General features: G+C 45.5%; 2 protein-coding genes across 7 annotated transcripts; both read left to right on the top strand.

Annotated features, from left to right (window-relative positions):
• Nucleotides 1-10,387: 10,387 nt before the first annotated feature.
• rbm42 (RNA binding motif protein 42) lies at nucleotides 10,388-21,384 on the top strand. Its single transcript, XM_046314916.1, is given in 12 exon segments — nucleotides 10,388-10,547; nucleotides 10,810-10,870; nucleotides 11,045-11,180; nucleotides 11,333-11,402; nucleotides 13,296-13,367; nucleotides 13,506-13,603; nucleotides 13,605-13,650; nucleotides 16,046-16,203; nucleotides 16,399-16,545; nucleotides 16,725-16,842; nucleotides 20,110-20,304; nucleotides 20,707-21,384. Coding segments are annotated over 11 exon segments (1,209 nt in total). The 5' UTR covers nucleotides 10,388-10,547; nucleotides 10,810-10,814; the 3' UTR covers nucleotides 20,820-21,384.
• Nucleotides 21,385-22,236: 852 nt separating this feature from the next.
• Nucleotides 22,237-60,714, top strand: LOC124006306 (rho GTPase-activating protein 32-like). Of its 6 annotated transcripts, none has more exons than XM_046316238.1 (24): nucleotides 22,237-22,692; nucleotides 31,233-31,301; nucleotides 35,827-35,918; nucleotides 37,273-37,357; nucleotides 42,447-42,533; nucleotides 42,811-42,948; nucleotides 43,303-43,395; nucleotides 43,883-44,005; nucleotides 44,794-44,871; nucleotides 45,980-46,046; nucleotides 47,699-47,749; nucleotides 48,972-49,121; nucleotides 49,469-49,571; nucleotides 50,953-51,097; nucleotides 51,198-51,280; nucleotides 51,312-51,818; nucleotides 52,012-52,160; nucleotides 57,744-57,900; nucleotides 58,020-58,159; nucleotides 58,342-58,416; nucleotides 58,722-59,467; nucleotides 59,580-59,766; nucleotides 59,928-60,278; nucleotides 60,573-60,714. In XM_046316238.1, exons 3-23 carry the CDS (start codon nucleotides 35,908-35,910, stop codon nucleotides 60,155-60,157), a joined length of 3,405 nt encoding a protein of 1,134 aa, XP_046172194.1. In that variant the 5' UTR covers nucleotides 22,237-22,692; nucleotides 31,233-31,301; nucleotides 35,827-35,907; the 3' UTR covers nucleotides 60,158-60,278; nucleotides 60,573-60,714. The 6 variants fall into 6 exon arrangements, with proteins under 6 accessions (XP_046172194.1, XP_046172197.1, XP_046172193.1 ...); XM_046316241.1 differs by lacking the exon at nucleotides 31,233-31,301 and having other exon boundaries at nucleotides 51,312-51,590; nucleotides 51,711-51,818; XM_046316237.1 differs by lacking the exon at nucleotides 31,233-31,301 and having other exon boundaries at nucleotides 51,198-51,652; nucleotides 51,711-51,818.
• The last annotated feature ends 1,180 nt before the right edge of the window (nucleotides 60,715-61,894 follow it).

Consider the following 61,894-nt stretch of genomic DNA (forward strand, 5'->3'; position numbering starts at 1 on the left):
CTTCTTTTTAAAGAAGCAAAAACTGGCAGATCAGGTGCAAAAGGACCCCAGGCCTTGCATCACCACCGGACTCCAGAGCAGCTCCCTTACATGAGGCTTGTCAGAGTCAGTGTGGTCAGACTTCACAAGGACCCAGTCTACCACCACCAGGTCAGAGCATCTTTCAGGCAGTCAGTCACATGCCCAGTTCAGAATTTAAGGTTATCTTCTGCTTGTAATAGATGATTTTGTCAGATTAAGCCTCACTTTAAATTGATGAAACCAATGTCTTTAGGTGTGGGATACTATTACAGCGGGGACATCCACGAAAGCTTTTACACTTTCAGTCAGCTGAAGCTGAGATCCAGCAGGTCTCACAAAAATGATAATTGATTCTTGAAAAACATGGTCTGGACTACAGAAAGAATCTTGTGGGGCAAGGCTATGACGGTGCATCTGTCATGAGTGGAAAGCATTCTGTTGTGTGTGCACGGATTAAAAACAGTACAATATTTGCATTTTATGTGCACAGTAATGCACACTGTTTGAATTTGGTTCTTGTCGATGCTGTAAAATCAGTGCCTGAGGCAGTTAACTTTGCTCTACTGCAGAAGTTTATAACTTGGTATCTGGTTTGTACGTTCATCTTGAGTAGCTTGCAGTTCAGAAAGAACTCTATCAACAGCAGCAGCCCAGGGAACAACAGAGACTTACGGATGTAAGGTGGGCACACAGATACAGTTGAAGTCTAAAGTTTACATACATCTTAGCCAAAAACATTTAAACTCAGTTTTTCCACTTATTTTTCCACACTTCCTTAATTTAATCCTAGTAAAAATTCCCTGTTTTAGCTCAGTTAGGATCACCACTTTATTTTAAGAATGTGAAATGTCAGAATAATAGTAGTGATTTATTTCAGCTTTTATTTCTTTCATCACATTCCCAGTGGGTCAGAAGTTTACATACACTCAATTAGTATTTGGTAGCATTGCCTTTAAATTGTTTAACTTGGGTCAAACATTTCGGGTAGCCTTCCACAAGCTTCCCACAATAAGTTGTTTAATTTTGGCCCATTCTTCCTAACAGAGCTGGTGTAACTGAGTCAGATTTGTTGGGCTCCTTGCTCGCACACACCTTTTCAGTTCTGGCCACAAATTTTCTATAAGATTGAGGTCAGGGTTTTGTGATGGCCTCTCCAATACCTTGACTTTGTTGTCCTTAAGCCATTTCCACACAACTTTGGAAGTATGCTTGAGGTCATTGTCCATTTGGAAGACCCATTTGCGACCAAGCTTTATCATCCTGACATATCTTGAGATGTTGCTTCAATATATCCGCATAATTCTCCTGCCTCATGATGCCATCTATTTTGTGAAGTGCACCAGTCCCTCCGGCATCAAAGCACCCCCACAACATGATGCTCCCACCCCCGTGCTTCACGGTTGGGATGATGTTCTTCGGCTTGCAAGCCTCCCCCTTTTCCCTCCAAACATAACGATGGTCATTATGGCCAAACAGTTCTATTTTTGTTTCATCAGATCAGAGGGAATTTCTCCAAAAGGTATGATCTTTGTTTCGATGTGCAGTTGCAAACTGTAGTCTGGCTTTTTTATGGCAGTTTTGGAGCAGTGGCTTCTTCCTTGCTAAGCGACCATTCAGGTTATGTTGATATAGGACTCGTTTTACTGTGGATATAGATATGTTTGTACCGGTTTCCTCCAGCATCTTCACAAGGTCGTTTGCTGTTGTTCTGGGATTGATTTGCACTTTCGCACCAAAGTACGTTCATCTCTAGGAAACAGAACGCGTCTCCTTCCTGAACGGAACGACGGTTACGTGGTCCCATGGTGTTTATACTTGCATACTATTGTTTGTACAGATGAGCGTGGTACCTTCAGGTGTTTGGAAATTGCTCCCGAGGATGAACCAGACTTGTGGAGGTCTCCAATTTCTTTTCAGAGGTCTTGGCTGATTTCTTTAGATTTTCCCATGATGTCAAGCAAAGAGGCAGTGAGTTTGAAGGTAGGCCTTGAAATACATCCACAGGTACACCTCCAATTGACTCAAATGATGTCAATTAGCCTAACAGAAGCTTCTAAAGCCATGACATCATTTTCGGGAATTTTCCAAGCTGTTTAAAGGCACAGTCAACTTTGTGTATGTAAACTTCTGACCCACTGGAATTGTGATACAGTGAAATAATCTGTCTGTAAACAATTGTTGGAAAAATTGCTTGTGTCATGCACAAAGTAGATGTCCTAACAGACTTGCCAAAACTATAGTTTAACACTAGTTTTAATGACTCCAACCTAAGTGTATGTAAACCTCTGACTTTAACATGCTGTAATCTGAAGTACAGGCTTCCAGCAGTTCTGACAGTGTTACAGGATAACACACTTGAAAATAGTGGTGATAGATCAGTGGAGGCAAGGGGCCTTCTTTCTCAGATTTACATTTCATAGGGCTTTTGGTGACCTTTTGTAAAGTGCTTGGTGATGCCAAATGTCTTTCTGACATGTTCCAATCAAGCTTTCTTGACCTAGCAAGGGCTGTGGACCTAGTAGGTGCCCATACAGACACATTACAGGACTACAGAAGTGAGGAGTACTTTGGAGAACTATGGAACGAGGTTGAAGAGATTGCAGAGCACTGCAAAATAAGTGTACAAACAGTGTGTAAAAGAGCCTAAAACGAGCTTAAAATTTCACGACTCATTGATGAGGAGCAATGTAGGACAGAAAAATAGTGACCAAAGTGGTAGTGAGAGCATCCAAATAGCTATATTTTATCATGCTTGACAGTCTCACAGCTGAAGTGCAGAGGAGTTTTTCAAAGAAGAATTGTGAGATAATGCAAGGGGTCCAGTCTCTCAACCCAAAGAGTACAACATTCTTGAATGAGGAGCCTCTGTTTGCCTTTGCTCAGACCTTTGAGTCAGATTTAGAGGACATCAAACATGAGGTTCATCAAACCACACAACTTCTTAATAGGATAGAGAAAAGTGTAAGGGACAGACCGTCTACTCTTCTTGACTTTGTTGTGTTTCTAGAACCTTATAAAGAGGTGTTCCATGAACTATTTCGACTTTGTAAGATTTCTGTTGTTATACCAGTCAGCAGTGCTTCTTGTAAGAGAAGATTCTCAGCTTTAAAACCAAAACCAAAAACCAAAACTTTTCTTTGCTATTAGTTAACATAATATATATGAGCATAAATATGATATTGTAAGTTTATAGTATTGATGGGCACCAAAAAATATATTTATTTTATTTTTAAGTCTATTTCTAATTGATACCTGGTATGTCAAATTGCAGTGTTTTTTTTATTGGATATTTCAAATGTACTTTTCGGTAAATAAACTATGCAATTTATGTAACACACAAATGCTATCTTATTTCCTTGGTGCTTTAGTTTTTATTTTCTGAAAATATGTTGATGTTCAACACTTATAGACCAAGAGTATATGTTCATGAAAACAAATTGCCCCAAGTCTCTCCTGTGTGTGTGTGTGTGTGTGTGTGAGAAAGAAATTGAGCTGCAGTTTCAAGTTAAGAGACACTGACTATTCAAAGTATGTTAAAGAATTCTAGCGAAGTCTGGTCCGAAAGGGATATTACTATCTTCCACATTGAAGAACTCCAGGTTATGTGAATTATCACTTCTGCCTCTAATCAGCAATCATAGGATTCATTCATGCTACTTAGATACCAGGTTAGGGTTACACACAAATTTTCTGTCATGGTCTATGGATCCCCTGAAGTAGCCTTAGCCACCCCCTGACCACCCCATGTATAAAACTCTAGTTCCACCACTGTCTGGGACACTCAAGGACATTCAGAAACTTGTCCCAAAGCCACTCCTGCGTTGTCTTGGCTGTGTGCTTAGGGTTATTGTCCTGTTGGAAGGTGAACCTTTGACCCAGTCTGAGGTCCTGAGCGCTCTGGAGCAGATTTTCTGTGTACTTTGCTCCATTCATGTTTCCCTCAATCCTGATTAGTCTCCCAGTCCCTGCTGTTGAAAATCATCCCCACATCATGATGCTGCCACCACCATGCTTCATCGTACGGATGGTGCCAAGTTTCCTCCAGACGTGACACTTGCCATTCAGGCCAAAGTGTTCAATCTTGGTTTAATCAAACCAGAGAATCTAGTTTCTCATGGTATGAGAGTCCTTTAGGTGCTTTCTGGCAAACTCCAAGCGGGCTGTTGTGCATTTTACTAAGGAGTGGCTTCCGTCTGGCCACTACCATAAAGCCTGATTGATGGAGTGCTGCAGAGATGGTTGTCCTTCTGGAAAGTTCTCCAATTTCCACAGAGGAGCTCTGTTAGAGTGACCAATGTGTTCTTGGTCATCTCCCTGACCAAGGCTCTTCTCCCCCAATTCCTCAGTTAGGCCTGGCAGCCCGCTCTAGGTTAAGTGTTGGTGGTTCCAAACTTCTTCCATTTAAAGAATGATGGAGGCCACTTTCTTTTTGGGGACATTCAATGCTGCAAAATGTTTGACCTACCCTTCCCCAGATCTGTGCAGATTCTTGCCGAAGTGTCAATACAGGACTAAGATTGAATCCTACTATAACGGCTCTGATGCTCGTTGGATGTGGCAGGGCTTGGAAAATATTATCGACTACAAAGGGAAACCAAGCTGCCCAGTGACGAAAGCCTACCAGATGAGCTAAATGCCTTTTATGCTCGCTAAGAGGCAAGCAACTCTGAAGCATGCATGAAAGCACCAGCTGTTCCGGACAAATGTGTGATCACGCTCTCCATAGCCGATGTGAGCAAGACCGTTTAAACAGGTAAACATTCACAAAGCAGCGGGGCCAGACTGATTACCAGGACGTGTACTCAAATCGCACTCCACACTGCCCTTTCCCACCTGGACTAAAGGAACACCTACAGTGCCTTGCAAAAGTATTCGGCCCCCTTGAACTTTGCGACCTTTTGCCACATTTCAGGCTTCAAACATAAAGATATAAAACTATATGTTTTTGTGAAGAATCAACAACAAGTGGGACACAATCATGAAGTGGAACGACATTTATTGGATATTTCAAACTTTTTTAACAAATCAAAAACTGAAGAATTGGGCGTGCAAAATTAGCAGCTCACTAAGCTAAGGACCCTGGGACTAAACACCTCCCTCTGCAACTGGTTCCTGGACTTCCTGACGGGCCGCCACCAGGGGGTAAGGGTAGGCAACAACACATATGCCACGCTGATCGTCAACACTGGGGCCACCCAGGGGTGCGTGCTTAGGCCCCTCCTGTACTCCCTGTTCACTCACAACTGTGTGGCCAAGCACGACTCCCAACACCATCAATAAGTTTGCTGACAACACAACAGTGGTTGGCCTGATCACCGACAACGATGAGACTGCCAATAGGGAGGAGGTCAGAGCACTGGCAGTGTCGTACCAGGACAACAACCTCTGCCTTGATGTGAGTGAGACAAAGGGGCTGATCATGGACTATAGGAAAAGGAGGGCCGAACAGGCCCCCACTATAATCGACGAGGCTGAAGTGGAGCAAGTCGAGAGTTCAAGTTCCTTGGTGTATAAATTACCAACTAACTATCATCGTCAAAACACACCAGCACAGTTGTGAGGAGGGTACGACAAAACCTTTTCCCCCCAGGAGACTGACATTCAGCATGGGTCCCCAGATCCTCAAAAAGTTCTACAGCTGCAGCATCGAGAGCATCTTAGAGGTTTTATCACTGCCTGGTATGGTAAATGCTTGGCATCTGACCATAAGGCGCTACAGAGGGTAGTGCATGCGGCCCAGTACATTACTGGGACCAAGCTTCCTGACATCCAGGACCTATATACTAAGCGGTGACAGAAGAAGGGCCAAGAAATTGTCAGGGAGCACCAAGTCTAGTACCAAAAGGCTCCTTAACAGCTTCTACCGCCAAGCCATAAGACCCCTGAACAATTAATCAAATTGCAACCCAGACTACTGACATTAATGTCTATGAAAATGTGGCCGATGTGAAATGGCTAGCTAGTTAGCGGTGGTGCGCGCTAATAGTGTTTCAGTCGGTGACGTCACTCGCTCTGATCCCCTTGCTCTGCAAGGGCTGAGACTTTTGTGGTGCGATAGGTAACGTTGCTTCGTGAGTGACTGTGGTTGATGTGTGCAGAGGGTACCTGGTTTGAGCCCAGGTTGAGGAGAGGGACGGAAGCTTTATTGTTGCACAAAGTCACTTTACAAATTACCTCAACTAACCTGTACCTTCCGCACATTGACTCGGTACCGGTACCCCATGTATATAGCCTCGTTGTTGTTACGTCATTTTCTTGTGTTACTTATGAATTTACTTTTTTTTAAACTTTAGACTATTTAGGAAATATTTTCTTAACTATTTATTGACTTGCATTGTTGGTTAAGGGCTTGTAAGTAAGCACTTCACGGAAAGGTCCACAGCTTTTGTGCATGTGACAAATAAAATGTTATTTGATTTGGCTTGATTTTTGCTGTGGGGTGCACTGTCAACTGTAAACAGGTGTGTGCCTTTCCAAATCATGTCAAATCAATTGAATTTACCACAGCTGTACTCAAAACAAGTTGTAGAAACATCTCTAGGATGATCAATGGAAACAGGAGGCACCTGAGCTCAATTTGAGTCTCATAGCAAAGGGTATGAATCATTATGTAAATGAGGTATCTGTTTTTTACTTGTAATGAATTAGCTATAATGTAAAAACCTGATTTTCATTTTGTCTATTGTGTGTAGATAGAGAGAAAATTCAAATGTAATCTATTTTAAAATACGTCTAAGGTAATAGCGTGTGAAAACAGGGAAGGAGTCTCAATACATCTAAATTCTCCAAGTTAAATCTGTCTGACTGGTAGAGTAGGGGTTATGTTGGTTGATCTCCAAAGGAGAGTTTGAGAGTTTAAATCCCAGAGGAGCAATTTATGGGGCAACATTTTTCTTGTTGCCTTTGTGGGCCCGAAAGAGCAAACTTGAGGTGTGTAGGGGGACAGGGGCTAGTTCCCATCAAATAGCACAAATTATGTGACACCTTGTACAGCGTATAACCAGCCAGCTGTATGTTGATAGTGTCGTCGTTCAGCCACGAATCCGTGAAGCATAAGATATTCGTTTTAATCTTCCGCATACATCTTTTAAATCTTCTGTGTAAGTAATTTATTTTATTCTCCAAAGATTGCAGGTTTGCTAGCAGAATGGAAGGAAGTTGGTGTTTATTCGATCGCCAACAAATTCTCAGAAGGCAGCCCGCCCTTCGGCCCCTTTTTCTCCATCTCCTCTTCACACAAATCACGGGGATCTGGGCCTGTACCCCAGAAAGCAGTATATCCTTGGCGTCTTGCTCATCGGACTCGTGAAAGGAAAAAAAGGATTCTACTAGTCTGTGGTGAGGAATCGCAGTCCTGATGTCCAGAAGTTATTTTCAGTTATAAGAGATGGTAGCGGCAACATTATGTACAAAATAAGTAAAATAATAAGTTACAAACAACGCAAATAAACGAACAAAAAAACACAATTGGTTTTCTGGGTACTATTTAATGAAGCTGCCAGTTGAGGACTTGTGAGGTGTCTGTTTCTCAAACTAGACACTCTAATGTACTTGTCCTCTTGCTCAGTTGTGCACCAGGGCCTCCCACCCCTCTTTCTATTCTGGTTAGAGCCAGTTTCATCTGTTTTGTGAAGGGAGTAGTACACAGCGTTGTACAAGATTTTCAGTTTCTTGGCAATTTCTCGCATGAAATTGCCTTCATTTCTCAGAACAAGAATAGACTGACGAGTTTCAGAAGAAAGTTATTTAATCTGTAATTTAACCCACAAATGCTGATTCTCCAGATACTCAACTAGTCTAAAGAAGGCCAGTTGTATTGCTTCTTTAATCAGGACAACAGTTTTCAGCTGTGCTAACATAATTGCAAAAGTGTTTTCTAATGATCAATTAGCCTTTTAAAATTATAAACTTGGATTAGCTAACACAATGTTCCATTGGAACACAAGAGTGATGGTTGCTGATAATGGACCTCTGTATGCCTATGTGGATATTCCTTTAAAAAGCAGCCATTTCCAGCTACAACAGTCATTTACAACATTAACAATGTCTACACTGTATTTCTGATCAATTTTATGTTACTTTAATGGACAAAAAAATATGCTCTTCTTTCAAAACCAAGGACATTTCTAAGTGTCCCCAAACTTTTGAAAGGTAGAGTATGTGAAAAATTGGAACAGGTGGTTGGTGCACACCGATTGACCCGCATGGTGGAAGGAGACAGGAATCCCACTCCATCCATTCTCCCTTCTCACGTGTATTTGGGTTTTATGAGATACCCTGTGAGAGCTTTTGTACCCAAACCCATGCAGTGTGATAAATGCAAAATATTTGTCCATGTGTCAAGTGTATGTAGACAGGAGGACTATCGTATGCCAGCTGAGCCTAAATGCTGCAATTGTGGTGATGATCACGTGCCTGAATCCCTGAAGTTCCCTGTTAGTGTGAAGGAGACAGAGGTGGCAAGAATAAGGGCTGTCCAGCATGTCTCCTATCCGGAGGCGGTGAGAAAAGTAGAAGAAAGGAGTGATGTTGAAGAAATAATGGTAGTAGGAGTACTGACTCCAGAAAATATTCCTTGTCAATAGAGGGACCCTGGCATGTTGCATGTTAAAGAAGATGGACGTAGTAACGTTGATTGCATTGGTTATCATCAACTGCACAACTGCACAAACGGAGAGGAAATCTGAGGAAATAGGCATTGTTGTGAGTGTGGCTGAACGTTTTGTGGGACTCAGGGATTTTACAGAAGGAATCGTGGCAATGAATGCTCCATCCTCACAGGCCCCGGAGCCTGTATAGGAATGTATTTAATGTATTCTGGCTTCCCAAGGACTGTTTTTGTGCAACCCAATACAATAGGGAGCAACGCTAATTTATGTATACACCCGCAACATGTATTTCAGTTTGATGTTTCATTGATTGCCATGTGGATATCAATACATCTTGAACTTGACAGCTTTCTGTGTGATTATCAGACCCCCTGGAAAAAGTTGTGTCTAGACATGGGCAGCTTGAGTTGGAGTTGGAGCAAGCTAGCTAGTTAACTTGCGGGTAGATGGAGGATGGCGAGATGACACGAGACAGAAAGAAGGGGGCGAGGTTCAAACCCAAGACGAGCTAAATACAAGCCGAGTACTTTCTCCTTTGACTCAAGTACAGGAGAGATAATTACATGTTACACTCCTGAAACTGTGAGCAGTCGAATTGAACCTGACAGAAGTGAAGAGGAAGAACCTGCACCGTTAGGTGAATGCTTTTGAGACTCACCCCAATGATCAGGAAAATGCCTAAGATGACTCTGGCCCAGTGGGAGTATGATTCATTTAGAAAGTGGATCTATGCCTTTAGGCCGATCAGTTTGTGGTATCTGGCTGGGTGAAGAAGTCAAAATATCCAGAAGTGGACTTGTGTTGATTTTTGTGTGTGTGTCTGCTGCCCAGAGGGAGAGGGCCCTGCACGCTTCGCGACCTTTGTTGACGTCACTCGCTCTGAGACCTTGAAGTAGCAAGGGGAACAATCGATCGCTTTTGTGGAGCGATGGGTAGCGATGCTTCGTGGGTGGCTGTTGTCTATGTGTGCAAAGGGTCCCTGGTTCGAGCTCAGGTAGGGGAGAGGGATGGAAGCTATACTGTTACATTGGGGCCGTGACCCGGATCACTGGTTGCTGTGGAAAAGGGGGGTGAGTGTAACCGATATGAAATGGTTAGCGGGGTGCGCGCTAATAGCGTTTCAATTGGTGACGTCACTCGCTCTGAGAGCTTGAAGTAGTTGTTCCTCTTGCTCTGCAAGGGCCGTGGCTTTTGTGGAGCGATGGGTAACGATGCTTTGAGGGTGGCGGTTGTCTGTGTGCAGAGGATACCTGGTTTGGGGCGAGGAGAGGGATGGAAGCTATACTGTTACAAGAGCAGTGCAGAAAGCGTTATGCTGAGGCAGTGAGTAAAGTAGAGGATGGTGGACAAAGCATGAGGGAGAGGATCCCTGTGAGTAGTAGGCCTGTACAGAATTACTTGAACAGTTCTCTGCACTAGCAGATAACTTTTTGGGGGTCAGAGATTTTACTGCAGAAGAACTACAGTTTTTTTTTGAGAAACGGACACAGGCTCCCTGGCCAACGGCATGGTGTAGTATGTTTTGTCATACCCGTGGTATACGGTCTGATATAACACGGCTGTCAGTCAATCAGCATTCAGGGCTCGAACCACCAGGTTAATAAATAGGGTTAGATGGTGGTGCAATTTCCCTTTTTTGTGAACAAATGTGCAATGCACTTTCCGAACTGTGAAAGGCAACAATATTCAACAGTGTCTTGTCTGCCGGAAAACCACACGAAGAAGATCAGACACCCTGGAACAGACCCAACCACACGGTCGGAATGGAACGCAACCAAGACACTCACGTCATAATAATGCGACTAGCTATTTTGGACAACGTTGGCCGCGGTTTGTAGGGACGGACAAATACAACAATTCATGCTTTATTTAAATAGCTAGTTAAGATTCAAGAGTTTTGGAACGTCACGATTTAGGGTAATAACGTTTTGTACGTATACGTTCTGTACTAACTTGCTGAATTTCACATTTTGACATCCTGGTTAACGTTAGCCAGACAACTAGCGATAACTATTAGCAAACAGTTCACGTTACTAGCCAATACAGTAGTTATAACGTAAACAAGCCAACTATCAATGCCTTTGGTGTTCGCCAGACGATGACTGTACACATTTTCAGTAGCTCTCTAGATATGTTTAACACCAAATAATGGACTACCAACAAAACTTTGTCTTTGCAGTAAGTATGGCGATGAAATCCGGAGAGGAGCGGTTGAAGGAGATGGAGGCTGAAATGGCTCTGTGAGTACAAGAGTTCAGGCATTACACTTCGGTTACCTTCAATAAGATTGCAATGACGTGTAACTATGCCAAAACAACCCCTACGAAATTGTCTTTCTTCTCTGTCAGGACAGGCGAACAATAGCTCATGACAATCGTCATCTATTGGTAACGCTTGTGTTGGTTCTGATCCAGGTTTGAGCAGGAGGTCCTGGGGGGTCAAGTGGCAATGACTGCAGGAGACCCTGTAGTGATGGAGGTGCTCCCTATGGGTGTTCCTATGGCTGTTCCTATGATCCGGCCCATCATCGGCACCAACACATACCGACAGGTACAGCGATCTTGAGGAAAGATAGATTGAACATTATATAGGAAAGATCAATCGTAGGTTTCAGTTCGTTCATTCTATCTTCTGCTAAAAGCAAACAGAATGTGGTGTTAGCCGGATGCATCCAACTCCTTCAAATCCCCTTTCTCTCTCAGGTCCAGCAAACCTTGGATGCAAGAGCTGCCACTTTCGTGGGACCTCCACCCCCTGCATTTGTAGGCCCAGGTGACATGGTTTGATTCAGGTTTATTGACATAATACTTTGCATTCGGAATGTATTCAGACCCCTTCCCTTTTTCCAAATTTTGTTACAGCCCTATTCTAAAATTGCTTTAATACTTTTTGCCCCTCATCAATATACACACAATACCCCATAATGACAAAATGAAAACAGGTTTGTAAGTTTAGCAAATTTAAGTAGAAAAAAACCTTATTTACTTACACATTCAGACCCTTTGCTATGATACTCAAAATTTAGCTCAGGTGCATCCTGTTTCCATTGATCGTCCTTGTTTCTACAACTTTATTGGAGTTCACCTGTGGTAAATTCAATTGATTGGACATGATTTGGAAAGGCACACACCTGTCTTTATAAGGTCCCACAGTTGACAGTGCATGTCAGAGCAGAAACCAAGCCGTGAGGTTGATGGAATTGTCCGTAGAGCTCTGAGACAGGATTGTGTCAAGGAACATGTCTGGGGAAGTGTACGAAAACATTTCTGCGGCATTGAAGGTCCAAGAACACAGTGGCCTCCATCATTCTTAAATGGGGGGAGAAGGGCCTTGGTCAGGGAGGTGACAAAGAACCCGATGGTCACTCTGACAGAGCTCCAGTTCCTCTGTGGAGATGGGAGAACCTTCCAGAAGGATAACCATCTTTGCAGCATTCCACCCATCAGGCCTTTATGGTAAAGTGGCCAGATGGAAGTAAAAGGCACATGATAGCTCACTTGGAGTTTGCCAAAAGCCACCTAAAGACTCAAACCATGAGAAACAAGATTATCTGGTCTGATAAAACTGAGACTGAACTCTTTGGCTTGAATTTTTTATATTTTGTACCTTTATTTAACTAGGCAAGTCAGTTAAAAACAAATTCTTATTTTTAATGATGACCTAGGAACAGTGGGTTAAGTGCCTTGTTCAGCATCACTTCTGGAGGAAACCTGGCAACATCTCTACGGAGAAGCATGGTGGTAGCAGCATCATGCTGTGGGTATGCTTTTCAGCAGCAGGGACTGGGAGACTAGTTAGGATTCAGGAAAGATGAATGGCGCAAAGTAGAGATCCTTGATGAAAACCTGCTCCAAAGAGCTCAGGACTTCAGACTGGGGTGAAGGTTCACCTTCCAACAGGACAACGATCCTAAGCACACAGCCAAGACAATGCAGGAGTAGCTTCGGGACAAGTCTCTGAATGTCCTTGAGTGCCCAGCCAGAGCCCCAACTTGAACCCGATCGAACATCTCTGGAGAGACCTGAAAATGGCTGTGCAGCAATGCTCCCCATCCAACCTGACAGAGCTTGAGAGGATCTGCAGAGAAGAACAGGAGAAACTCCCCAAATACAGGTGTGCCAGGCTTGAAGTGTCATACCCAAGAAGATTCCAGGCTGTAATCACTGCCAAAGGTGCTACAACAAAGTACTGAGTGAATGGTCTGAATACTTATGTAAATGTGATATTTCAGTTTTTATATTTTTATATACATTTGCAAAAAATCTGTAACCTGTTTTTCCTTTGTCATTATGGGGTATTGTGTGTAGATTGATGATTTATTTTTAATCCATTTTATAATAAGGCTGTAACGTAACAAAATGTGTAAAAAGTCAAGGGGTCTGAATACTTTCCGAATGCACTGTATATGCCATTTAGCAGACGCATTTATCCAAAGAGACTTAGTCGTGCGTGAATACATTTTTCATTATGGGTGGTCCCGGGAATCAAACCTACTATCCTGGCATTACCAGCACCTTGCTCCACCAACTGAGCTACAGAGGACCACAGTACATTACTAGACATACTTAAAATACCTATTTTACCCCAAAACAATGTTGATAATTTACACCACTACGTCTACAGGTCTCTTCAGTTTATGCTGGTCTTTTTTTTTCTGCTCTTCAGCTATAACTCCAGGTGTCAGACCACCGCCAATGATGAGACCAGCGTTTATGCCGCACATCCTGCAGAGACCAGGTAATCTATCTCTACTGTTGTTGACTTCACCTCAGTGCTAGCTAAATGAAATAAGAAATAGGATCAAATCTCTACGGCAATTTAGTCTTCAAATGAAAAACAATGTATTGGGAAGCTAATTTCAAATCTCTCTGTCAGGGGGTCCAAGGATGCCTATGATGCGTGGTCCCCCTCCACAGGGTATGATGGCTCCCCCACTGCCACGCCCTCCTCCTCCCCCGCCCATGATGATGGCACCCCCCCATGCAAGGACCCCCTCAGCATCCCATGGACCCAATGGGGCATATGAGCTCAGGAGGACCCCCCGGTTAGTTGCTGCAGTGCCTTTTTCTTCCTCCGAGGCTTTTAGGACAACAAATATCAATGTTCTCCCTAAAGGCCCACACAGACTGTACGATTTTAGCCATCTTATGCCACGATTTGTCCCTCCCAGACAACATTTCCATATTGTTGGAAAATTCTTAGGTCGTAGACGATTTTCTTTGCTCGTTCAGTGCGACATGGTCTAGGTCTGCCGATTTGAGTACCACTACATGCAGTCATAGGCTCAAACAAAGTTCTGGCAGTGTCAGAAATGTTGAGCCTTTATCGTGTAGTATGGCTGGTGTCACGAGCCGATCCCGGTGACTTACCAATAGGAACACGGCCGGCACTGAGTATGCACACAACAGTAGGATTATTGTGAATAGTCAGATTAATATACAGTGAGAGCCCATGAATGTGGATGCTACCATGATTACAGAAAGTCCTGAATTGTGAGTTAGAAATGCTAACCTCCCGTTATTGTAAAGGTGAGAGGTTAGTCTTGGAAGTATGGTATTTGTGCGTCTAAATTTCTCACTCATCATTATTCACGATTCATTCAGGATGATTCGTAATCATGGTAGCATCCACATTAAAGTATGTAGAAACATTCTATTCTTATTTATAATAAACATGACTCTAAAATGACACACTACATATTTACCATAAATGTTTATTGGGCACAACCTAATCTGAAACAACCAAAACAAAGACCAAATGCATCCAACAAATTTTTGTCAGAAGCTTGATATAGTCATTGCGTGATATGAATATGGGAACAAATACGTAACTTTTGATACTTTAACACACAAGTTAATTTGTCCCAATACTTTTGCCCCCCTGAAAATGTACAAAAAGTGGTAATTTCTCAATTGTTCACCCAATAACCTCAAATTTAACCTGGCAGTCCGCACTTTAACCTCCATAGTCATTGTTCGATTTCAAATCCAAATTTTGGGATTTTAGAACCAAAAGAAGAAAACATGCTTCACTGTCCATGTAATAGTTTGATTTAAATATTTAAATCCTTTGCAAGAAGAACAATTTCCCTAATCTTGTTTAGGCTATATCTGAAATCGGGCTACCTGATGGGATTTTGATAAATGCACAATCGGCAATCAAAATAAACGTTCTATCACAGCGGCCATGTTATTTTCGGGAAGCATGTTTGATTCTGAGTTTTCACGAGAATTTTCAATCCTAATGATAATAACTGACCATCAATAGCTCTGACCTATCCCCGAGATCTGTAAGACCATGGGTTTAATAACAATTAGTCAAATACTCAGCTTATGCAAAAAGATAGTAGTTTATTCAGAGAACGTTCAAAAGTCTATTATACAAAGACATCCACTTTATAGCTGCGCACATACTTCCATACAAACAGTAGGTATCCTACGCACATACTTCCATACAAACAGTAGGTATCCCACGCACATACTTCCATACAAACAGTAGGTATCCCATGCACATACTTCCATACAAACAGTAGGTATCCTACGCACATACTTCCATATAAACAGTTGGTGAGTTTTATCTTTCTCTATAGTTTTCACCATTGTGTATCACTACCCAGCCGACAGTTCCATTCCCCCGAGATTAGGGAAACATTGAGAGATACTCCCTATGCCATCATAAGTTCCTCAGAGGCCTAGCCAGGTCGGTCCAAACACAGTTGAACTGTTCTCGTTTTTTTTCTTCGGGCCTCACATACAAGTTCAAATCCTAAACTACGCCTTGCTCAGACAGTCTGTGTTTTTTCACTATACAGATACATTGTTTAATCTAATTCTGACTAAAACTACACACATCAACAGATTACAATTTTATGATTCTAATCAATTTCATACAGTTATAAGGTTTCAGAGTGGAATTATTTTATCATTATCTTTCAACATATATGTTATTTTATCACAGAAATATCAAGTTTGTATATAAAACTATTTCTAAGATGCATACCTTCAGTTTTTCCCGAACTCACTTCACTCACTCATAAGCAGAGGGAGGCTTGTGCTGGCTCAAGTGCAGATCAAATACACTGCTGCAGTTGACATAGCATACATCGGCTGACGTAGCCTCGCAAGCCAATCACAGAACGTGTCGACAATATTGAAGCAAATCGTACAATCTAGCCAGGTTGATAAAGATTTAAATTCGGTAAGATCGCACAGTGTGACATGTAATAATCGGAGAAGACTGAATCCGACGTATAGTGTGGGAAGGCCTTTAAGGAAATTCGTCGTTTACTGTGTCTTCAATTAGGAATGTGAACAAGCTTGGTCAATCTTACCCCGTTCTGTTGTGCTTCATTATCTCCATTTCTCTATATGCTGTTACCATATCTTACCATCTACAGGTGGGATCGACACATGGTACACCCATGGGACACTCCATGGTGTCTGCACCCTCAAGGTCTGTGACCCAGGCCCCTCCCAAGCTCACCCCCTCCATCATCTCTGCGGCCCCCACTGTCTACACGGCTCCCTCCGGACCCAAGATACCAGACATCCATGCCCAGAGAAAGGCTCGCATGGTAAGCACACTCACTTCTACTCTTTTTAGTTGAATGCCCTTTGCATTCAAAATAAATTCAGCGACTACTTAAAATTTGCATTCTACATACTTTCCAAGTCTGCTGCTGTTTGCTGCAAATTCGCACTGAATCTCATCTATCATCATATCTCTGATTTGTTTTTTTCTCTCTCTGTTCTCCCTCTGACTTCATCAGGAGGAGCTGGCAGCGTCTGTAGCAGAACAGCAGGCAGCGGTGATGGCCGCCGGACTGCTGGAGGCTAAGAAGGAGGCCAGCCTGGCCGCCGCAGATGACAACGTTATCGGACCCAGCATGCCAGAGCCCGAGCCCATCCACACTGAGGTACAGAACACTCTGCCTTGTTTTTCAGCCCTGGCCCTAGTTAAAGGGTTTAAACTTTCCTGCATTCAAAATGCTTGTACAATTTAGTTGGTATAGACTTGACCCAAACCTTACAAAGGGCCAGTATTGCAGCAATCTCTAGAATAGGTCTGACTCTAGAATCTTATGTTTCTCTGCAGCCAGTGGATAGCACAGCAGAGGAGAAGAAGAAGGGTAAGCAAGAGAAGGCGAAGAAGTGTATCCGTACAGCCGCAGGCACCAGCTGGGAGGACCAGAGTCTACTGGAGTGGGACTCGGGTAAGATAGCTAATGATTTCAGATTACACTGAGACGATTAATTCCTAGTTCAATTTCTTTTTTAGCAACTCTAGTATTTACACACTAGCGTTGCTGGGAAGTAGCGTGCAAAAAAACTGAATAGCCTGCCGAATTCCAGAACTTCAATTTCAACTTACTCTGTCAATTGTCCATAGGGTTGGTCCTTATGCAAGGGGGAAATTGAGAAAGAACATCTAATAGAACATAAATTAAAGACTTTCCAAATGTTGGTCTGTTGTAGACCCGCTTACTTCATGTCAAAATAAAAGTCCTGCACGTGCGCCATACCTGCAACAACAAAAAAGCAAGTTCTTGTGGGGGACTTATTTTGACATGAGGTAAGTAGAGGAACTGACCTCTTATTTAATTATTTAATCGGGTAGGCTAGTTGAGAACAAGTTCTCATTTACAACGGCGACCTGGCCAAGATAAAGCAAAGCAGTTCGACACATACAACAACAGAGTTACACATGGAATAAACAAACATACAGTCAATAATACAGTAGAAAAAGTCTATATACAGTGTGTGCAAATGAGGTAGGATAAGGGAGGTAAGGCAATAAATAGGCCATGGTGGCGAAGTAATTACAATATAGCAATTGAACACTGGAATGGTAGATGTGCAGAAGATGAATGTGCAAGTAGAGATACTGGGGTGCAAAGGAGCAAGATAAATAAAAAATACATACAGTATGGGGATGAGGTAGTTCGAAGGGGCTATTTACAGATGGGCTATGTGCAGTTATCTGTGAGCTGCTCTGACAGCTGGTGCTTAAAGCTAGTGAGGGAGATATGAGTCTCCAGCTTCAGTGATTTTTGCAGTTCGTTCCAGTCATTGGCAGCAGAGAACTGAAAGGAAAGGTAGCAAAGGAAGAATTGGCTTTGGGGGTGACCAGTGAGATATACCTGCTGGAGCGCATGCTACGGGTGGGTGCTGCTATGGTGACCAGTGAGCTGAGATAAGGTGGGGCTTTACCTAGCAGAGACTTGTAGATGATGTGGAGCCAATGGGTTTGGCGGCGAGTATGAAGCGAGGGCCAGCCAACGAGAGCATATAGGTCGCAGTGGTGGGTAGTATATGAGGCTTTGGTGACAAAACGGATGGCACTGTGATAGACTGCATCCAATTTGTTGAGTAGAGTGTTGGAGGCTATTTTGTAAATGACATCACCAAAGTCGTGGATCGGTAGGATGGTCAGTTTTACGAGGGTATGTTTGGCAGCATGAGTGAAGAATGTTTTTTTGCGAAATAGGAAGCCGATTCTAGATTTAATTTTCAATTGTCGATGCTTAATGCGAGTCTGGAAGGAGAGTTTACGGTGTAACCAGACATATAGGTATTTGTAGTTGTCCACATATTCTAAGTCAGAACCGTCCAGAGTAGTGATGCTGGACAGGCGGGCAGTTTCGGGCAGCGATCGTTTGAAGAGCATGCATTTAGTTTGACTTGTATTTAAGAGCAGTTGGAGGCCATGGAAGGAGAGTTGTATGGCATTGAAGCTCATCTGGAGGTTAGTTAACACGGTGTCCAAAGAAGGGCCAGAGGTATACAGAATGGTATCGTCTGCGTAGAGGTGGAACAGAGATTCACCAGCAGCAAGAGCGACATCATTGATGTATACAGAGAAGAGAGTCGGCCCGAGAACCCTCAGAGACTGCCAGAGGTCTGGACAACAGGCCCTCCGATTTGACACACTGAACTCTATCAGAGAAGTAGTTGGTGAACCAGGTGAGGGGGAAATCATTTGAGAAACCAAGGCTGTTTAGTCTGCCGATGAGGATGTGGTGATTGACAGAGTCGAAAGCCTTGGCCAGGTCGATGAATACGGCTGCACAGTAATGTCTCTAATCGATGGCGGTTATATTGTTTAGGACCTTGAGCGTGGCTGAGGTGCACCCATGACCAGCCCTGAAACCAGATTGCATAGCGGAGAAGGTACGGTGGGATGGTCGGTAATCTGTTTGTTAACTTGGCTTTCGAAGACCTTGGCAGGGTAGGATATACGTCTATAGCCGTTTGGGTCTAGAGTGTCTTCCCCTTTGAAGAGGGGGATGATCGAGGCAGCTTTCCAATCTTTGGGGATCTCAGACGATACGAAAGAGCGGTTGAACAGGCTAGTAATAGGGGTTGCAACAATTTCGGCAGATCATTTTAGAAAGAGGGTCCAGATTGCCTAGCCCGGCTGCGTTGTAGGGGTCCAGATTTTGCAGCTCTTTCAGAACATCAGCTATCTGGATTTGTGTGAAGGAGAAATGGGGAGGCTTGGGCAAGTTGCTGTGGGGCATGCAGGTCTGTTGATCGGGGTAGGGGTAGCCAGCTTATTGAAATTTTGATCGGTGGTGACAGTGTTTCCTAGCCTCAGTGCATTGGGCAGCTTGGAGGAGGTGCTCTTATTCTCCATGGACTTTACAGTGTCCCAGAACTTTTTGGAGTTTGCTACAGGATGAAAATTTCTGCTTAGGAAAGCTAAGGCTAGCTTTTTCAACTGCCTGTGTATATTGGTTCCTAACTTACCTGAAAAGTTGCATGTCACTGGGTTTATTCGATGCTAATGCAGAACGACACAGGATGTTTTTGTGCTGGTCAAGGGCAGTCAGGTCTGGAGAGAACCAAGGGCTATATCTGTTCCTGGTTCTAAATGTTTTGAATGGGGCATGCTTATTGAAGATGTTGAGGAAGGCACTTTTAAAGAAAAACCAGTCATCCTCTACTGACGGGATGAGGTCAATATCCTTCCAGGATACCCCGGGCCAGGTCGATTAGAAAGGCCTGCTTGCTGAAGTGTTTTAGAGAGCATTTGACAGTGATGAGGGGTGGGCGTTTGACCACAGACCCATTACGGATGCAGGCAATGAGGCCTCTGAGGAACTGCAGGGTCTACAACAGACCCCCGTTTGGAAATCCTGTTTAATTATATCTTCCATTAACATCTAAAGGAATGTATAGTTCGACAGAATTTTGATAGGTGGATCAGTTAAATAAGTCCCATCTTTTTTTCTTCCTCAAATTCCCCCCTGCATAAGGACAATTAACAGAGTACGTTGAATTGTATTTCTTTCGCAAGCTAATTCCCAGCAACACTAGTGTATAAAATACTAACATTGCTAAAAGCAGCTACCTACTTACCTGTATATAGAATAGTATCATTTTTGTTTTCACTACAAACAGGCGACTGTCCCATTCCCTTTTTATCCCTCCCTCTTTGCTCAGCATCACACCTCATCTGACTTTCCTCCTCCATCCAGATGATTTCAGAATCTTCTGTGGAGACCTTGGCAATGAGGTGAACGACGACATCCTGGCAAGGGCATTCAGCCGCTACCCCTCCTATCTGAAAGCCAAGGTGGTGCGAGACAAACGCACTGGCAAGACCAAGGGCTATGGCTTTGTCAGCTTCAAGGACCCCAATGACTACGTCCGCGCCATGAGGGAGATGAACGGTGAGCAATAGTATGTGTGAAATGGCCAACAAGTTTTGTGTCCAACCCCAAGATGTCATTTTAAAATGGGGAGTAACTCCTGATCTGAATCTTTTAATTCTGAGGCTCTGTAGTAAGTAATATCTCGTGGGAACATGGATTTTTCTTTTTTCATGCAAACACAGGATTAGCTGCATAATTTAGCAAGAAATAATAGGTAGAAAGCTAAGGAAGGTGACAAATGCACAGCCAAGGGCTACAGCTTTGTCAGCTTCAAGGACCCTAATGATTACATCCACACCATGAGAGAGATGAATGGTGAGCAGTTATGTGTGTTGAGAATGACTTCTCCTTTCCTAACACCTACCTGTGTGGTGGCACCAGTCCAATTCTCAACTGATCATAAACTATTTCTTTTCACAGGGAAGTATGTGGGCAGCAGACCCATCAAACTGAGAAAGAGCATGTGGAAGGACAGGAACATGGAAGTTGTACGCAAGAAACAGAAGGAGAAAAAGAAACTGGGACTGAGATAGACAATGTTTCCCTTATGTATGTGCAAGTGTTTTTTGACTGGGAGTGTGTGAGAATCACACTGATGGCCTAATATAGTTGCCAGGCCACTCATCCAGCTATCTGACATGTTTTCAATTACCACAGAGTAGGGATGTCATTTTACTCATGGAACATGGTTAAACTAGGCTACGAAACACTGTACATGGCACTGGCCCTGGTTGCAATGGTTAGACATGAACCATGCCCGTATGAAGTTTAGAATTTACTGATCTCCATTTGTTTTTATTTTAACATTTTAATTTGTAAATAATTTCTAAACATCACTCAGATTTTCTTAGTTGGTATGGCTCCTATGCATCTCAAATGTCTGAAATGTGAGGTTGGTGATCTCATTTGTGTATATGCTATTGTGGAAACTACTTCCAATGGCAATTATGTATTTCCGGGTAGCCTCTGTTATTCATACACCAAACCATTATTTTTTTTAAATATAAAATCTAAATGTTTGTACATTAAAGTGGCTTATTTTGAAGCAGTGGATTCAAACCAATGCAAAGTTTTTAAAATAAACCAAATGTCTTGACATATTTGCCTGGCACTCACCTTTCCTGTCCTCCAGCCAAGGCAATGAAAGAGGTTACTGAGGTGAGGTGGGATAGTTCATATTGGTCACAAGATGGGGCTCCAATACCATCTTGATTCTTTAATAAACCGACCTTTGAAAGGTAGTGTTGCTATACATACCTTGCTTTAAATTGTAACGGTATACAAAATGGACGAGAAGGTCAGCTTTTAAGATAACTGATATTTAATATTTTATCCAACTACCATTTGGAGTATTCAACCCTACCATAGCCTGAGGCATAAGGCATTCTCAATTGTGCCATACATTGGGGAGAATATAGGATAATACTGTTGGATTCCATTTGAGATTAGAAGTATTGTGGAACTAAAACCTTTTGCCCTCAGTGCACAATTTCTAGGAAATAGCTATGTGTTAAAACAGATTTGGATGTCTGTCTTGGGAAGTAATTGGATGATAAAGAATGCTTGTATCAAGTCTCACCAATTTAAATATAATGCGAGGAAAAAGACAGCTAGCTGAATATATTTAGATTTAACTTGAAAGCATAAATAAAGGATAGCCAGTCTGCTTACGCCTTTGTCTGATCAGGGGCATCAACTGGACCTCAGCATTTACACAAAATAGGGGAGCTCTGTCTAAACGAGTCTTTTTGGCTGATCAATGAAGATAGAAAAATTGTTTATCATTGTTGGCGTTAAAATAATGTTATCTTATTTACGATTAACTAGAGCCTTACACTCAATCTTTACGTTTCCATAAAATACACATCCCTTTGAGTTTTGGTATCGGCGGATAGACACTGCTTATCCACATTTCAACCACACGTGTGTAGAAACATTTCATTGCCTGAACTGAGGCAATGAATGCAGCCTACTAACGATGTAGAAAGCACGATGTTGCATGAACCGAGAACTTCTTCAGATTTCTAACTAGCAAATTATGTCGTCTATAATATGGAGACAGTTGTCTACATTTTCATCAGGATCTCGCTGAAAATTTGTTTTTTTTTGCCAAGGCAACGAACTAGATTTCGCCACCCCCTCGTTGTTCCAGTCACTCCTCACAGTCCTGTCTTGGAGGGCTGGTTAGGAGGTCCTTTTTCGTGTTAGATTCACAACTAGCAATGATGCTTCCATATTTTCTAAATGTGAGGTAAACTATTGGCATAGTTTGCTAACGTTACATATCAAGAAGCGGAGGGCCACTTTAACGAATGCATCAAACATTAATTTAAACCAGTGAGATTGGAATTTGAAGACGGAGCCCATCCGACCCTTTCCCCCCCGAACCTGGATATCGGAATGGTGGTAAGTCATCATTTTTGTCTTAGTTCAGGCTGCATATGTCAGTAGACATGAGGCAATTGAAAAAAAACGTTTGGCAACAAAACATGTGATAGCTATGTCTGTCACATATGCCTAGTCTGTGGCAAATTGAAAGAGAAGATGCTGTCCAGTCCGTTGTTGCCATTAGTTACAGGGACACTGCTGAACCTTGGCCTGTCACTGCTTCGCTCAAGTAATTTGATATGGTTGTCTTTATCTGACCAACTAAATCTTATAGCTAATGCTATAAAGCCAGATCCCATGTGGCTAACTAGTTACGTTATTTATTTCATCTAGTGTGCTAGCTAGCTCCAGTTAGCCACATCGCGCGCCCCTCCCTTGAAATGCAAGCATGAATGGCGGTGTTGTCTGTCAGCCAGACAGGGTGATTCGGTTTCACTGGGCATTCATCACTTGCCTTAATTCGAATATTTACGTGCTGTCTACAACGTGTCATTGTTTAACAATCTAGCAAGGCTAGCTAATATTATTATGATTGCCTTGTTAGTTGCTAGATTGGCAGCTCAAAACAGTTTTGAAAACGGACGGTCTTTTGTCTACTCCGGCTGGGGCTTCCATTTCATTAATTTGCTCGCAAGCCACAGTGATGTGCAGCTCTTTTCCAACGAACGTCATTCTCATAACAAAGGCACGGGATACTAATGTAGCTAATATGATTTTAAATTAGTTAGTACTAAAGAAACGAATGTTATATGCGCAACATAATACAACTAATCTGTTTCCCATTGTCGGGCTGCAACGTTTTCAGATATAATATTGTTAATGTCCCTCTCAGGCGTGTAGATACAATCGGTTCCAGGTAACTGTGTGTCGGCGTGATGAAGTAACACTTCAAACCGTTCCAACGCTATGCTGTCGTCTCGCGCTATAACATCACTTCACTGACTTCATGTTTTCCCAAGGTAAAAGCGCTTTAGACTTGATGGTTAGTCATAGCTGTGCAACTTGAAATGGTCTTTTATTGAATGGAGTGATTGGCCTGCCAACTCCATTTTGATATATTGTCTACTCCCCTGGAGTTATGTCGCGTTCACGTGCTAGTCAGATCTAGGAAATTCGAAAATGTCTGACTTCCTATATCTGACTAGCACGTGAACGTGTCATTATTCTTATATACAGCTGTGTTTGCAATAGACATGGGTTTTGCATACCAGTGGAACAGGTCGTTCTACCAGAGAATATGGTGGTTTATGATCAGAGGATACAAATCCCCTCCATCCACGAGTCTCCTGCTCTCAAGACTGACAATTAGTAATCTGGGTTAGGTCCCAAGACTGGCTCTATGCCACAGCATAGGGTATTTCTGTCATTAATGATCAATCCATCATTAATCTACCCAACCGCAGTGGACCCAGTATGTTAAAGTTGAAACAGGCTGAACTAGTGCTTAGCTTCAGATTATGTCACCTATGTTTATTCTCAGACTGTACATTACATTTCCCTTGGAAAACTAGGAATAGCCAGGCCTATTTTATGCTTCTAATGCCTGGCCAAACAAGGCATGTGTGTCATTACTGCTTTTTCCTTTATGGAACTAAATCTTATGGACTTCATTCTGGCTCTGTTGGATTGACTCACTGGCTTCAGCTAGATAGTTGGTTCCATGTTCTAGAGAAGCATTACTGTGTTCTCAGTCCTGAGTCTAAAACTTCGCTCAAGGCTATAGTTTAGCCTCCATCTCAGAATCTCAAGACCCATTGGTTACGTTGACCTCCCTGGTCTGAACCCTTTCCAAGTATCCTTGTATGTTGTCATTCAGATTCCATGTCCAGCTGGTGTAGCGTATCTTGGCCTGCTCTCCCCAATAGTCAGTTTGAGGATTAGCTCTGCCTCCAGTGTGAGCAGCAGTGGGCGATCAAGGTGTTTAATTACAAACCCAGCATCTTCATAACTCTGTCTGGCAGGAGCTGTGCGTTTCAGAGATTGAATGAGACTAAGACTGAGGGCCTGTGTGTCTGTGTGTATACCATACAGAGACTGAGCGACTGAGACCGAGTGTGTGTCTGTGTGTATACTGTACTGAGACGGAGACAGAAAAATACTGTTTGTGTCTTTGTTTCGGACAGACTGTTTATTTACAGCTGTTGGAAGGACTCACTGGCTACATACCTAATTGATTTCCGTTTAATCGTCTCATGTACGGTCACTTGCAATTTTCGGTAAGAGGAAAATCAATGCAGACTGATGGTAATATTGTGTTAAGAGCCTTTTACGGTTGGACATTACATTTGCCGAACAAGAGTTATTCTGCTTCCTTTGCGTTGTTGGCGCAGTGTGCTGCCGGCTGCAGTTCAATGTTTGTGTGTGTAGTTTTTCTGTACAGATTTGGATTTGTAGTAAGACTATTATAAAGATTAGGCTTCCGTTGCAGCACAAATTAGCTTATCCCAGCCCCATCTGAACTCAAATGCTAGTTGTTTTCAACACACTTGATTTAATATAAATGCTCCCCTAGGATGCTCACTTGCCGACAGGAGAATGAAATGCTTGGCCTGTGGCTGTCAACAGCTGAATGATAGGGGGCTCTTACCGTACAGAAAGGAACTCTCTAATAATACATCCTTTTTATTTATGCATCATGCCCTGATGTGCTCTGGATAATTTAATCCTATTGAAGCTTGTTCCCAGCTGTTGTCCCTTCTTGCTACCATTGATGACCTGAGGAGTTGAAGTGGTAAGGGAAGTGCCTCAGTACACACACACTCCCTCCCTGTCCTCGGTGCACCAGCGTTATTATTGCAAGAAAACATGAGAGGAATGGTTGATTTTGATGTTTGTCAGAATCAGCACTGCTGTTGTTGCATAACCTCACATTCTATTCTACTATTCCCTTCCCCCCCTCTGCCACTTGGGCTGCACAAATTACATAAAGATGTCCTCAATGTACAAATTTGGTAGGGATAGAGAGAGACCCTAGACAGGAAGATGGAGAGAAAGGTAAAAAGCAAAGAGTTGGCACAGCAGGGCCACGCCCACCAATAATCCTCTCCATCGCTTCCTGTTTACTGTGAGGCCCTCCCACTCCCTTCCTCTCTACCCTCATCTCTTGCTCACTCTATCTTCCCTAGAGATAGACACCTGTGTGGATCTGCCTGTAATGGAGAACAAACACAATACACACAAATCAATGGCTGCTTACAGGCTCTGTAACACTGGCGTTCTGGCCACACCACCTCTGTCATTGGCCACTGGTTTGGTTCTTTACTGACCGATCATTATTTGATCACATACCGTATAATGAGAAACGAAACAAGCCTGGCTGCATTAGCAACAACGTTCAGTCACAAAGCAAGCGGTTTATGTTTGAGCTGAAATGAGGATGTGGAGAGCGGCACGGGGGGACTGGTTTAGGCAGGGCACAGCTCGTTGTCAGGGGTGACGGTCAGACAGTCCCCCTGTGTGCTCAGTGCTGCTCTCTGCTCGTCTCTACTTCCCCCTGCATGTGGACTCACCGTGAGGACAGATGTTTAGAAAGATCTAGTTTGACCACCTCGGAGCACTACTACGCCTATTGTTTGTCCTGTGTGCTTTATTCAAGCAGATTGCCAAAATGTGAGAGCTCCATGTAGCCTAGTGTAGGCTATGTTATGGACTCATAACCCTAACCGACACGCAACACAGGTAGTTTTATTTATTAAATGAATTTTTTTTTTTTTCTACAGTGATAATGGTGAATTGAATTACTGCTAGGCTACAGCCAGGGGGCTGTTTAGCTGAGCATGTTAACATGTTGAGCATCTTTCAAGCTGCTTTCAAAGCAGGCCCTTTAGAGAGGTGTGAGTCTCATGTGAGCCATCACTATGTTATTACCAGGCACTTTCTGCTGTACCTCATGCCATGTGAATAGTAAAGGGATCTTTGATCCCTGGTAGGTCTAGAGGTGAGCTATAAGCTGAGCTAAAGAGGCCTGACTGGGGACACCAGCCCTGTCCCTGACCCCTTTCCCAGGGCCTAAAGCTGGAACTGGGCTCACAGGGCTGCTGCTGACAGCTTGGGGGCAAGGGGCGTCACAGAGTCCCGCCTCAGGCCAGAGAAGGTCTGGGTGAGGGCACTGCCTCACGCCCTGTCACCCATCATCTCCTCTGACGCCCTCATAGAGGAGAAGCCAGCCGGCACCAGCCACGCCCAACGTGCGCACACACACACACTACTCACCCTGGAGACTCTTTAATGGGTGCTTAACATTAGATCTCTGTGCTAATACTGTGTACGATCAGATATGTTTTATTTACAGTACATTTACCTGTATACAAACCTACAACTTTCTTCCCTTCCCCCTCTTACTACTCCCCTCTCTCTGTCTGTTTTGGCCTGGAGGCTGGAATGTGTGCTATGCCAATATCTGTTTTGCCTCATGGATCACCCTTCTATCCATGACTTACAGTACAGTCAGTGCCTTCAAACCGGTTTTGCATTATGATTCATATCCTGGTTGTCCAAGCCCATATACAGCAGCTTGAAGAGACACTGACTAAACAGACAGCAAACCTGCATATGCAGTACAGCCACCAAGTCACTATACTGGAGTGTAGCCCTCTGTCCATATACTATACATGCTAGCTCTATAGTTTAAAATGTTTCATGTTGCCTTGACATCCTCCAACTTGCTGAAGCAAGTCTTCAGAACCCCCCCCCCCCCCCCCCCCACCAGACCTAGGCTCCACGTATGGATAGTTTTTCTCCTGTTAGTGTTTTCATTTAGCCATTCTCTCTCTCCCTAATTCCTTTATGGTTTTTCTCTCTCTCCGCTGCAGTCAGATGCTCTGGGTGCCAGCTGTCTGACCCTATAGAAACATCTGTTCTGAAGCCATGCCCACATTGTTCCGTACCAACACAAATGGCCCCCTCGTCCACTGTCCCGCATGTCTCGCTACACACACACCATACACTTGTTCACAACAGTCAGGCTTCTGACGAATTCACCCTCTTTTTCTTTCCTCTACTTCTTTCTTTTTAGTATTTTCTCTCCCTCTCTTGTGTGTCTCAATCTCACGTGGCTGCAGCTGGGATGAGGGCAGTGTTTGGTGTTTAGTATGCTGCCGGTGGCTCTGTGTCTTTCCTGTCGCGTGGAAGAAAGAGGACGGGGCTCCCAGAGAGGCGCTTTTTGGGTAACGGGCGGTGGGGGGTGACAGGGGGACTGTCTGTTTCCCAGGGACCCTCTTCTGGAATGTCCATGATAGAGCCCACCTTGCTCCATTCTTACACAGCCTAGACCCTCCCCAGTCTTCCATCTCAGCTAGCCTTCGCTATGGCTTCCCATGCTTACTCGGGGAGATGGGAGAAGATTTGGGGGGCAGTGTTTGTTGCATTAGCCTTAAGGAGTACAGGGAGGCAGGGATGGGTGAGTGCGGTTCCTTTTTTGGGGTGTCGTTGGGGGTTGGGTGGGATCTATAGGAGGTGAGGGGATGGTGGGGCATGGCTGAATGGGAAGGCCTGTTTTGTTCTGTGAAAGGTCAAAGGGCAGTGTGGGGGGAGTTAACGGAGCTCATGCATTAGAAACACACTCCCAGTAAAGTTGTTTTGAGGCTGGGAGACAGAAGAAGCACCCCTCTGGTACACCTCTACAGTGTTAGTGATGGCATACTACATCAATAACCAAGGAGCCTAATGTTGCGTGAAACATGAAAAGTAATCATGTGCAGTCTAGTGTTGTGACGTGACTATCTAACTGTACCTCACTAAGTGTGTTTACATGTGCCATTGGGCTGTCAACCTGCTGAATGACTTGACCCCTGGCCTCTCGTGTCTGGATCCAGGCTGATGCTTCTCCCCCATGTCCAGTCCCCAAGCTCCTTTCACTGTAGTAGCCCCTGGATTTGAACAACACAGTCCCTGTCTGTCTCTGTCACCCCCACGTGTGCAGTGTGTCCGGCGTGACAGACTTGTAGCCAATAACGAAAAGAGCAGATTTGTGATGCCCATCCTCCTCGCCCCACCTTCCCTGAATTCTCCCAAGATCCGTCTCCCAACATTACCCACTTATTCAGTCCTCAGAGAAAGAGGGGCTGACACTTCTATTACACTGGGTCGCTACGAAAGCGAGGGGGAGGGAGAGAGTGAGCATGAAAGGACACTCTTTGAACCTATTGTTCCCCCTGGAGAATGAGGGAAGGAAGGAACGAAGGGTGGAGAAGTGTAGGGGATTCTCATTGTCCTCTTTCATACAGAAAGTGAGTGAAATGGAGGAGTGAGAGAAGCAGGGGATGGGGCATGGAGGAGTAGCAGGGGGAGTTCTAGACAACAAGCAAAACTGTTGGAGCAGCTGGGTTACACAAACAGACATTTACCTTTTGGGCTGTAGTATTCTCTGTTGGCAAGCCTGTTGGCAAGCCAGACCCAGCCAACCATCCCAAGCCAACGTTGTGCTGTGACCTGAAGAGGACAGACCAAGACTCCTTGACTGTGAAGACCGCGTCGCTTGGAGTGGGGCGGATTACTGACCGTGGGAGAAAAGGGACAATAACAAATGGCTCTTCTTCTGCTTGACTGACCCTCTATCCTATTGTCTTATTTTGGGGTCAAGATCCAGGACACCTGCTGAGCCTCAGAGAGGCAGAGACAAAACAATCATCGTAATAATAGCCAGCCAGAGATTTAGTTATGAGAGATTTGTCAGGATTGATTTATGCAGAGTGGTTTTGAGCTTGTTTTTCAGTCGTCATATATATATGTGTGTGTGAGTGAGACCCACTTCACTCAACACACCTACAGGCATGAGAGTTGCTTGCCACTGTCGCTACACCAACATCTGTGTCAAGTTCAGAGTCTGTAGAGGAATGAGAGAAGCTCTCACACCCCTGCACACACCGTCCAGTTCACCCCACATAGTCGAGCACATTTGAGCCTGCTTAAACCCTCTCAATCGCACAAGCATGGAAGTAGTTGAAAGACTCTCACACCATTATTTTTCATTCCCTGTGACACACTCTAGCATGCACATCCACACACACACACACACACTCTAGCATAGACATCCACACACACTCTTATCCTACTCTGACATCCTGTCCACCTAAATCTTATCCATGCAGTCCTTTTTATAAGCTCGAGAAAGCACACAATCTCCCTCTCACGGCCTGACATGCAAAAACATGTTGCGTTACCATAGCGACGCTGCTCACATGACGGAAGATCTCGGCAACTGTTGGTAAGGCTCTGGCTGACTAGAAAGCATGGGGCCTCACTTCCCACATCATAAACACCAACGTCTGCTCTGCACAGACCAACAGGCTTGCCCACTGACTAGTCAACATTTTAAGCACACTCGATGCCTGTAAGGAACAGTCTCACTCTTGTGATTCATAGGGTAGAGTAGGCCTAGCCGAACTCCCTACAATTACGAAGCCTAACCATGTGACTTGGGACTGTTGTAGGAGTTGAATGGCAGAGGCTATAATAGAATGATCATTGGGCAGATTCACTTGCAGAGAATTCCCTCCTACACACACATTCAAATCAATGGCATTGTTTTTGTATGTGTTTTTTTAGGGGCATTGTTACATAGCAGCAGAATACTCCCCCTCCCAGAGAAAGCTTCACTGATACTCTTTGATACTTTTCTAATGTGCGCCCCCCCCACACACACACACACACACACAAACACGCAGCATAGGCACGCCAAATCTGATACACACACACACACACACACACACACACACACACACACACACACACACACACACACACACACACACACACACACACACACACGACTTAGGCATACTCTAGAAGGAACAAAACTGTCACATTTAACCCATTTCCTCAGCGTGTTGACCCCTGTGTGTGACCCATGCCTGTCTGCTCCTCTCCACCTCCAACTAACTAGATTAGCCAACTCCCCTGAGACACAGTGTGACAACACTTCACTCTGCTGTAATACTGGGAAGCCCAAGCACAATGATGCTGTCCGTGCTGACAACTTCACAGGTTATACTGTTAGAAATGGTATGCGACTGACTTATCGAAATACCAAGGGTTGTTGTCAACAAAGAGTATTCAAAACCAGCATAGGCATCTGAGATCTGTTTCTCTCTGTGGGTTATGGGTTAGATGGCACTATTATATGGATGGTTCTGTATGGGAATCAAGTGACCTTTTAATTGTGTCAGAGTGGAGAAGGCTTTCAGAGCAGTGGTGTTGATGCATGGCCTTGTTACGTTAGATCAGAGCTGGTTGGTTAAGGTTTGGCTCTTTCTGATGGAGCGTGAACAGTCAGCCATGTCCTCTTGCACCAGCTCTCAACACAGGCCACTTCGTGTTACAGCAAAGCTCAATAGAATTGTTTTTATTTATTTATGTTTTTATTTTATTTTTTTACCCTCAAACAATTAGGCTAAACAAAAGTCTGACCTTCTCTCCAGAATCAACTTTGAACTCAACTTACTCAAATCCCTCAAGGAAGCAGTCTAGAGTGTATTGTCTCTTGTCTACACACATTAAGCCTCTTGTATGAAGGGACGGAAATTAAATGTGCTTCCTTCGTTTTCTTTTTCTGTGTGAAGTGTCGTGACCCCAGTGGGTTGGGAAATGCACCATGTTTATACGCGCTATGAGCCGGACAGTCATGTCTGGTAAGTCTCCGTCTACCCAAACTGTCTGTATGCACCTCTTTATGTCTGTGGGTACTTATTGTGCCTGTCTATGTGTGGTATGGTGGTCTGTCTGCACATGTGTGTAAATATACATACTTGTGCATGCGGTCAACAATTATTACAAGTATTGTCTATCTCTGTATGTCGTCAGCACGATAATGTCTGTGTGTGTGGCTTTACCCAGTGTGGTGTGAGTGATCTGCTATTCTGGGGAGACATTCTATCTATGTTATCTCTGTGGCCTGTACAGTATGCATGCTTGTTTTGTCTTATTCCCCTGTGTCTCCATGGTGGTCATGTCTCTGTGTGGCACTGTTTGCCACAGAACAGTGGGAAATGTTCATTATGGCACGTAGTTATGGACCAGAAACTACCCAGCAATGGATGACTTTGTACCAGTGTTGGCGATGATCCTCTGAAAATATTGATTACCAAGCTACCAATTACTTCACACTGGAGGAAGAAAAACTACACTAGAGTTACTTTGAAAAAGTAGTTCACTAGATCCAACTACTTTGTGATAAGTTATCATATCAAAATCTGAAATGTCATTGACTACAATTTGTTAAAACAGATCTCTCTGAAGTAAGATAACAGAATGTGCATATTAAACACAAACTGTCTTTCAAATGAGAATTAGGGGAAGGGCTGATGCCAAAAAAAGATAAGAAATTCTTGTCTACTTCAGCCATATCTTCTTTTCTATTTGCAAGAAGAGTAGTGTATAGTTCCAGTAGTTAGCTACACCGCTACATGGCCAAAAAAAAGTAATTATCTATGTACTAAAACACTACCAAGATTGGAATTTAGTAAACTACATTTTGAAGTTGGTGGTAGTTTCAGTTACTTGTTGAACTACATGTAGTTCACTACTCCCCAACACTGGGTAGACTCTGGGTAGACTCTGGGTAGAGCTGGTGCTGAACAACTGCAGCCGCTCTTCCCAAACAAGATCAGAGTTCCTGCTTTCCCGGTCCCTAAAGAGAGGCTGGAATACCAGGCATGCATTACATGGACTGTTGTTGGATCAGGGCACAAACATTCAAACTATGAGGTGAGATCTGATGACAGCGGCCTTACTGAGAGAACCAGGGCTTATCATTTAAAGATGTCTAAACTGAGAGGGGGTTTATATAGCATGCTGGATCCTCTAGACTCAACAGAACATGGTTTCTAGGTCAGCCTACTATACAGTTCTTCTCTGTACCACCAAGACTCCCTCCTCTTGGTCTTGTCGAAGCATTAAACGTGACACCTTTTTATTGCCCCTTATGTGGTTTTGCTATGATGTGGAGGTTGTGTTACCCTGTGTCACTGGCAGTTGTCGCCAGATAGATTAGGAAGGAAACCAAGCGTTTATATAAAGCGACCGATCGCCCGTCAGTCTGTCTCCTGCCCCTCACAGAACAGCTGAGAAGCCTGAGCTCTGGCAATGGCCCAGGGTTCAGATCGCTGTGTGTGTTCACACCATGAAATATTCAACAGTCAAGCATGTGTCTGTGCACACGCACACAGACGTAACCGCCAGGTATGCTAGGTCCACTTACCTGTCCCACTGAGCAGAATGCACTGAGAAGGGACCGTGATGGCTGGGCGGAGGTAACCATAGGAGACCGATGGTGACAGACAGATGGATGGACAGAGGAGATACATAGCACTGGAGATGGACTACACCAACATCTAAAAAGAACCCCCGCCCCCCTTGAAAGGGGTCCTCAATATGTTCAAGAAGAGGAGGATGCAGAAGGTAGAGAACAGGAGGTGGTGTGGAATCAATGGGGGGGGTGAGAGTGAATGCCTGCAGGGGTTATTACCCTGCCTGAATGCCATTAGGATTCTCATGTCTTTGGTTTTTGTCTGAAGAAGACCTGTTGCTGTACAACAATACCTACTAGAGCCTAGTCTCTTAGGTTTAACTGCTGCTATTGTCCCTGAAGGCTGTGTGTGGATACTGCCCTGCTCTGACCGCCTGTCTGTGTCTCTGACCGTCTAGCTAACTGTTGTTTGGAAGCGGTGGCTTCCATGGCAGATCCAGTTTCAGGTGTCTATTGTACCATACCGGCTGCCCATGAAACTCTAGCCTGGTGTAGAGTGAAGAGGGGTGTGGAGTTACTGGAAGAGCAACGACATGACGTGGTTCTCTACGTGGTCCGCTAATGACCTTTAGCATCCATTAATGTACCAGTCGGGTGGTGAACTAAGGTTTTACAATGTTGGAGATGGAATGAATGCATGTTGCAGACAGTCAGTGCAGACTGGATACAAGGTTCTTGTCTATAAATACCTCATCCCCTGCTTTGTAATGATGGACTCTCAGCTCGTTGAGTTTCTCTGCTGTTGTCACGCTGTCAGAGGGATTGAGTCGAGGCTAAGGGGCCGGCCTGTACTGAGGGCTGAACAGACACATCTTGGTGTGTGACACGCTCAATGCTTAAGTGATGCAGCACTGATGTATTCTGATTAAGCCTAGCTGTGCCCAGTTTAGCCCCAGTGCTTTCAGCCTCTATGGGCCCCGCTGAGTGCGTACACACACACACACACACACACACACACACACACACACACACACACACACAGGTGGAGGCAGGTTTGTCCAGGCTTACTGTTAACAGTCAATTTACCACAGCAAGCCTATGCCAGGTGCTCGCAAGCCCACTCTCCCACTCACTCACCCAGGAACGGTGAGGGTGTCAGTTTTCCCTAAGCGATTGACCAGGCCCAGTTTGGGTTTGTAAGGTCAGTCACGGGAGGAGTAGTACTGATCCTAGGCCAATACTCTGAGGAGTAATGTTTTTCCCTGGAGCTGCAGTACTCTATCTAGCGCTGCATCCTCTGCTGAGGAATAACCTGTGAACAGACGCGCTGTCCCCAATCACAAGTGATTCACAACTGGGAAGGTTTTAAAAGCCCAGGTCTTTTCATTGCTGTATCCTTTAAAGGTGTTGCAGGAGCCCATGACAGGCCGAGTGATGGAGAATCTGATCTTCAACCTGGTTTGCACCCTTCCAAACTGTATCCAGTCTGCTATTGTCACAGTTGCTGTTGGCATGTGAGAGTGAGACATTGTAAGATAGGCCAACTCTCTGAGGAAGCGGTAGATTCTTTTACACTTGTTCAGGTAGAGGCCTTTAGCGTCTGAACATGGGGTTTTGATATTTGATCCCATTTGAGTATTTGAAGGAGATTCGGGAGTCACTCATCCACATACTTTTAGCCTAATTCCCATCTCATCCTCCCTCCATCTGGGCAAAACCATTTCCCACTGTCTATGTTGTGAATGGAGATGGTTGTCACCAATTCATCTCATGGGGGTTACAACCCTGCCTAATTTACATATTTATTTTTATTTAACTAGGCAAGTCAGTTAATAACAAATTCTTATTTACAATGACTGCCTACCAGGGAACAGTGGGTTAACTGCCTTGTTCAGGGGCAGAATGGCAGATTTTTACCTTGTCAGCTTGGGGATTTGATTCAGCAACCTTTATGTTACAACGCTCTAACCACTAGGCTACCTGCTGCATCTGAGTCTATTTGGGACATATTTCCCTGACAACAGACAAATTACTTCAGTTACCCTCTACCAAAGCCTTATGGGTGTAATATACACTGGTCGTGTGAAAAATGGCTTGTTTACGTACACACACACAGTGAGCGATTGATGTTCGTTCCCTCTGGTGGTTGACAGCTCATCATTACTGCTACCTGTTTGTGTAGGAGTGGGTGTGTTGGTTTGCATTCATCAGCTGGATAATATGGAAAGGAGGTGGATATTGACATTGAGAGAGGGAGAGCAAGAGAGGTATGAATGAAAATGGGGACAAATATTTGTCTTTCGTTCATTTGTGATGACGATTACATGGCTGTATGCTGGTTTTAGAGATGAGTGAAGGCAGACCTAAAGCCAGAGGGAGAGGAGGGGTGTGTGTCTGGTTTGCCGTAGGGCCTGTGAAGGTGTGAACCGTGTGATGGTTAGAGCTGTGTTTCCACCTGCTGTTGAGTCAGTATGAGTCAGTGCGCATTCAGCTCTGCTGTGTGACGGCTGCTGCATCGTCATGCAGATCCTGACAGGAAGGACTGGATACGCGCAGGGGACAGGGATTTACTAACTAACAGCTTATATATGCTACAGCATGTGAAGTAGAATCAAACACAGCTACTACACTTTGCTCTGTCCTCTGCAGTGGTGTTAGTTGTGCTGTGTTTGTGTAAGTATCTTCTGCATGTTCTGTACTGTAGTCAGGAGTGACATCATGGGGCTGAGGAAGTTGCTTTGACCAAGTCAAATCACTGTCAAGAAGGAAGAGATTTTGTAGATGGTGTAGCCTATAAACCATACTTTGACGATAGTAGATATCTAGATATCTCCTGGTTGATGTCCTCCCGCTCTCCCTTTTGAGGTACAGTCTTGACCACCACCCCTGGAGACAGACAGACACCATGTAACGTGGCCTGTTGACTGTTGTTTTACTAACTATCTTTTTCCTCTTTCTCCCTCCCGAAGGCTTGGAGCACTGATAATCTGGACACTTCCGGGGAGCCCACTACCCGCTCCGTGGGCACCACTGCCAACTTGAAGGGGAAGATGAGCAAGAGGTGATACTGCCGCTAAGACTGGCACACTGCCCTCCGGGTCTTAATCGTTTCACTGAGGGTGGATTGGAACAGTTAAAGATCATTTTAAAGAGGGTGGAACAAGTACACTGCTGACCTGCACATGGGAAATGTGACTGCAGTGTAGTTACAGGACGCAGAAGTGGTGTGAAATGTGACTGCAGTGTAGTTACAGGACGCAGAAGTGGTGTGAAATGTGACTGCAGTGTAGTTACAGGACGCAGAAGTGGTGTGAAATGTGACTGCAGTGTAGTTACAGGACGCAGAAGTGGTGTGAAATGTGACTGCAGTGTGAAATGTGAAATGTGACTGCAGTGTAGTTACAGGACGCAGAAGTGGTGTGAAATGTGACTGCAGTGTAGTTACAGGACGCAGAAGTGGTGTGAAATGTGAACCATTAGGCACCGATGGAACTTTGGTGCCAGACAGGGGATGCCAAGCATAGACTGACAGGAAGGGTGTATATTATATATATTTTAGTATTTCAGGTTCACTATACTTTCTAGCTGTGCTCTGTGATGAATGCCCTTGTATGGACATCCCTGTCAGGTATTAAACCACTTCTGTGGAGACACGGGTCGGAGAGAAGTTTATACACAAACACATACAGGGAACCTCAGAACTTCCCTTACAGACCACGCAGTGCTGTGAAACAGGACGTTCCCCAGTTTCATTTCCCCCTGGCTGTGGTGAGATTATGTTGTAGTTGATAGTGGGAGGTTGATGTGATGTGAAGCTTAGAGGAGTGAGTGGTGTCACTGATAAAGTCTGGCCCTGGTCACCGCAGGTTGGCATGAAACCTAACCTTAACCACACCGCTAAACCTAATGCCTAACCTTAAATTTAAGACCAAAAGCACAGTTTTGTTTTCATACATTTTTACAATATAGAAGTCGCTCACTTTTGCCTGCAGGGCAAGATTCATGACAAACATCGAGCTGCAAAAATCACCATGCAATGGAACTGCCACAGTCAGTGTGTGCATTTGAGAGTAGGGACATGCAGAGCAGTCTGCCCAGGGTGGTTTCTGTTCACACGAGAACCATTGTCACTGTCAAGCTCCCATAGCTACAGCTTTGTTTGTCCTGGCTACAGTTTGTCCCATAGCTACAGCTTTGTTTGTCCTGGAGCTTCTCCTAACCTAAGTGTAAGTCTACTAATTCACCCAAACATAGATAGACTGTATACAGGGCTTCTATTGCTGCACTAACGTTAGAACAGTGTTGGTCTGCTGCTGTTCAAGACAAATACGTTCTCTGTATTGTGACTCTCACTCTGTGACTGTATAATGCTGTTATTTAATCTAATCTGACTGCTGTGTGTGTTTCTATCTCAGGCTGTCTGTTGTGAAAGGTCACTTCCCTAAGCTCGTTGACTGTGCCCACTTCCACTATGACAATGTGGAGTTTGGCTCCATCGAGGTAGGTTTCGACGCAATCAATCAATCAATCAAATGTATTTGTAAAGCCCTTCTTACATCAGCTGATGTCACAAAGTGCTGTACAGAAACCCAGCCTAAAACCCCAAACAGCAAGCAATACAGATGAAGAAGCACGGTGGCTAGGAAAAACTCCCTAGAAAGGCCAGAACCTAGGAAGAAACCAAGAGAGGAACCAGGCTATGAGGGGTGGTCAGTCCTCTTCTGGCTGTGCTGGGTGGAGATTATAACAGAACATGGCCAAGATGTTCAAATGTTCACAGATGACCAGCAGGGTCAAATAATAATAATCACAGTGGTTATTGAGGGTGCAACAGGTCAGCACCTCAGGAGATTAATGTCAGTTGGTTTTTCATAGCTGATCATTTAGAGTATCTCTTTTGCTCCTGCTCTCTCTAAAGAGTTGAAAACAGCAGGTCTGGGACAGGTAACTAGACTGGACACAAGACTGCGTGCGGACTAAAATGCCCATTTTAGAAATGTAAACTACAAAGATGTCCTGCTTGGCTGACTGTAAATTAAGTGTGTTTTTAACTATGTCTATTACTAACGTCATAGGTCCTCATGGATGTTCCAGTGGCCTGCATTATAATCCCAGCCTCATGTTGTAATGTTACTGTATTGATGACAACCCCAGCCTCATGTTATAATGTTACTGTAGTGATTACAACCCCAGCCTCATGCTGTAATGTTACTGTAGTGACTACAACCCCAGCCTCATGTTATAATGACAACCCCAGCCTCATGCTGTAATGTTACTGTAGTGACTACAACCCCAGCCTCATGTTATAATGTTACTGTAGTGACTACAACCCCAGCCTCGTGTTATAATGTTACTGTAGTGATGACAACCCCAGCCTCATGTTATGTAATGACAACCCCAGTTATGCTGTAGTGACTACAACCCCAGCCTCATGTTATAATGTTACTGTAGTGACTACAACCCCAGCCTCATGTTATAATGTTACTGTAGTGATGACAACCCCAGCCTCATGCTGTAATGTTACTGTAGTGATGACAACCCCAGCCTCATGCTGTAATGTTACTGTAGTGATGACAACCCCAGTCTTATGCTGTAATGTTACTGTAGTGATGACAACCCCAGCCTCATGTTGTAATGTTACTGTAGTGACTACAACCCCAGCCTCATGCTGTAATGTTGCTGTAGTGACGACAACCCCAGCCTCATGTTTTAATGTTACTGTAGTGACTACAACCCCAGCCTCCTGCTGTAATGTTACTGTAGTGATGACAACCCTAGCCTCATGTTGTAATGTTACTGTAGTGATGACAACCCCAGCCTCATGCTGTAATGTTACTGTAGTGATGACAACCCCAGCCTCATGTTGTAATGTTACTGTAGTGATGACAACCCCAGCCTCATGCTGTAATGTTACTGTAGTGACGACAGCCTCATGCTGTAATGTTACTGTAGTGATGACAGCCTCATGTTGTAATGTTACTGTAGTGATGACAGCCTCATGTTGTAATGTTACTGTAGTGACGACAACCCCAGCCTCATGTTATAATATTACTGTAGTGACTACAACCCCAGCCTCCTGCTGTAATGTTACTGTAGTGATGACAACCCTAGCCTCATGTTGTAATGTTACTGTAGTGATGACAACCCCAGCCTCATGTTGTAATGTTACTGTAGTGATGACAACCCCAGCCTCATGTTTTAATGTTACTGTAGTGATGACAACCCCAGTCTTATGCTGTAATGTTACTGTAGTGATGACAACCCCAGCCTCATGTTGTAATGTTACTGTAGTGACTACAACCCCAGCCTCATGCTGTAATGTTGCTGTAGTGACGACAACCCCAGCCTCATGTTTTAATGTTACTGTAGTGACTACAACCCCAGCCTCCTGCCGTAATGTTACTGTAGTGATGACAACCCTAGCCTCATGTTGTAATGTTACTGTGGTGATGACAACCCCAGCCTCATGCTGTAATGTTACTGTAGTGATGACAACCCCAGCCTCATGTTTTAATGTTACTGTAGTGACTACAACCCCAGCCTCCTGCCGTAATGTTACTGTAGTGATGACAACCCTAGCCTCATGTTGTAATGTTACTGTGGTGACGACAGCCCCAGCCTCATGCTGTAATGTTACTGTAGTGATGACAACCCCAGCCTCATGTTGTAATGTTACTGTAGTGATGACAACCCCAGCCTCATGCTGTAATGTTACTGTAGTGACGACAGCCTCATGCTGTAATGTTACTGTAGTGATGACAGCCCCAGCCTCATGTTGTAATGTTACTGTAGTGACTACAACCCCAGCCTCATGTTGTAATGTTACTGTAGTGATGACAACCCCAGCCTCATGCTGTAATGTTACTTTAGTGATGACAACCCCAGCCTCATGTTGTATTGTTACTGTAGTGATGACAGCTTCATGCCTGTAATATTACTGTAGTGACGACAACCCCAGCCTCATGCTGTAATGTTACTGTAGTAATTATCACATGTGAATAGGACTGACAGACTCTCCTAATGACCTCACAATACAGGTCTCACTGTGGGTTACGCTGTGTGTTACTGCATGTCTGTACTGTGTGTGTGTGTGTTCCTGATTGTCTGCACTGTGTGTGTGTGTTCCTGAATGTCTGCACTGTGGGTGTGTGTTCCTGAATGTCTGCACTGTGGGTGTTTCAGTCAGAATGCGTCAGGACTGTGGGCTTGATGTGGAAGGGGGTGGGCACAGTGGCGAGATGAGAGCAGCAACATCTCCAGGGCTGAGGCTGGCTCTCTTTCTTTGCATGACCTACACACTCTCTCTCACTCGCACACACGCTCACTCACTCACTCACTCACTCCTGGGCACACAACCACAACTGGACTCACAAATACAAACTCAGTCAGATTTTCTGTCCATGGGCATCGGAGTGGAAGAGCAGCAGTACTCTCCCTTTTCTCTGACATTCACACTGAGCACATTCTCATACCTCTCTAGATACTGTTCATTGTAACGTAGTTGGTTAATTCATTTTCACACTCTTATGTTCATAAACTTGTTGTTTACTTATACAAGCACACACCGTGTACAATTCCACCCACCCTAAAAAAAATCTAAATGAACACACTGTTAAACATACGCTACTTCAACATAACATCATCCTATAACAAGGATTTTGTAACTTTAATGCCATTTTAAACACGGTCATGATGATTAACTCCATACACCTGATGTCGTGAGTGACATCATCACCTCCATATCTCTCCCCACCCAGCACAGCTGTTAGTGCTCTCTTTCTCTCTGTGTGTGTGTGTGTATGTGTGTTGAGCAGAGGGAGCACTGCTCATTAGTGTCTGAAGCCCCTGAAGAAAAGAGATCTCACTGTCCTTGCTCTCTGAGTCAGAAACAAACACGTGTCAAAACCCTCTATTCTTCCTCTCTTTCTTGCATTTGCTTTCTTTTTTAAGTCTCTCTGGCTACTTTCTCTTTACCTCTCCTTCTCTTCCTACCTCCCTCCTCTTAGTCTCTCCTCTTTATCCCTCTCCTCCTTTCTACCTCTCTCCACTGTCTCTCCTCTTTATCCCTCGCCCCCTCTTTCCACCTCTCTCCACTGTCTCCTCTTTATCACTCTCCTCCTCTTTCTACCTCTCCTCCTCTTTCTACCTCTCCTCCTCTTTCTACCTCTCTCCACTGTCTCCTCTTTATCCCTCCCCTCCTCCTTTCTACCTCTCTCCACTGCCTCCTCTTTATCCCTCCTCCTCCTCTTTCTACCTCTCTCCACTGTCTCCTCTTTATACATCTCCTCTTTATCCCTCCTCCTCTTTCTACCTCTCTCCACTGCCTCCTCTTTATCCCTCCTCCTCTTTCTACCTCTCTCCACTGTCTCCTCTTTATACATCTCCTCTTTATCCCTCCTCCTCTTTCTACCTCTCTCCACTGCCTCCTCTTTATCCCTCTCCTCCTCTTTCTACCTGTCTCCTCTTTATCCCCCTCCTCCTCTTTCTACCTGTCTCCTCTTTATCCCCCTCCTCCTCTTTCTACCTCTCTCCACTGTCTCCTCTTTATCCCCCTCCTCTTTCTACCTCTCTCCACTGTCTCCTCTTTATCCCTCTCCTCCTCTTTCTACCTCTCTCCACTGTCTCCTCTTTATCCCTCTCCTCCTCTTTCTACCTCTCTCCACTGTCTCCTCTTTATCCCCCTCCTCCTCATTATCCCCCTCCTCCTCTTTCTACCTCTCTCCACTGTCTCCTCTTTATCCCCTCCTCCTCTTTCTACCTCTCTCCACTGTCTCCTCTTTATCCCCCTCCTCTTTCTACCTCTCTCCACTGTCTCCTCTTTATCCCCCTCCTCCTCTTTCTACCTCTCTCCACTGTCTCTCCTCTTTATCCCTCTCTCCACTGAGTCTCTCTCCTCTTTCTACCGCTCTCCACTGAGTCTCTCTCCTCTTTATCTCTCGCTCCCTGTCTCTTTATGTGTATCCCTCTCTGAGGCGTTAGTCATAGTGGATGTGATGTGAAGGTCCGAGGTCCACAACACTGCCTGTCTCATTTCAGATTAAAGAATTTTCTCTTTTAATCTGCCTGGAGCCTCAACAACGCCCTCACTTCTTCCTCCTCTTCCCCAAAAAAGACAAAAAAAACCTACGGCTCCACCCGAGGCTTTCTATTAGCTACACATGGCTCTGATGTCACTAGTTTAGCAGGTGTATCTTTTCACAGCTTTCTCTGCATTGTTAAGTCCATTAAACGTTAATACAATTCTCTGCATTGTTAAGTCCATTAAACGTTAATACTGTTTGTTGGCTGAGATGTTGTCGGCCATTTTGAAAGATCTCCTCTGATTTAGTTGGCTGCTTTATGAGAAGATGCAGAATTTGGGCGACTAGGAGGAAGGTTGTGTAAAAGGTACCAGGCAAGGATTGCCATTTCCCTGGATATAATGTATCCTGATCGTGTGTGTAGGTATAGGAGAGTGCTTTGTAGTATCCTTGTATGTGTGCTTTCTTATTCTGTGTGCAGTAGGCTGTATGTTTTGTATAGTTACATATAGTTGCTCCTCCTGTTCCTCTGACCCATGCTTGAGTATGTGTGTGTTTCTGTTCCTCAGTTGCAGTTTGCGAATGAGCAGAGCGATGCCAGCTGGATCTCGGGCTCTGCCAAAGACCTGGTTTTCCTGGTGCAGGTGTCCTGCCAGGTGAGTGGTCACAGCCACGTACCCTCGCCAAACACGTGCACACACACTCACACATCTCCTTGCCAGGGGCTATATCTAACCCAGACACATTCACACCAACACGTACACTTTGACAGAGTGGGAATATATTTCCCCCTCTCTCTTCCTCTCTCCTCCTGTCTGACTTACCCCCCCCCCCTTCCTTGCTCTCCTCCTCACATGAATATTTCTGTCCCCTCTTCTTTCCCTCTCGCTGTCTCGCGTGCTCTCTCTCTCTCCGTCTGTCTGTGTGATGTAGACTAAGACGTGGATGGTTCGGCGCTCCTATGAGGAGTTCCGTACTCTGGACGCTCACCTTCACCAGTGTATCTACGACCGGCGTTACTCCCAGCTGCTGCCCCTGCCACCCCTCAGCGAGATCGGGGACAGGGTAGAGGTGAGTGGGGACTGTGGGAGAGTTTATTTGTTGAGGTGGTTATGTAACATTCTGGCTGAATTAGCTGTAGAATGTTTTTCTGTACTGTATGGAGGTCGATGGTACCGCTGTAAGTCAGCCTGAAGACCTCTGAGAATGACATGAAATTACCTTCATCGAGGTGATAGTAGTAGTCATGGTTGTCTGTGACCTGTCTGTCTCTGCACATTTGTTCTCTGATTCTAGCAGGTGTTGATATTTGGGTCACCTGTCTTCATCTATGGTGTCTGGGAGTAGATGTATGTAATTGGCTGTCGGCTCCTACAGTAGCTGTGTGTTAAAAGTCCTGTGTCAGTTGTTTTTGTTGTTTATCAGATCTTCACCCCGCTGCTGTCGGAGTACCTGAGCCGCCTCTCCATGATTGTGGACAACAAGCTCAACTGTGGGCCTGTGCTCACCTGGATGGAGGTGAGACTAAGTATCTTTAGAAAACATAAGAGCGTGGACTGTGTGGTCCAGTGGTTACAGCCGCTGACCCCGGCTCACATATACGCCAGAGTCAGCATGGGTTCGAATCTGGCCCACTGCCTCCCCCATCTTTCACACGGTAGTACGATCTCTTCAATAAAGCTTAAAAAATAAAACCGTGGGACTGCTATTTACATTTTTTGGGGGAGTGGGGCTGCCCCTCCCCCAAAGACGTTGAAAGAAAGAGTGAAGGTGAGAATAAGCTGTAAAAACATGGAAACATAATAAATTGTCCAGAGAAAGAAGACAATTTTTGGGGAAGACCAAAGAAGAGTGGGAGAGAGAAAGAGTGCTAGAGAGACAGGCTTTGTCTTACCACCTGTCCATTAGCCCTACTACTATAATTAAGGGATATTGAGAGAATGGTGTAATTATTTGCCTGTCTATTCCTTAAACAACAGAGGTTTGTGTTTGCTGTTCCTCTCAGATTGACAACCGTGGGAATCGGTTCCTCCTGAAAGAGGAAGCTTCGCTCAACGTTCCCGCCATCGCCGCTGCTCATGTCATCAAGCGCTACACGGCGCAGGCCAGCGACGAGATCTCCATTGAGGTATGGAGCTGCTGCAGGGATACACAGAACCAAATGAGATTTACATTAGTGGCAGTCATAGTTTTCAGATTTCTATGTCACCTCTGTCTGGGCCTCGGTCTCTGTTTGGCTGTCACCTTCCTTTTTCTTTTTTTTTCCTCCATCTTCCTGTTCTGTCTATTCCTGTCCTCTTCTCCTCCTACTGCTCTACATACTGCTCCTCTTTCCGTTTCTGGGCCACAGCACTCCGGAATGGGGTGACCCAAACACTGAGGCACATTTTAGCACTTCTCCGTCTCTCTTTCAGTCTCACTCTCTCGCGCTCTCTCTCTTTCTGTGTCTCTCTCTCCCCCTACTCTCTCTCTGTTTCTCTCCCTCTCTCTCTCATCTCCTCTCTGTCCTGTCCTCCTTGCAGTGAGCAATGGCAACTGTTTCTCATCTGTTATCTGAAATAAGTGTGAGTGGAGTTCATCCAAATCAGGCAGGACTACATTATGCCCTGATCCAGCTTGTTGTGTCTGGATAATGTTTAGTTTTGGGGCTGGTGTTTTGACTGCTGAGGCTGTATTATGTGTGTTGATGTACTTTTTTTGTGTGTGTGTGGGGGGGGTGTGATGTTAAATGAAGTCATCTGGCTTATTTGCCTGTAGAATTTGTCTGAAGTCGGAGGTTGTTTAATGTCTTTGTGTGTGTGTGTGTGTGTGTGTGTGTGTGTGTGTGTGTGTGTGTGTGTGTGTGTGTGTGTGTGTGTGTGTGTGTGTGTGTGTGTGTGTGTGTGTGTGTGTGTGTGTGTGTGTGTGTGTCTCCAGGTGGGAGATATCCTGTCTGTAATTGATATGCCACCCAAAGAGGACTCCAACTGGTGGAGGGGGAAGCATGGCTTCCAGGTACACAACACAATCACAGGAGAATTCCACCACTGCCTGTCTTTCTCAAGCACACGCCTGTTTTTCTCACGCACACGCCTGTCTTTCTCACGCGCACGCCTGTCTTTCTCACGCGCACGCCTGTCTTTCTCACGCGCACACGCCCGTCTTTCTCACGCGCACACGCCCGTCTTTCTCACGCGCACACGCCCGTCTTTCTCACGCGCACACGCCCGTCTTTCTCACGCGCACACGCCCGTCTTTCTCACGCGCACACGCCCGTCTTTCTCACGCGCACACGCCCACGCCCGTCTTTCTCACGCGCACACGCCCGTCTTTCTCACGCGCACGCGCGCCCCGTCTTTCTCACGCGCACACGCCCGTCTTTCTCACGCGCACACGCCGTCTTTCTCACGCGCACACGACCGTCTTTCTCACGCGCACACGCCCGTCTTTCTCACGCGCACACGCCCGTCTTTCTCACGCGCACACGCCCGTCTTTCTCACGCGCACACGCCCGTCTTTCTCACGCGCACACGCCCGTCTTTCTCACGCGCACACGCCCGTCTTTCTCACGCGCACACGCGCACACGTCTTTCTCACGCGCACACGCCCGTCTTTCTCACGCGCACACGCCCGTCTTTCTCACGCGCACACGCCCGTCTTTCTCACGCGCACACGCCCGTCTTTCTCACGCGCACACGCCCGTCTTTCTCACGCGCACACGCCCGTCTTTCTCACGCGCACACGCCCGTCTTTCTCACGCGCACACGCCCGTCTTTCTCACGCGCACACGCCCGTCTTTCCCACGCGCACACGCCCGTCTCTCCCCCGCGCACACGCCCGTCTTCCCCACCCACTCTGAAAAGTCCCGCTGCAGAACAACAGTTCTCCAGATGGCTACATTCACTATCTCACGTCTCCATGTTTCTGTACTTCCCTTCTCGTTTGTTCCCTCTATTTCTTTCTTTCAATGTTCTCTATTTTCACTGAGCTTTTACTTTTCTTTTAACTCGTTTTTTCTTGTTTTTTAACCTATGTGTAAGCTAGTGTGTGTGTGTGTGTGTCCAAGTTTTTGTGTGTGTCCATGCTTGTCATCCTCAGTTACTTTGGTCTTTCCCCCCTTTAGGTGGGCTTCTTCCCCAGTGAGTGTGTGGAGCTCATCAACGAGAAGCCTCAGTCCGCCGCTAAAATAGGTGGCTTACACACACACACACACACACACACACGTTATGACACCAACATACTAAATCCCACTTACTGTACATTATCACATACAGTGCCTTCGGAAAGTACTCAGACCCCTTGACTTTTTCCACATTTTGTTACGTTATTCAAAAATTTATAAAATACATGTTTTTCCTCATCAATCTACAGACAATACCCCATAATGACAAAGCAAAAACGTGTTAAAAAATAAAGATAAAAAAATACAGAAATACCTTATTTACATAAGTATTCAGACCCTTTGCTATGAGACTTGAAATTGAGCTCCGGTGCATCCTGTTTCCATTAATCATCCGTGCGATGTTTCTACAACTTGATTTGGAAAGGCACACACCTGTCTATATAAAGGTCCCACAGTTGACAGTGCATGTTAGAGCAAAAACCAAGCCATGAGGTCGAAGGAATTGTCCATAGAGCTCTGAGGCAGGATTGCGTCGAGGCACAGATCTGGAGAAGGGTACCAAAGAACACAGTGGCCTTCATCATTCTTAAATGGAAGAGGTTTGGCAGCACCAACACTCATCCAAGAGCTGGCCCACCCGGCCAAACTGAGCAATCGGTGGAGAAGGGCCTTCATCAGGGAGGTGACCAAGAACCAGATAGTCACTTTGACAGGGCTCTATAGTTCCTCTGTGGAGATGGTTGTCCTTCTTGAACGTTCTCCCATCTCTGCAGCACTCCATCAATCAGGCCTTTATGTTAAAGTGGTCAGATGGAAGCCACTCTTCAGTAAAAGGCACATGACAGCCCGATTGGAGTTTGCCAAAAGGCACCTAAAGACTCAGACCATGAGAAACAAGATTTTCTGGTCTGATAAAACCAGGATTGAACTCTTTGGCCTGAATGCCAAGCATCACATCTGCAGGAAACCTGATACCATCCCTACGGTGAAGCATGGTTTGTGGCAGCATCTTGCTTTGGGGATGTTTTTCAGTGGTGGGGACTGGGAGACTAGTCAGGATCGAGGGAAAGATGAACGGAGCAAAGTACAGAGAGAACCTTGGTGAAAATCTACTCCAGAGCGCTCAGGACCTCAGACTGGGGCAAAGGTTCTTCTTCCAACAGGACAAAGACCCTAAGAACACAGCCAAGACAACGCAAGAGTGGCTTCGGGACAAGTCTCTGAATGTTCTTGAGTGACCCAGCCAGAGCCCGAACTTGAACCCGATCAAACATCTCTGGAGAGACCTGAAAATACCTGTGCAGCAATGCTCCCCATCCAAGCTGACAGAGCTTGAGAGGATCTGCAGAGAAGAATGGGAGAAACTCCCCAAATACAGGTGTGCCAAGCTTGTAGCGTCATACCCAAGACTCGGCTGTAATCACTGCCAAAGGTGCTTCAACAAAGCACTGAGTAAACGGTCGGAATACTTATGTAAATGTGTTTTTTTTTTGTCTTAATACATTTGTAAACATTTATGAAAAGCTGTTTTTGCTTTGTTATTATGGGGTACTGTGTGTAGTTTGAGGGATATATTTTTTAAATCCATTTTAGAAACAGGCTGTACCGTAACAATGTAGGAAAAAGTCAAGAGGTATGAATACTTTCCGAATGTCCTGTACACCTGCACTGTGTCTCCCGATCAATGTCAGATGTATTGAGTCACGTTTGTGTTTCCAGATGGAGATCCAGCCAACTCCAACGCCCCAGGACCTCCCTCTCCTACATCCGGTAAACAGACGCAATCAACCAATCACTGCTGTATGAGTATTTAGTCTCCACAGAGTGTGTTGAAGGTTTTGTAGGAGCTTGAAATGAAGTTTACAACATGCAGTAGTAACTGTCATGGTTACTTTTTTTCTTTCTGGCATGTAGCATATATCGCTTATTATATTTAATTGAACTGTATATAACAGCCACTTTTCCTCCCTCTCCCTTGTATCTTCGTCTTGTAAACATTCAAAAATGATATCTTTCTCTCGACAATTTTTTATTTAAGCATATATGACCTTGTGGTGTTAACCAGATGCACACAGCGGATCATGTGACATTACATAGTTTCAGAATTACTCAGCCCATAGGTTGTTTTGCTTGCTTAATGTGGTCACATCTTTGCAATCTTCATATTTGTATCTCTGACCACAGTATATCTCTGTTGTTCTGTACTTCGCACTCCCAAAACAATGTATTTAGCTGGTGTTCCAACCGCCTTCCTGTTGTATCTATTGCCTTTCTCCTTTTCTCTCTCTCTCAGTTCCACAGCCTTGGTACCTAAGACTTGCTGGTAACAACAACTGAAATGGAATTACTCTCATTAATCCATTTGTCATCCAATCAGAGTCCTTCCACCGTCCTTATCTTTCCTAACGCCTCATCTCTCCCCTTAATGCAAGGCCTGTATAACACACATTTCCCCTTAAGCCAACCAGGAAACTTACAATAGCCATTTATACAACTAGCCAAGCCTAGGGATGTTGCAGGAGTGGTGAGGATGTTTTTAGATTAGAATTAGTGTACATGTATTTTAGTCACCCATAAATCATAGGAACACAATGGAGCTTGTTGTATAAATGAGAAGCAAGTCGTTGTTTTAGAGGAAGACGATACAGGTTTATTATGACCAATGACAATCGTTATTTCCTTGTTCTTAATCCTAATCTTCACCATGCGTCCAAGTAATCTGCTGCTGCTTATTGTTCTAATGATGTTGGTGGTCGTGACTCATTGGTCCAGAACACGACCCAGCCTCCTACTAGTGTCCATGCTCCAGCTCCCACTAAACTCTCCTATTTTCTGATGTATTTTCACATGTTTTATATTCGATGACGATGATGACATTCATGTAAAAACATTCACGCCCCTCACAGAGATGGACCCCTCACCCACCACAATAGTCTCCCTTTCCCACTGTAGTGTCAATACTCAGCAGCTCTCTTTCGCCCCCCTCTGACAGTTTCTAAGAAGCACGGCAAGCTGATGGGATTCCTGCGCAACTTTATGAAGTCCAGACCCACCAAGCAGAAGCTCAAACAGAAAGGAATTCTTAAGGAGAGGGTGTTCGGCTGCGACCTGGGAGAGCACCTCCTCAACTCAGGACTGGACGGTACATAAAACACACACTTATCCTCACGTAACCATTTGGGGATGTGAAGTAGTTGTCAGTATCTTTGGGCTTGTGATTGTTATAGTAACGTAAGAGTGAGTTGCTGGCTGCAGAGAGTGAGCGGTTTTGATGTGTCAAGTGAACTCAGTACAATATTAAAATCAATCATGCCATTTTAGGATCACATTAGTGCTTCGGAGTTGATGAAATGGGCCCATTGCCCTAGTTAGAGTTCTACAGTTCTAATTCTAGAGTCTCAGGGAGTCATCTCTGTGTGTCCTTGAGAGCCTGTTCTGGTTTGGTGTACTACTGTAACATGTGACATGGATCTTTGTGTGCTTCTCCAGTTCCACAGGTTCTGAAGAGCTGCTCAGAGTTCATAGAGAAGCACGGTGTGGTGGACGGCATCTACAGGCACTCTGGAGTCTCCTCCAACATTCAGAAACTCCGGTACCACTCCTCATGCTAACCCTAACCCTGCATGTCAGGCCCTGAACCTGTAAAGACTGAAGACTACATAGATCATTGACTGCATGCATGAAATACAGTGGGGGGAAAAAGTATTTAGTCAGCCACCAATTGTGCATGTTCTCCTACTTAAAAAGATGAGGCCTATAATGTTCATCATAGGTACACTTCAACTATGACAGACAAAATGAGGGAAAAAATCCAGAAAATCACATTGTAGGATTTTTTAAATGAATTTATTTGCAAATTATGGTGGAAAATAAGTATTTGGTCAAACTTAGACTTGTATGTCTCATCAATACCTTGTTATATACCCTTTGTTGGCAATGACAGAGGTCAAACGTTTTCTGTAAGTCTTCACAAGGTTTTCACACACTGTTGCTGATATTTTGGCCCATTCCTCCATGCAGATCTCCTCTAGAGCAGTGATGTTTTGGGGCTGTTGCTGGGCAACACGGACATTCAACTCCCTCCAAAGATTTTCTATGGGGGTTGAGATCTGGAGACTGGCTAGGCCACTCCAGGACCTTGAAATGCTTCTTACGAAGCCACTCCTTTGTTGCCCGGGCAGTGTGTTTGTCATGCTGAAAGACCAAGCCACGTTTCATCTTCAATGCCCTTGCTGATGGTAGGCTTTGTTACTTTGGTCCCAGCTCTCTGCAGGTCATTCACTAGGTCCCCCCGTGTGGTTCTGGGATTTTTGCTTACCGTTCTTTTTGCTTACCGACCCCACGGGGTGAGATCTTGTGTGGAGCCCCAGATCGAGGGAGATTATCAGTGTTCTTGTATGTCTTCCATTTCCTAATAATTGCTCCCACAGTTGATTTCTTCAAACCAAGCTACTTACCTATTGCAGATTCAGTCTTCCCAGTCTGGTGCAGGTCTACAATTTTGTTTCTGGTGTCCTTTGACAGCTCTTTGGTCTTGGCCATAGTGGAGTTTGGAGTGCGACTGTTTGAGTTTGTGGACAGGTGTCTTTTATACTGATAACAAGTTCAAACAGGTGCCGTTAATACAGGTAACGAGTGGAGGACAGAGGAGCCCCTTAAAGAAGTTACAGGTCTGTGAGAGCCAGAAATCTTGCTTGTTTGTAGGTGACCAAATACTTATTTTCCACCATAATTTGCAAATAAATTCATTAAAAATCCTACAATGTGATTTTCTGGATTGTTTTCCTCATTTTGTCTGTCATAGTTGAAGTGTACCTATGATTTAAAATTACAGGCCTCTCTCATATTTTTAAGTGGGAGAACTTGCACAATTGGTGGCTGACTAAATACTTTTTTGCCCCACTGTACATATAGGCAAATATGCAATACTTTTTTGGCATTCAACCCTATTTGACAATCTCTCTCCCCACCAGACATGAGTTTGACAGTGAGAATGTTCCAGACCTGACCAAGGATATGTACATGCAGGACATCCACTGTGTGGGGTCCCTGTGTAAACTCTACTTCAGAGAGCTGCCCAACCCCCTGCTCACCTACCAGCTCTACGACAAGTTTGCTGTGAGTACATGACCATAACCCAACACAACTCCCTCCAACTGAAAGTACTGTCCATTGTCAAAGGCTAAACCATCTGTTTTTTCCTGGTCTTCCTCCGTAGGACTGTATGGGAGAGATGACTGACGACGAGCGCATGGTGAAAGTACATGATGTCATCCAGCAGCTCCCACCACCGCACTACAGGTATACACAGCCATGGAGACAGAGACTTCAGGTATACACAGCCATGGAGACAGAGACTTCAGGTATACACAGCCATGGAGACAGAGACTTCAGGTATACACAGCCATGGAGACAGAGACTTCAGGTATACACAGCCATGGAGACAGAGACTTCAGGTATACACAGCCATGGAGACAGAGACTTCAGGTATACACAGCCATGGAGACAGAGACTTCAGGTATACACAGCCATGGAGACAGAAACTACAGGTATACACAGCCATGGAGACAGAGACTTCAGGTATACACAGCCATGGAGACAGAAACTACAGGTATACACAGCCATGGAGACAGAGACTTCAGGTAGACACAGCCATGGAGACAGAAACTACAGGTATACACAGCCATCCCAGATTGTGGACTAATGTTGTCTTTCTCTCTCTCTCTGTCAGGACCCTGGAGTACCTCATTAGACACCTGGCTGGTCTGGCCACCTGCAGCGGAGAGACCAGCATGCACATCAAGAACCTGGCCATCGTCTGGGCCCCCAACCTGCTCAGGTGTGTGTCTATGCCTACCTACTGTACCTACATGTGTGTGTTGTGGATCGTTCATATAGAAATATATTGTTTAGAACAGGTGTGCCTCTGACATGTACAGTGAGGAATCATGTCAGCTCTATTCATGACATTCCTGTCTGCAAAACCATCCTGGAGGTGACCCTGGTGTGGCTGTGTGTTGTCTCCGTGGCAGGTCTATGGAGATCGAGGCGGTGGGTCTGAGTGGTGCTGACCCGTTTAAGGAGGTGCGGATCCAGTCTGTGGTGGTGGAGTTTCTCCTCGGTCACGTGGACGTGCTCTTCAGTGACTCCTTCACCTCTGTAGGACGCTTCACAGGCACAGGTACATCACCATAACCCCAACACTGGCTTCTCTAACGGTCACTGGACACAATCCTCTGAACTTGAGTTCCATTTGTGTGGAAAAACACATTTCCCATTGAAATCAATGCATGATTTGCATCAGTCGGCAATCGTCAGTGACGTGTGTTGATTTCAAGTTAGGATTCGACTGAAAATGTCTTCTCTCCTTCAGAGTGCTCCCTCTGTCCTCTCTCCCTCTATCAGCTCTGTGGTTTTGTGTTATCAATGCCACACACAGAGCATTTACCTCAGAGCCAAGCCTCTTTTTAGTACCTACAGTAACTAGGTTTACTACTCAGCCAGCCAGGCTTCCTCTATCCTCTACTTAATGCTTTTAGATGTCTGGTTAAATGGAGAGCTTTGGTTAAAGCCCTGTATATAACGGATGATACTTCTACCGCCATTACAACTGTCACCACCGCCCGCTGTCCTCCGCTTTTTACCCCGCAAATGCTGTAAGTCTATGAAAGCAACTACTTGAATGACTCTGATACTAATATTTCATTGCACTCTTTGTCTTGCCTCGCAGCACAGTAGAACATGTGTATGAATAGTCTAAAATGGCAGTAATATAAGTTAATTTGCTCCAAAAAGTAGTACAATATTTGGCAACATTTTGTTCTTTACTCTTGATTAACATCCGTATTAAATATGGAATAAAACTGAAAACTTGACATAAAGTGAGCCCTCAGCCACTCTGATGATGTAGCCATCCCACTGGGCACAGCCTTCAATTCAACGTCTATTCCACGTTGGTTCAATGTAATTTCATTGAAATGATGTGGAAACAATGTTGATTCAACCAGTGTATGCCAAGTGGAATGGAAGCAGCAGCAGACAGTGAGCGAGAGCTGTGTGTCTCCGTAGCAACGGGCAAGCTGGAGTGTAATGTCTCTCTGCAGCACCAGAGAACCAGGCTGCAGGAGGCCAGGGGTGGAGGAGGTGGAGGAGTCCAGGGGTGGAGGAGGTGGAGGAGTCCAGGGGTGGAGGAGGTGGAGGAGTCCAGGGGTGGAGGAGGTGGAGGAGTCCAGGGGTGGAGGAGGTGGAGGAGTCCAGGGGTGGAGGAGTCCAGGGGTGGAGGAGGTGGAGGAGTCCAGGGGTGGAGGAGGTGGAGGAGTCCAGGGGTGGAGTCCAGGGGTGGAGTCCAGGGGTGGAGTCCAGGGGTGGAGTCCAGGGGTGGAGTCCAGGGGTGGAGTCCAGGGGTGGAGTCCAGGGGTGGAGTCCAGGGGTGGAGTCCAGGGGTGGAGTCCAGGGGTGGAGTCCAGGGGTGGAGGAGGTGGAGGGGTGGAGGAGTCCAGGGGTGGAGGAGGTGGAGGAGGTGGAGGAGTCCAGGGGTGGAGGAGGTGGAGGAGTCCAGGGGTGGAGGAGGTGGAGGAGTCCAGGGGCGGAGGAGTCCAGGGGCGGAGGAGTCCAGGGGCGGAGGAGTCCAGGGGCGGAGGAGTCCAGGGGCGGAGGAGTCCAGGGGCGGAGGAGGTCCCTAAGGCCCCCAGGCATCCTCTTTTGGAAGTCACCGTAGCGAGGCGACACTACTCCATGTTCTGACCGTCCGTGCCTTCTCTCTCTCAATGTAGGATGCTTACAAGCGCTCTTGGCTTCTGTGTGACCCATTTGTCCTGAGATCTCTGTACGATATGCACAAGAAAGAGTTCATGATGAATGTGTCTCATCCTATTGGGCTTTTGTCTGTTGTTTTCCAGTAGATGGTAAGTATAGCTAATCAGAAATGATTAAATATTAAAGCATTAGACCTCTCACTAAAGGCATCAGTCATACAAAAGTTATACTTAAATCCATACTGGTTCTCTAGTAAATTGGTGAGAATGTCTCATCCTATGTTCAAGGAGGGCCTTTTCCCCTTTATTCAGATTACACCGGCTCACTTTAGATTATTTCCTTTTCAAACAATCTCTAAAATATCTTTATTTTTTTAACAAGCCTTAGAAAGTTGGTTGCAATTTCAGTTTAATCCACCTGAAAAGACAGAACAAATAATACAACAAATATTGTACTTAAATTCAAATATACTAATTCATTTATTTTTTTATACTATTTTTGAAGAAATGTTTTAAAAAGTTATAATTTTAGTGAATGATATCATAAATAGGACTGGTGGAGTTATGTTACACATGCAGCTAACACAGACATGGAAATGTCTGCTCTACCCAAAATTACAACCAACTAATTGCAGCATTACCACAAAAATGGGAGAGGCAAGTAAAAAGGGAACATAGTAACATTTAACATTTAAGTCATTTAGCAGACGCTCTTATCCAGAGCGACTTACAAATTGGTGCATTCACCTTATGACATCCAGTGGAACAACCACTTTACAATAGTGCATCTAAATATTTTAAGGGGGGGGGGTGAGAAGGATTACTTTATCCTATCCTAGGTATTCCTTAAAGAGGTGGGGTTTCAGGTGTCTCCGGAAGGTGGTGATTGACTCCGCTGTCCTGGCGTCGTGAGGGAGTTTGTTCCACCATTGGGGAGCCAGAGCAGCGAACAGTTTTGACTGAGCTGAGTGGGAACTGTACTTCCTCAGTGGTAGGGAGGCGAGCAGGCCAGAGGTGGATGAACGCAGTGCCCTTATTTGGGTGTAGGGCCTGATCAGAGCCTGGAGGTACTGAGGTGCCGTTCCCCTCACAGCTCCGTAGGCAAGCACCATGGTCTTGTAGCGGATGCGAGCTTCAACTGGAAGCCAGTGGAGAGAGCGGAGGAGCGGGGTGACGTGAGAGAACTTGGGAAGGTTGAACACTAGACGGGCTGCGGCGTTCTGGATGAGTTGTAGGGGTTTAATGGCACAGGCAGGGAGCCCAGCCAACAGCGAGTTGCAGTAATCCAGACGGGAGATGACAAGTGCCTGGATTAGGACCTGCGCCGCTTCCTGTGTGAGGCAGGGTCGTACTCTGCGGATGTTGTAGAGCATGAACCTACAGGAACGGGCCACCGCCTTGATGTTAGTTGAGAACGACAGTTTGTTGTCCAGGATCACGCCAAGGTTCTTAGCGCTCTGGGAGGAATAGTAAGGAACTTGTATGTCGGCCCTGTATTAAAGAACACAAATGGTTAAAGAAAAGTGTGATAAATAAAAACAAATACCAATTTCATTTATGGACCAAAAACGACAGCTATGCCATATAAATTGCAAAATAGTTGGGAAGATATTTTCGATGTACCCGTTCCATGGCACATGGTTTATGAATTGATACGCAAAACAACTCCGGATGCAAAACAAAAATGTAAATTACTATACAAAATTCTTGAAACTAATAGAATATATATATATATATGTGTGTGTATATGTGTGTGTTATAATTTAGAATCTGTAGAAGCTATGAATAGAAAGGCTCAATTCGTTTGTGAAGCATCACAGCACAGTTGAAAAATATATGGCAAATAGAAATCCAAAATGGATGATGTTGAGAGATAGATGGGAGAGGTTGAATGGAGCTGAAGGGTGGGACTAATAGCAAGATTTTAAAAAATGTAAATATACGGGGTCTGTAAAATGTATATAGGTTCAGAACTTTTGTGAAATAGCACAGTTACAAATAGAAATCAAACTGGATGTGCACAGAAGTCTCTCTAGCGACTCCTGTGGCGGGCAGGGCGCAGTGCATGCTGACATGGTCGCCAGGTGTACGATGTTTCCTCCGACACATTGGTGCGGCTGGCTTCCGGGTTAAGTAGGCATTGTGTCAAGGAGCAGTGCGGTTGTGTGCGTTCTCTGAAGCGGCTCTCAACCTTCGCCTCTCCCGAGTCGTCTGTACGGGAGTTGCAGTGATGAGACAAGACTGTAACTACCAACTGGATTTTTTTTTTTTTTAAACAAGAATTTAATATAGCCAAGTTTTGTGCGCACATGCTGACATATGTTTGTATAAACCCAGTGTCTCTTCAGGGTCAACTGTGAACTCACATTATTTTTCGGTTGTATTGACAGTTGAATAGGCAATAAACTTCCATCCTGGTTCCAATTCATCCCATCTTGAAGTAAATGTGGTCGGTTACATTTTGTGTTTACTCCAATATTTGTTTTTGTCATTTTAAATAGTTATTAAAGTAACTTGTAGGTTGTTTTGTGCTGTATTGCTCAAAATATTAAAGAATAGATGTTGTTTTGATCAATGTGTCACAAATGCTGTGGATGTTTCTTTTAAGAGGATTACATTGAGCCAGAATCACCAGGTAAAAAAACAATGTTGCATTGATTATTCCCAGCTTCCATGATCTGTTTTTTTGTCTTGTCAGCTAGCTAAATAATCAATAGGCCCTATAGCTAAAATGTTTAACCTCAGTATTGTCTACAGATCAGCAGTATCTGTGTGCTTCTCCAGCTGAAGAGTTTCTGTCAGCGTCCCAGCCAGGGCTCAGTTAGATGCTTGCTTTGTGTCTCAGACTCAGATCCATGCCAGGAAAGTCAACAAATATTTTGGTTGTCTGATTGTTCTAGCTATTCTCACAGAAACTTCATTGGGAGGATGACTGTTTGTTTGATATGGTTTTTACATTTGTATCACAAACCATTTGTGAGGGGAAAAAAGACCCTATGATCTGTGAACGGTACATGATAGTGTGCTCTAAAACATGGATTATGTCGCGATTATGATTTTTTTTTTTTTATTCAACATTCTATTATTCACATATTTATATTATTTATTAACATATTAATTCAACATAACATATTAGTGAATATCTCATACCATTTACATTTTGTACATTTACATTTTTAGACATTTTTTAAAACTATATACTATACAAGTACATGAACTTTCCAACGTTCTGCTACTTTTGAAGTTATGATAAATTATGTGAGCCCAACCAGTGAATGGGAAAATGGATTCAAATTGAACTCCTTCTGCTGGTGATTTGCTAAATGTGATTGCTTAATGACCCTGTTTTTATGTATAAAATGGTCAAGTCTTCAAAAATAGCAGAGCACGGACTCTGGAAATTTGACTTGTTGTTCCAAACAATATGTCCAAAAAATATGCTAAATCAAAAAGGGTACTTTTGAAATATTAATATGAATACTTTAATGTTGAGTCATTTTAATGTGAAAAATTGTATTGCAGTATATTAATGTGGGAGAAATATTTTTGGGCTTTCCTGGCATGGAATTGCCCTATAAGACACTGTTACAGTACTCTGTTAATTGCATTATAATACATATGTCTGATGACCCATGCCCTGCTCTCCCCTGACGGGTGTCCTGTTTTACTTTGGTTGCTCTTTAACTGGAAGTTTCAAATGAAAAGGTCCAACTTCCTCTGCATACCTCAGCCTTCCCTCCCTTTGTGTTGTTAACTCCATGTGATTTCTGATTTGCAAGCGTGTCTGTGTCTTATTCGCTCTCATTAGGTAAATCTGAAATGACACCCTATTTCCCATATAGTACACTTTTTATTTTTATGCCACTTAAGGGCTTTGGCCAAAGGTAGTGCACTAGTATACAGGGAATAGTATCTCATTTGGAACAAAGCTTTTGGCCACCGTCACCGATGCCTCCTCACTCTCCCACCCTCTATCTATTACTAACGGTAGGTCCTCTCTCTGCTTGCAGGGCGGCACTCTCTGACCAGGCCCAAGTCCTTTGTGTCCACCAGGCTGCTCTCCCTAGAAGAGGCCCAGGCCAGGACACAGGCTCCTCTGCTCCTCCAGGGGGCGCCAGTCCAGTTCCAGGGCCAGTTCCACACCGTGCTGGACCACTCTGTCGACAGGTGAGTGGGAAGCCAGGCTTATTCCAGACCATGCAAGTTTCTGAAGTTTCACTATCACATGCAGTTGATTTAGCAGTCTTACCCACCTAAATCTCTCTCTCTCTCTCCTCCCCCTACAGGAGGAAGAGAGGGCTGAAGGTACGGAAGGCAGCTGGAGGGAGCTGGAAGACGTTCTTTGCTATCGGGAAGCCCCTGGGGGCGGGGCAACGTAAACCAATGAGGATCAGCTCCCTGTTCCAGCCCGCCACCTCACATGCAGGTAGATATCATGTCTGATTTGGACCACACATACACCAGGGTTATGTTCAGTCAATTTACCTGGATGGATGAAGGTAGAAAGGAAAATAAATACCAACTCCACAGTTTATCACCCCTTTTGATCCTCTCTTTGTATGACAGATCTCTTTCTCTGGCTGTCTCTTTCCCTGGTCTCTCCTGCAGGTTGTCATGTGGACAGTGTGACCCTGCGTTCAGCTAAGAGTGAGGAATCCTTATCATCCCAGCACAGTGGAGCAGGTACACCACAGTAGGCCATAACTCACTGACGCTAATACTGATACTCATCTCAGCAGGTTAAGTCCTCGCAGACTGATCGATAGCAGAGCCTCTCTCTTCTTGTCCGTTAAGTATAGAGTATGAGATGTCTCTTTCGGTGGAGGCTGTGGAAGAGCAGGAATAGGTCTGGAAGCAGTGATTATAGTTTGAGTGATTTTGGGACAGTTGGGGTAGAATGGGTCCTTTGGGAGCTGGTGGAGCTGTGTGTTAGTCACTGAGCACTACAGAGACGCTTATTTTTTTTTCCTACCTCCTCGCTCTCTCAGGACATTCTAGCCGTCTGCGGCGGCCCCGCTCCAGCAGTGACGGTCTGTCTTTGGCTGCCTCCATGGACCCCCAGCACCTGCCCCAGCGCCCCCCGTCCCGCCTGCCTTCCAGCCGCTCGTATGACAGCCTGCTGCCTGAGGACCGCCGGCCCAGGGATGATGGAGACGATGAGCAGGATGACGACGAGGAAGGTATCTACATGCTGCCTGACTTCTCCAACCAGGACCCGGCTGCTTCCTGGATGGCCGAGGACGTCATTGACTTCAGCCCCACCTTCCTGGAGGACGGACCAATCGGCTTGGGCAGCAGCATAGTCACCGCGGGCGGCAGGGAGTCCCCGCCAACTGCCACGCCCCCTCCCTACCGCTGCCTCAGCCACCAAGGACACTCTCACTCCAGCAGCCAGCGCTCAATCACAGAGGACCCCGACTCGGTGCTCAACCAATCGGATGCGGCCGTCAGGAGAAGTCTGATCATTGCCGCCACAGCCCCGCCCCTTCAGGTGTTCTGTCAACACAGACCGGCCAATACCAGCCCATCTGCCGGCCAATCAGGGGAGGGTGCCAACCTGAGTACCTCACACAGTCAAAGCCAGGGCCAGCCCACTACACCTGTGACCTCTGCTCAGCCCCCGCCAGAGAGAAGATCTTTCACCCGGAAGATGGTGAATGCCTTCTCACAAAAAGCCCCCAAGTCCCCTACACTGGACATCTCTGACCCTGTATCCATCAGCGTCCCAGCTAAGGTACTTCCTCCCTCTCTGTGTCACAGAAATACAGGGACAGCAGTGTCTCAGGATTGACTATATACTCTGTATGATAAATTTGCCTCACCAAACTTGACTTTCTCCCTCGTAGGTGTTGGACATGATTGGCGGGCGAGCTGGTGAATTACAGCCTGGCATCCCGAGCAGCGGCCCCTCCCAGTCGCAGCCTCCTCAGATGATCTCCATGCTGCTGAGGTCATGTGACTTCCAGCTGACGGAGAGCTGCCAGCAGGAGATCCGCAGCAAACTGGGCCCCGAGGCCAAGATCAGAGGACAGGGTGAGTAAACAGGGATGGACTCGGCCAACAAGTTTGATTGATTGAATGTATTAGTTGATTGATTTATAATCATCATCAAAAATGTGTTTGTTTTCAATGATGATTTGAGGTTTTACTGCAGACCATAGTCATGTAATTTAACCATCCTCTCCCTTCTATAGGTATAACGGGACCCACCGCCCCCCCCCCCCTGTTCGCCCAGCCTCCCCCTCCCCCTCCAAAAAACCCAGCACGCCTCATGGCCCTGGCCCTGGCTGAGAGTGCCAACAAGGCCCTGAGACAGGGCGCCTCGCCCCCCTACCGCCCCCCCTCAGTCCCGGTCCCAGGACGCAGCCGACACCCGCTACCAGAGGTCCCTGTCTGCCGACGCAGGAGAGCTGCTGTCCTCTGACCCCAATCAGCTCTACTCCACAGTGCGCCCCCTGTCTGTGTGGATGACCGAGGGAGAGGGAAACGCGACAGAGACTGCAGCAGATACAGGACACAGCCAGGGAGAGAGGACTCCAGGACAGGTGTGTGGGAGTGTGCACATGTCTGTAAGTGGCACTGTATGGGTGTAACTTTGTGTAAACTGTGTCCGTTTGTACTGTGGTAAATTCTAAGTGGTGGATATGTTGTTTTGACTGTGCTGGAGCAACAGCAGTGCTGTCAGGTCATTTTCAGCAGAGCCTTCATTTCCTAACCATAACAAGCACAATGTTTACAGTTGCCTGGGCAAAATTAGATTCCTTTTTTTAACTGTCATTGTTATGAAGAGACTGTAACTTACTCTATGGCGGTAAAAAGGTTATACTTTTTTATTGCAGGATACGGGGACCCTGTCCTCTGAGACGTCTGACTCTGTGGCGTCCAACTCGGAGCTGTCTGGTGGGAGCGCCTCTGGAGACGACCAGACCCCCAGCCCCATCTACAAGAACCAGAAGCAGCTGCCCCAGTCACAGCCCCCCAAACCAGGCCAGTCTGGGGAGAGACCCAGCCCCACTGAGTCCCAGTCTCAGAGGAGGCCCCCAGCCTACTCACGCCAGTTCTCTGCCCCTCACCTCCAACAGAAATCAACCTCCACCCAGTCCAAGCTGTCCTCAGCCCACCCCCAGCTCCTGCACTCCAAGTCAGAGTCCCCTCTGACTCAGGTCCGTGCCTTCCAGCCCACCCGCCCCAAAGTACCCCCTAAGCCCCTGGATCTGGAGCGTCCCCACAGAGCACCACTGGCCCAGACTGAGATGCGTCGGTCCCTGGACTCAGGGCGCATCAGGCGGATCTTTGGTCAGCAGGGGAACCCTCCTCTGGCCAGAGCCTTCTCAGAGCGTCTGAGTGGAGCTCCAGACCACTTCACCCGCTACCTCGCAGCCAGCCAACCATCCCCGGGTCAGCAGCAGGCCCAGATCCGGCCCGTGCCCCTCTCCTCCACCTCAGAGGACCAGGGAAGGATGGAAAACTTCTACTATGAGATTACCGGGCCTGAGAACCCGCAAGGCCCCCCCAGCTACGCCCGCCACAGCTACCAGAACATGAGGCTGGACCTGGAGGGTAACTTCCGCCCAGCCCCCCACCCAGAGGCCAACAAAAGGCCCATCTCTCGGGGGCATCACCAACACCAACCCCAGCCTCTCCACCACAACCAGGGTGGACCCAGGGAGAGTGGGCCCCAGCTCTGGTCCAAAGAAGCTACGCGGGCTTGGGCAGCCGCCCACTCCCAGTCCCATTCATTCTCCCACGGACACTCTCAATCTCACCACCACTCCCAGGACGGCTCCACCCACCACCATCACCCCTCTCACCCCCGGCCCCAGCGCCAGACCTCCTCCTCAGTCCGGCTGGCCCGTAGTGAGATGCACCCCCTCCCCTCCTCCTCCATGGTTCCCCTGGCGCTCCACCAGCACCAACGCAACCTCCACCGCTCCAACAGGTCAGCCTCTACAGACCTCACCGCCTCCCAGCTACACCCCTATTTTGAAAACGGGAAGGTGTGCTATCGAAAGCCAGAGGATGCTCCTCTGAGTCTAAGCCAGCCTCCACAGGGCAAGTCTCTCCAGGGCCTGCCATCCCAGCCCTCCCCTCCCCAGGCCCACAGACCGACCTCAAAGGACCTGTCTGAGCCCATCTACGTCAACTTCCCTTTCCCCAGCCC

This window comes from Oncorhynchus gorbuscha, linkage group LG19 (assembly GCF_021184085.1).
Source record: "Oncorhynchus gorbuscha isolate QuinsamMale2020 ecotype Even-year linkage group LG19, OgorEven_v1.0, whole genome shotgun sequence".
Taxonomy (NCBI): domain Eukaryota; kingdom Metazoa; phylum Chordata; class Actinopteri; order Salmoniformes; family Salmonidae; genus Oncorhynchus; species Oncorhynchus gorbuscha.

What these genes read in the sequence shown, in the direction of transcription:
- LOC124006306 (XM_046316236.1), top strand. An exon ending in TCAGTCCGCCGCTAAAATAG is followed by an intron (nt 46,047 to 47,698) that starts GTGGCTTACACA and finishes TTGTGTTTCCAG; the next exon opens with ATGGAGATCCAGCCAACTCC. An exon ending in CTGGACCACTCTGTCGACAG is followed by an intron (nt 57,901 to 58,019) that starts GTGAGTGGGAAG and finishes CTCCCCCTACAG; the next exon opens with GAGGAAGAGAGGGCTGAAGG.